Source organism: Nymphalis io, chromosome Z, assembly GCF_905147045.1.
Source record: "Nymphalis io chromosome Z, ilAglIoxx1.1, whole genome shotgun sequence".
Lineage (NCBI taxonomy): Eukaryota > Metazoa > Arthropoda > Insecta > Lepidoptera > Nymphalidae > Nymphalis > Nymphalis io.
In genome coordinates this window covers 12,299,507-12,371,595 of record NC_065918.1, presented here as the reverse complement: position 1 = coordinate 12,371,595, position 72,089 = coordinate 12,299,507, and the positions used below count along the sequence as shown (strand labels likewise).

Sequence of the window (72,089 nt, the reverse complement as noted above, 5' to 3'; positions counted from 1 at the left end):
GTCCCCAACGATAAATACAACAATGCAGTTTTAGGCTCTTACTGTGAATGCTCTGTGTGGTACTGGTTGCATAACTAGGTTGCTTTTATTTATTAAGTAACGTATTTGTTCATAAAACAATCACACCTTTTTATTCCTACTCTGCGTTTATTATGACCTCATTCAAAAATAAAGCTGGTCCTACAAATTCATCATGCCTGGCGACCCTTTTGGACACTTTTGGACATAAAAACGATTTCTGGAATCCAAAAAACCGCTGATTAATAAAAAAAATTAAAGACGACCTGCCATTAGTCTTTATTTGGAAACACGTGTTACCAAGTAAAGGCTAATACGGATTACCAGCGCGAAAAAAGGTTTATTTAATAAAGCATACCTCTGAACGGACTAAGATTTAAACCTTGGAACGGCAGTAACTATTTTTTAGCTCAAAAATACCTATCCAACGAAGTATAACATGTAGTAATGAAGGATGGGACCAAAATTTACAACATTGTTATTGTGCTCCTTTTGTAAAATATCAGTGCTACTTTTCTGTTCCGAGTGTATTTTAAGTAAGTGCTTATTATATTTATAATTATACAGACTCAATGCTTTTTGGAGTAGAAGGAGTATTTTTGAAATCTCACTTCTATTTTTATTTCAATTTTTCTAACCTTGAAAACAAAAGAGCGTTTTGACTTAGGGTTGGAATATCCTTTCTGTGGACATCTGTTCCTTGGACCTTTCGTTTTGAAGTTACGAAAAGTCTAAAAATGATAATAGTTAGAAAAATGCCGCGGTGTGAGCGAATAATTTATATTCAGCCTATTATTTACTTACACATATATATTATGTATATACACTATATTCTATAATAAAATATTATTACATAAATATATATAAAAATTATATATACACTATATTAATAAAAAGTCACAAAACTAGTAAAAAAAAATTACTATTTCACATAACATTGTTACTACATTTGAAAGCAATTCATATAATGAGCGTAATTATTTACATTGTGTGCATACTGCCTACTAAGCAATAACAGTATCGTTTCCAATTCACGTGTTTGTATCACACAAACATAAGTATAAATATAAAAACAATTTTCTTGTTCCAATTAATAATTTCATCGTTAATTAAATACAATTTTAAAATGCGTGACAGATAACTGTACAACGAGTCTGCCAGATATGTATTGCCTTATATAAAATAAAAAACCTGTTGTAGTTTACGTCGAGACCTCGCCGACACATTGACATTGCTCCCAATTGTCAGCCCCATGCCAGGATGTAGGTGATACTGGATCGATTCGAACTGACTTCCTTCACTAAAAATAAACGCTTTGACTAAACTACAACTCATGAACCTGACTATATTATAAAGATGAGACGTTTTTGTTATAGAACTTATGCATTTATAATTGACGAATTAATAATTTATTCAATGCTATGTATTTAAAATAATAATATATAAATAAATATTTTACAATCAGTTTCGAGCCAAGCGTTCTCCCCATATGTATTGTGCTAATCAGCGATTATTATCTGTGGTGCTAAAATGTTCTTATCGCATGTCTAATTTCTTTCGTTTATTTAAATATTTTATATCTAGGTATCTCTAAAGTCATACGAACATTTTTATTTATTCGATATGTAATTTTTTTTAAGTATTTATTTTAGTGTCAATAATAAATTATAATTTAAGATGTTTTTTTTAAATTGTTCATTATTTTAAGGAAAAACTTAATTACTCGGACTTATCCTTTGAAAATAGGTAAACGCTGTGTATTTTTCTGTAGATATTTTAGATATTTACAATTTTCTCATATTTTTGGTTTACCTATTGTACTCTCGGTCGCGTTTGCTTGGTCAATTTTCTCTTTACTAACAGACTACAGTATACAATTTTTAGACTAATAAGATACTAAAAAATATAGAACATATCATATTTGTATACTTGACTTTATATATATACTTAAGTATATATAAAGTCTCGCCACGTTTGTCTTTGAAAACATTCGCTGTAATATCAGAAACTCCTGCGATGACCAATAAACTAATAGACCGATTAACAGAAGATTTAGTTATTAAATTTAACATAATTTCGTGTAAATTAGCTTCCATTAGAGTATTAGGTTTGTAAAACCATAAGAGAAAAATTTATACCATATACATTTTTCTCTAAATATTAGTCAGAAAGTCTTTGTTTTACGAAAGCTTCGTTACATTAACAACAATACGATTTGACGCATTGGTTTTACTCAAATAGAAAAACTAACAGAAAACAACGTTCTAAATGCAATTACATTAAAGTTATCGTGTATAGTAATAATCCATTTAGTGCCAGAAAATTCTAAGTTAACACTACTAATTTAGTCACTAAATATTTAGTCGTCACAAGACAAAATCCGGAAGTCGATTTATTCCATTTAAAAATTAATAAACATAATTATATAAAATAAATTGATTATATCATAGTAAATTGCTTACATTCACAAAAGTGTTTTTTAAATCTTTTTAAACTACACTATTTTATTTATATTATTTTATTTTTATTTATACTATATTGCATATAGGCAGTAACTGCCGGCAATATTTAGTATTGTACATAGTATACACTTAAGTTGTTACTATATATTCAAATATATTATTGATAAATGTTGAAGAGCAAAACTGAGTTATCTACGTTAAAGAGCGTCATAGGATATTATAAATTATGATATATAATAGCCTGTTCAATTAGGCATTACAAAAAAAAAACGACTTATCTTGTACTTATAAATATTCATACAGTTCTTGATATGTGGTACTTATTGACTAACTCAAATGTCTTTACTAATTAGAAATTAGACATACAAATAATTACTTTTAGCCTTGCCAATTAATGAATTTAAATCACATTCTAAGAAAACTTTGATTAATAATCCGTATTACTCGATAAAAGATTACATAGATATTATTACATAGATAGTATGCGTTGATTTTCATGCAGGATAAAAAATAATTCAATTATATTTAATTATCTATGTAACGCGATTATCGAAAAATAATACCTACTAAATTACTTGCTGGTTCTTCTGGGAAGAATCTACATTGCAAAAAGTTGGTAGCTTAAAATTTATTTTTATTTTGTAAAATATTGATTATTTAAATTGCTCGTAAGAGCCGCCTACCTACCTAACTTTTAACTAAACCCAATAACTTTGAATTTTTTAGTTTTGACTTGAGGTTTGAACCCAGGGCCTCGGGGTCGGTGACCTTTCATCCAGTAGATGCAAATATTTCTACTAAATTTGAATAGAATATTCTATCGTTTCAATTGTTATAATTAAAAATGTAAATTTATTTTAAAATCCTCTAAAACTGATTTTTATCAATTACATATAAACTGCGAAGCTTATACAAGGAATATTGTTTAACTTATCACGTGAAGACGTTCATAGCTGATAGTTTAATAAAAAGGACAAGCCTGCCATATTTAAAGTCTTTAAGTCGTACGTGTCCACGGAAATAGTTGGCAAGTTCGGTGCTAGCAACATTTGTGAAGTGCAGAAAATCACTAAGAATTACTCATCAATGTGTCAATTTGTTGACAACTCAATTTAAATATAGAAACCTTTATCACGACCGCTATTACAAAACACAATTTGGTAATTTTCCTTTTTTGGTAAGTGATTTTTCAAACATTAATTTAGTTTTTTGTTGTATAAGGACGTATTCACAACAATCTTAAGTTACTTATTTAAGTGAATTTTTGTGATTACTTCTTGTTGCTAGATATGGCATTCCCATAGCTGCCTTAATCCTTTATATGGTACAAAAGATGATGGAACATTAAAAACTGTTTATTAAAAAAAAATTGAGACTTATTAAATATAAATAAATGACTATCAATGCAGAGCTTAAACCGTTAGACACATGGACTAAGATGTATTTTGCCTCAATTTTCAGACTATTAAATATCAAACTATCGCTCTAAGAACGCACTAATATATTTGTAACAGGTCGCAGTCAAAGCCACGAAGTGTGTGCTATTTAAATATAACGAAATAAAATAGTCAAGGTTCAAATAGTTGTGATAAGCACGGCACGCATCAATATAAATTTATTTATGTACTTATACAGCGCCCGTGTAACGTTGTGCACTATCGACTGTGGTAGTAGCGTTGTTTGTTTAACAAATTTTATTACGTTTTTTTACAAAATCAAATTTTGTTACAAAAAATATGCCGTTTATGTCATATTTTTTATAAAATAAACGTGTTAAATTTCTTCCATGAACAAAAAAGTAACAAAGACTAATAATCTTCGTTAAATAGGCTAAATACTGGCAAACGGGTCACCTAATGGTAATTGCCCACTGCTCATAGACGTGGTCAGTGGGAACTGAAAGAAATGTTAACAATTCCTTACATAAATGCTTCAAGCCATGGGAACGAATTTGTTATGACAATTGTGCCTGTGTTCCGTTGTGCCAAAATTGCTGCTGAATGCTGATGAATAGACGGTAGGTGTTAACTATCCAGGCAAGCTCGCACAAAGCCCTACCAATATTGATTTAATCACAATAAATTTCGTTTTAATTATTTTATAATGTCTTTGAAACGGGTGTTTAAAATTACTTTCAATCTTATCTTATTACTTTGTTTAGTTTTATCGTATCATACAAAGATGCAACCAACGTGAATACACCTTAACTATTTAGTTAAGTAAAGAATCACGATTTCGATACCATTTTTTGGTATTTATTATACTTTTCATTAGCGAATGTTAACATGAAATCACTTCATACGGATCATTTACATAATAAAAATCTAGTTATCAGTTTTCCATATCCTTATCACGTCCTATCGACATCTAAATTTCAGGTACATTGAACGTAGGTACTAATTAGAGACTTCGAGGTGACCGGCTGAAACCGGATGAGCGTGCAAACATTGTTTATCACAAAGCCTGTTAGCCGCCTATTAGCATAGATTACGGAACATCACGTTCAATGCTCGTGCTTTTCGATACCTACATTGTATGGGGAAGATTATTTTGTATTATAATAAAAAATGCAAACATGTCAACAAACAGCGAGCGTGATAGTCATAATCATAGTTTCACCATTCAAATTTATACATACATGCACAAAGAAAGATTCACACAAACAAAGAACATATTTTTATATAAATTGTATTGTACCAGCTGTTAAACAAATTAGCTAAATTAGTATAATATATATATAGTTTGTTTTTTCGTATTGATTTTATTATTTCTGTCATTAGGACCATCCAGATGATATACAATCAACAATTAATGACTAGTGAGCAACTGGTAAAATTGTAAAGTAATAAAAATGTAAGAGACGAGACTCGTTAATGTATCTTTAATTAGCCGCCCTTGCATGTATGTTATAATAATGGAATTAAATTGAAACATTCAATTACTTGAGAATTGTTTGTTGTTGATTGTTAGTCTGATCGCATTAAATGATCTCTATGACAGATTTTATAGAATTACTAGGAAAACATATAGCGGCTCCACGTAGGCATGTTCTCATGCCTGCGTGGTAATAAAATTAATAATTCAACCACAGCGCCGCCTAGCGGGTCAGGAAATCTTGTCCTGATTTTCTTCCATGTCACTATGCTTACATTGTGAACATGAGTCATTAGGTCCATAGATATATAATTTATTATTAAACGCACTATCGTAAAATGTAACAAGTGATATGCGACAATGACTACAATAATAATATATAACATTTTAAGGATACGTTTATCAAAATAGCGTATCAACTGGCTGACCAGTTTAAAAATTTCGCAAGTGAGTTACGAAGTTAGTACATGCGGATTAGCATTGTACATGAAAATGCTTTTAGCCAGAAGCTAACTCGTTTAATCCGATGGGACGACAAATCCGACATGCGTGGAAATAATTTGGGCTGAGGACCAACGACTGTACGTACTTTCTGAGGCACGGGATTATAACACTTAACACTGCCATCTTCGAGATTCTGGAATGCTACTGATAATTGCCTGATACGGGTTTTGAACCAGGACCTCGTGATGGTTGCCTTGTATACTACCCACTACACCAACGAGGCATTCAAGTCGAAGAATATCAATGTTAATTCCAAAATCGGTTATGTCGCATAAAACAAATGTATCATTTATATCATTACATGTCAAACACCGTACTACGACATAGAGTCAACAGCACAAACTATATTGATTTTAATCTTCATTATCTTAATGGATAATCATTGGATTAAGTAATATTTTGTTATTTGAAACGGAACGATCGAGTATCAAAGCGCACGGCTGAGCTAACACCAAGTTGTATGAACTTATCGGAGTCATAAATAAATTTTGGTAATAATAAAACACGATAAGATATTTTAATTATATACATTGATATTAAAAAGCCGAGATGGCCTAGTGGTAAGAACGCGTGAATCTTAACCGATGATCGTGGGTTCAAACCCGGGCAAGCACCACTGAATTTTCATGTGCTTAATTTGTGTTTATAATTCATCTCGTGCTTAACGGTGAAGGAAAACATCGTGAGGAAACCTGCATGTGTCTAATTTCATTGAAATTCTGCCACATGTGTATTCTACCAACCCGCATTGGAGCAGCGTGGTGGAATAAGCTCCAAACCTTCTCCTCAAAAGGGAGAGGAGGCCTTAGCCCAGCAGTGGGACATTAACAGGCTGTTACTGTTACTGTTACTGTTACATTGATATTTCATTTATCTAAAAAAATTGATATAATTATTCAGATACTCATCATATGATGTTTCTTATTCCTTCTTTTATCTGTGAATTTTAAATGACCGTTTATTTTTTTTTATTTTTTTATAGAATAGGAAGGTGGACGAGCATATGGGCCACCTGATGGTAAGTGGTCACCAAACGCCCTTAGACGTTGGCATTCTAAGAAATGTCAACCATCGCTTATAGCCAATGCGCCACCAACCTTGGGAACTAAGATTTTATGTCCCTTGTGCCTGTAATTACACTGGCTCACTCACCCTTCAAACCGGAACACAACAATATCAAGTATTGCTGTTTTGCGGTAGAATATCTATTATGCATGTTATTATGCATGTTCTTTAACAAATATGTAAATATTTTTAAATTAAATTAAATACATCAATCAATATCTTACTAAATAAATATTATGCTTTAGGTGGATATACTAGACAAATATATTAATTTATTCATGGGTTCGTTCTTGGATGCACCTATTCGTCAGACCGGTAATAAATATTGCCTACACGGATTAAATAAACCTTTATTATTACGTTGTGTTGTGTTTATATGTAGTGGGTATATAGTATACCCACTACATTTCACCTCGCTGGCAATGTGAAAAGGCTTGAATGGAAAAAGCAATTCTAATCCAATTGGTTTTTCAATCCTTTCAGAAATCAGTTTTGCATGTATTTATTACCTATAAAATCTATTGCCTTTTTTTAAATATGTTGTAATATAAACAATTATTTAACATATAATGTGAATGCTTTTTGTAATGTGAATTTTAATAATGTTATTGTTGTGAACAATAACCACATTGAAATTCGAATTTATTAATATAAAACAACTAAGACAGTTTCTTACTATTTCTTCGGGCTAGAGGCTGTTTTCGAAAACGGTGGTAGAATTAAAATATTGACAATTCAAAAACGTTTTATTGTTGAATAAAATACATTTGACTTGTTAAAACAACACCTAAATCAAAATTTATGATTGTGCTATGAGTTTTCAGACATATAATTATGTTAGGTCATCATTAAAACATGCCTTGCAACTAATTCCAAATACACTTCAGATGTATGAAATTGTACAATTGTTTATTTAAAATACTTTGAGTTTCATACAACTGTTTTCATCTATTTTGATTGAGATCAGCATTTTTTTTATTCACTTTCGCTAACTCGTCTATTTTATAAAGATGACTGATGTTTCATCATGTACAATATAAATTAGGACGTGAACGGCACTGGGGCTTCGAAGAACACTTCGAGCGCCTAGCCCCCCGGATCGAGAAGGTAGCGGGTGCCATGCATAGACTGCTGCCTAATCTCGGGGGACCGAGAGAAATTTTAGTTTTAATCAACAAATTCATTATGCGGTCACAAACAAAACGTGCAACATCGTGCAAATGAACTATTTAGAGATAATATTAATCAGGAGAGTGCTTCTCGGCTTTCATTAAAAGCGTGCCCGCCAGTAACCGCTCTGACGTCACATCCGCCCATTTCTGTCCGCGTAAAAACTTCTTTCTACCCTTAAACATAATAAACCCATATCAATTGTTACATCTAATAACGTTGAATGAAACTATGTTAAAAAAACATGTAACTGAATTCAATTTGCAGTTAAGATAGGTAAAAAATATCCCAACAAAAGTTATTGAAATAAGTTATGGCCCTTTTTTGATGCAAGAAGCAGGGACAATTATTGTCAACGAAAAGAAGTGAAGACTTTTGTCATTCCAGAAGCAATCTAACTAAGCAAAGAGACAAATACACTGCACCAATTGAAACGTGCCAACGGTCGTCGGTCATATAGATGAGCGAACTAAATTTATTTATTTCAAGTGATCCGCCTGATTAAAAAATGTTTCCAACATTTTACTTTTGTGAAAGTTAAAAAATTCATAGCGTAAAATAAATAGCACGGAAATAAAAAATATTATTAAATTGACATTGCAATTGACAGAGCAACATTACGCAACGAATTGACCTACCACTCAGCATAATTAAGCTTAGTTCCCAAGGTTGGTGGCGCATTGGTGATGTAAGCGATGGTTAACATATCTTACAATGCCAATGTCTATGGGCGTTGGTGAAGGAAGTTCGCCGTCTCTATGCTGGTGTCGTGCGATCGATGGTCCTCTACGGGGCACCCGTTTGGTCTCACAGGCTGGGCGTCCGCCGCTGCAGGACTAAGATCCAAACTCTCCGCTGCGAGAGTGGCCATCCCCATAGTGCGGGGATATCGCATGATATCCTACGAGTTGGCAACCGTTCTAGCGCGCTTTCCGCACTTGGATATTCTGGCGAATATGGATGCGAGAGTCTATCACCAGATCCGCATCCTCCGTCAGAATAGTGGAAACGCGCCCTCTCCGAGTACGCTCGAGGCGTTGAAGCGGCGGGAACACTGGAGGGCTCTTGTGACGTGGCGCGACCGTCTCTGCGAAAAACGGTACGCGCGCAAACGTGTCGTTGGAGCGATCCTGCTAGCCTTCGAAGCCTGGATAAGACGAAAGCGACGAGTTACCTTCTGACTTACGCAGGTAATGACCGGTCACGGTTGTTTTGGAGAATACCTGTGTAAGATCGGACGCGAATCGTCGGCGATCTGCCACCACTGCGGTGCAGACTGGGACACCGCTCAGCATATGCTCGAAGCGTGCCCGCGTGGAATGCGGCCGATCCTGCTCGATGGAGACGACGTCGGCGTCGTCTCGGCCCTATCACAGCCCTGCCACCTGGGATTTAAAAGATAGGGCGTAAACCTGCGGCCGAGGATGCGTGAGGTGGGGGTTTTTTTTTCAGATGGGTATTTCAGACGGGTTGAGGTGGGGTTTTATTTCCGACGGCCCTGAGGAGGACGGCAACCGGAATGGCCTCGCGCTGCCGTAGCTGCAGAATTCCACATAACCCAGTTCCCCCCCCCCCATGGAAGCTTTATGAAGGTTTCCACTGCGTGAAAAAAATACATTTAATCAGGTCATTTCCTGGACACAAAAATGGATATTCGAATATTTCTCAATAAACTAGAATTATTAATATCATTCGTTACTTCAATTTTACCTTTCTTCATCACTCTCATAGACAACCATCTTATCCAATATTTTGGTATATCGGGCAACCGCATGCCTAGCTCTAGCTAGACCATAGGGTCTGGTTAGTTTCTCCGTTAATCTAGTTTCGAACTGCGAATTTGAAATGTCATCAGTAGTACAAGTGATTTTTCACTAATCATTATGAACTACTAGAATACATTATGCCTACAATGGAGTCAGAATGTAAAACGAAATCATTAAAACTTAATGAGTTAATCATTTTTAAGTGTTCATTACTGAGTATACAATGTGACAGATAAAGTCTTTATTTTAACGATAAGTTTTGTTGTACTACATTTCTGAAGCTAAGTAGGTATATTGTAATGTTTATTTATGTCATTATAAATAAAGGAACTGGTAACCTACATAACTAATTTTCGTTTCATTTCAATTTATTGGCTATTTTAAGCTCATTTTTTAAATTGGCGAGGCTTCTAATTAGCTCCTGTGCGTTGATATTAACGAAAAATAATGGAAAAACTTAAAAAATAATAATTTTGGAAGTGTTTTATTACAACAAACACTTAAATGACATTGAAATTTTGAAATTAATTATATATTAGAATTAAGCTTACGTAAAAGACCTTCCATGGTAATCTACTAGGTTTCTAGGTGGTAGGGCTTTGTGCTAGACCGTCTGGTTAGGTACCTCTCCTGATATTCTACTGTAAATAGCAATATTTATATTTGTTGCGATCCCGTTTAAAGGGTGTGTGTCTTAGTTCCTAAGATTGGTGGCGCATTGGCGATGTAAGGAATGGTTAATATCTTACATCGTTTATGTCTATGAGTTGTGATTACCGTCCGCCTACCTATAACATCAGATTAATTGATATTGATCGGATATAAAATTATTTAATTTTTTTTCCGATTTTGTAACATCATTTTATCAATTTCATTAATCTCCAAAGAAACAACGATCTAGCTGTATTACCCTATATGTTTCAGCTGACGGTCAATTGGAGTTAGCTTCATTAGTTTCGGTTTGACATAAATCTAGACTAACCTCGTACGTAAATATTACAGTTAATAATAAACTTAATAATTACAGTTCAGCGTTATTTTCCTATTTTCCGTTTACTAATAAGGTTTATGAACTATAATAATGGCCATGTAAATATATACACACAAGGTAGGTTAATATGAGCTTAATAAATTAATATCATCTGAAGAGGTACTGTGCTGTCGATGGCAGGGATAGCGTAACTGTATTTCCATGAAATTTTTATTAAATGTGAAATAATTTAAAAAGTATTTGTATATAATAAATAAACATATTTAATAAAAAATATTATATTTAAATTTTCTTTAATATGAGCGTGGGGAAAATCCTATTAAAAAATTGTCACTTTATCGCAACCCATTTGCACGTTTTCCTATTCTTTAATTTATTATCTTTCTTTAATTTAGTATTATCGTCATAAGCTGCTTCACAAAAGCAACATGTTGCGTGGAGCCAACGGCTTTACTTGCATTTCCGAGCGTGGGATAATTACACTGGTTAATACCTAATTTATATGCTGCTGTTAGAAAAAAATTCGTAGAAAAGCCTTAAAAAATTACTATTTACTGTTCGTACCCGGGGTTCGGAATTAGCAGCTAAACAAGCTAAAAAATACATCTTCGACGAAAATATTTAAGTTCAACTATAATAAATATAAGTACTTCGAATATAATAACTATTTATGAATTGACCAAATCATTTGAGTCATTACTTTATCTTTCGAAATTGTGGAATCTTAATGTAGACGAAAAGTACGACAGGATACATGTAGAACAAAACTAGAAAACCACTATGAATGGTTATCATAGCTAGGGCCATATTACAAAGAACAAGCTAGCACGATTCACAACATGCTTTTGTTTGCGATAGCACTTCCCCTAATGAATCCACACGCGCGGCTTACACCTCATACTTCAATTTAAAAAATCGCACTTTTCTAAAAAATACACATTTTTATATATATATGTTCAATAAAACCTTTTTCGAAACTAGTTTTTATTTTCATTTTATCAATGTACTTGCACTCTATGTGTGTATAATAATGAAATAATAATAATAAGTGAAAAGCTACTTTTAAGAAAAGCATTTTTGAAAATCCTATGGAATTATTGAGCACGGAGTTCAACAATAACGGAGTCCTCGGCTATTAGTATTCTTTAACTCATAAACACTATATGAATACACATTTTAATATTTTACAGCGATTTAATGCGTCCAAATACAAAAAGAAGGTAAACATTCAAATGCGTTTTAAATACATTTTTTTTTTATTTCTATATTCACAATGATACGCTTGTTCGCGCACACAAGGTGACAGCTCGTTATTGTCCCACGCTGGGCAAAGACATAAAGTTTATTCCTCCTCACTACACCGTGCTTACTGCAGTTTAGTGGAATTACTTGAGCCAGATATTCACCTGACAATGCAAGTATCCTCAAAATGTTTTCCTTCGCCATTAATTACAAAATGAATCATAACATAAATCAACAGAAGACAGTGGTTCTGGCCTGAATTTGAACCCGCGGTCATTTGTTAAGGCGTTCTAGTTAATAGGCTTTTTTCGACTCCTTCAAATCAAACAAACATTCGAAATCTAAAAGTTTTCTTATTTATAATCATGCCGACTATGACTTACATAGTCGGTCTCCTTCTGCGAAAATGTCATGTCGCAGAAGGAGGCAGCGGAGCTGGAGCGTGAAGAGAGGACTCGCTTCGCCGAAGTAGACCGGGGAGAAGGCGTCGGTGCTATGCGCATCTTCTCCTCCCGCCGTAAGTGTTGCCGGGGTTAGGGGGTCTTTGTACCCTGAGAACCCCCTAGGATTTGGAGGCCTGCAGAGGCGGGCCAGACGTCGGGGCGTCACGGTAGTATGCGCAAGCGATCCCGTGACGCCACTCGAAAAGGCGGTGTGGGTACCGCTGGTTTTTTAATGGGTATTCCGGCGCATGCTCGGTGCCGGCGACGGAATTTTGTATGGCAGAATTTCACTCCACTACGGAAAATCTGAACACCGCGATTCAGATATTAACATATTTAGAACACCGCATATATGGGTTCATGGCCGCAATATATAATAATAATATTATAACAATAAAAATACGTACGTTTTATAACTTCTGATAGACTCAACCAATTTTGATGAAATAAAGACCAAACGGAACCTTGAAATACTTCTAATAATAATTCAGTTATTTCAATTTGTAATTTTTAGCCGTCTCAAAGATTAGCCTGGACAAACAGTCAGAAAGTCAAAAATTAAAAAATATATTGTTTTGGTTTTGTTAACTTGCAAATAGGCATATTAACTTTAAAAAAGGCAATTATTTTGAAATCACAGACAGACACTTCAATTTTATTTACTTGTATATATTCTGCAACACAGTATAATCTTGTTGTAGCGCGTTTGCTTTTTTTATGCTTCCTTTATTTTCCAATGCTCTCAATATGCAAACGACCTAAAATAAAACATAACAATTGTTAACACGTGTCTGTTATGTATTTTTGAGACTTATACTAAGAAAATGCATATATGTATATATACATAAACACATAAATATACGTATAAATAGAAAGCATAGACATGAATATCGCCTCCCAAAGTAATTGATAAATAATGTAAATATTTACATATTTAAGGGGCCGCCTAAGGAGTATAGTCTATTCATTAATAAAATCAATTTACAATCGACGACACTTACGAGTAATATACAAAGAACAAGTAATGAGTATAATTAATTACTTAAAAACACTAATTATCTAATTGGGTTCCACTTATTGGAATTTGTCCTTTGAAGTTATATGGCAGCACCCACCGCCCATAGAATTTGGCCTTGTAAAAATTTTATTCATCAATTTTCATTAATGTACATTAATATTTTTTTTTTGTTGCGAAATATATAATATACTTCGATCAATTAAAATCGAATCGTTAGGTCCTCTTGGAAGATAAATATTATGTAGGTACTTGTACTCGTAATTACTGAAGTTAACTTAAATTTATCTATTTGATTGAATTTTATATATTCGTAACGTGTAATTTCTATGTAACGTATATATGTACTTTGTATTATTATAATTGTAGCAAATGGAAAAAAAATATATCAGAAATGACCTTTACTTAAATACAGAACAATCATGTAAGTCATTCATGAATTATAAACGTTTGAATTTCAAGAAAAATATTTAAAACTAAAAAAAATGCATTTTAAAAGAGAGACTTGTAATTTGAGTTATATAAAATGTGTTCATTTTCAGAAATTTCGAGCTGTACAACATACATATATTGCTATATATAACAAAATAAGACTACTTAAATAAAAATATAAACTGTTCATATAATTATATCCTCGCTAGTGCGCAATATTAAAGCAGCATACTCAGGTGAGAAAAATATATTTGTTAATCAATTATATGTAATTCATTAAATACATGATTAATTTTATTTATAAGGGTGCGGACTGGCAAATGAGCCACCTAATGTGAAGTGGTCGCCTTCGTCCATCGGCAATGTTCCACCAACCTTGGGAACTATGAGTTATGTTCTTTGTTCCTTTAACTACACTCGCCCTTCAAACTGGTACACAACATTATTATAACAATATTGCTGTTCACCGCTAGAATAGGTAATCAGTGGGCGGTACCTACCCAGAGCTTGCACAAAACCTCACCAAGTACATTTTAAGTAATATCTACTAAATTCACAAGCAAAAGTAAATTTCAGGTTTTACTTAAAGTAGTAATACCATACAGTATATCTATTCCAACCACGAGAGGAGTAAAGACAAATAAACAACTTTGATTTTGAATTGACGGAAATCATTGATCGAAATCTTGGATAATCTGCGATTTTCATTATGGATTCACAAAAAATGGCGTGAATATTGACGAAATAGTTTTCGAAACTGTCCAATAAAAAATAAGGAGATATATCTAGATAAGATAAATAGAATAGTATTCTATTATATTTATATATAATTGAAGATATATTAATCTAGGACTATTTGTAGTGATGTAACAGATTCCCGGGATGGGGCTGTTGTGCTACGCGGACGACACTCTACTCACGGCGACGGGGCGAAATTTCCAAGAGGCGGCCATCTTGGCCGAAGTTGGAACGTCGCTCACGATGGATCGGATAGAAATGTTGGGCTTGAAGGTCTCCATCTCTAAAACGGAGGCCTTCTTATTCCACGGTCCACGTCGGGGTCCCCCTCGTGGAGCGTGTATCACAGTCCAAGGGACAGTGATAAAGGTGAAGGTCCAGATGAGGTATCTGGGTCTGATTCTGGACGGAAGATGGAGCTTCAGGCAGCACTTTGTCCAACTGAGCCCGAAGCTCATTAATGCCGTCGCCGCCTTAGGCCGCCTCCTACCTAATGTGGGAGGCCGGAATCATCATGCCGGCGATTATACGCCGGTGTACTGCGCTCCATGGCGCTATATGGTGCACCCATATGGGTAGACGCTCGTAATAGAGCTCTTCTAAGGAGACCGCAGAGAGTTATAGCGGTGAGAGCGGTACGAGGTTACCGTACGGTGCCGTGGACGGCAGCGACACTTCTTGCGAGTGAGCCACCCTGGGAACTCCAGGCCGAGGTACTCGCGTAAGTACATCGGTTTCGGGTGGAAGCCAGGGCGAATGGCGACCGTCTAGGATCAGCGGAGGTGGGGCGAATCAGGTCTGTAGCCCAACAAGCTCTCATTCGCAGATGGGAGGAGGATCTGGGATCCCCATCAGCAGGCCTGGCGACAGTGGAGGCGATCCGCCCCCACTTGAATCGCTGGGTAACAAGAAGGAGCGGCACACTTACGTTTAGACTGACGCAGGTGCTTACCGGACACGGCTGTTCCTGCACGGGATAGCGAGGCGGGAGATATCACCCCCCTGCCATGAGTGTGGTGCGCCACTGGACGTGGCACATCACACTTTGACAGAGTGTGCTGCGTGGGGGCTCCAGAGACATACCCTAGCGGTGATAGTTGGCGGAGACATCTCGCTGCCGAGCGTGATTAACGCTATGCTTGGCAGCGAGAGGTGTTGGATGGAGATGGTCTCTTTTTGCGAGAGTGTCATGTTGCAGAAGGAGGTCACGGAGCGAGAGCAAGAGGCGAGGTCAGCAGCCGCTGATTCGCTCCGCCGAAGAAGACCCGGGAGGAGGCAGCGTCACTATGCGCACCTTCTTCCCCCACCGTAAGCGCCGCTGGGGTTAGGAGGGTACTCCGTACCCCGAGAACCCCCTAGGAATGGAGGCCCGCTTGAGCGGGCCAACCGTCGGTGCGTCACGGTAGGATGCGCAAGCGATCCCGTGACGCCCCTTCGACAAGACGGAGTGGGTACCGCTGGTTTTTTAGTGGGTATTCCGGCGCCTTCGGTGCCGGGTAGCCACATACCCCCCCCCCACCTCATGTGGGGGAAACGCGTAAATGCGTGTTTCCAGCGAAAAAAAAAAAGTGTTGTAACAGAGCTATTAAGAAATCGTATGGGATATGTAAATCAAGGGCTTATATATAATATTTTGATACATATCACTTGCTGACATTTCACGATCTTTACCCGCGGCGAATTTTGTTCTTAAAGAATAGGTGACTAAAGTCTTTAAATGCACAGATGCTAAATTATGACAACTGTCAAGATTATCGGTATTATGATCGATTACATTATCTTCTAAAATTGCATTTGGTAAGTGTTAAGCGTTTTTTTATAAATAACAATTACATTTTTTATTTTTATTTTGTACCAGTATACAAAATTATTATATCTCTGTTTGTCATTTTTGAGTGAATGTACTCTGTTCACGTAAAAAATGCAGACTATGTAAACAAACAAATTTTCTTCAACTGTTTTGTGTTTCACTTGTAACGAACATTCCAAAATGGTTTGCGTAACACTACATTCACTTTGATACGACCTTTAATAAAATTCTTGTTTGATTTATTCAACAGTTAAGAAAATTACGGAAGACAAAAAAAACATAGCTTATAACTTAGCTCCGAGATTATTAAATTTGCATCTATATCTGAAAGAATTGAAATTCGTTAAATAATTAGGCATATCTTTAGATTAGTTGTTTTGACTTTAGTATAATATTAATACCAATATGAAACACAATAAAAAGAAATAACAATAAAAATATTAGATTTACATATTAAATTTAAAAAAAAACTAGCGACAGCAAAAGAAGTAGTATTTTTACGTCTTTCATAATTTCAGCGCGAAAATTGACACGCTAGAAAAATAACACAAAATGGCAGAGATTTAAATAGGTTCAAATACAGTCTATGTCAATGTGAAATTATTGTCAAAAACAGCGTACCAAAAGCCTCTAATAAGATAAATAAAAAAACAATTGAAAAATTGCGTAAACTTAGTAACCACAAAATTGTCACCAATAATAACAATAAAATGAGAAATAAACAGCATCACAAAGATTCGAGAATTGATTACGATAAGTCGATTAAAGAAAATCAGACCTAACTAAAATCAGTTGTTAATTTCAGAACCTAGTCCTTATCTTTAGCCATAGACAGTGGGCAATGATGTCAAGCCGCCATATTTGTTTGCATAGTATGCATTTTCTATGTGACTTGGCTGACAAGTTACTGGCAGAGATCGAGCAGCAATGGTATACGTACGACTATATTTTTAAAGTATGAAATCATTTATCCGAATAGATACGCGATTGCTCGTTGAATGTATATTCCAACTCTGAAATTTAAAACAATATATATTTTATACCTTTTTTTTATATTAATTGGAATAGTCGCCAACCATTTCGTTTTCATACAGCGTTTCCAGCGCAACAAACAGCAATCATCTATTTGCTTTTCATTAATATTTATAAAGGTTTTGTGTTGATAAATAATACATATTATTTTGTAAAGTTTTTCGAATACTATTTACCCACTTAATTATATTGACAATATAAATGATGTGTTTGTTCTTATCTAATCATTTTGTTTACGCATGCATGGTTATGATTTTTAAAATAACTCCCATTGAATCATTTTTGATCTGTAGCTTTTTTTTTTTATAGAATAGGAAGGTGGACGAACATATGGGCCACCTGATGGTAAGTGGTCACCAAACGCCCTTAGACATTGGCATTGTAAGAAATGTCAACCATTGCTTATAGCCAATGCGCCACCAACCTTGGGAACTAAGATTTTATGTCCCTTGTGCCTGTAATTACACTGACTCACTCACCCTTCAAACCGGAACACAACAATATCAAGTATTGCTGTTTTGCGGTAGAATATCTGATGAGTGGGTGGTACATACCCAGACGAGCTTGAAATTGAGCTATAAAGTTTACAGTGAATACACTCAAAACGTAAGCGTTAGTAAAATACTTCACTCAAATAAATACCTAAATATAATATTAAAGTTTTATACCCTATTTTAAATCTAAGTAATAAGTAATTAAAAACTTTAAATTATTAATGGCAACCTTCTTTGCTATCTCTCAGTCCCTCACAGTTCTTTAATTATATTAGTTAATAATATTCTCGTATAATAAAATATATAATTTTATTTATTCACTTAAACAAGCACTTTTAAAAAAGTAATAGAACATGCTATATTTTGCCTTCAACGATAAATTACTTGTGTACCGGTGAGGGTGAATAAGTTTTGTTTATTAAAAAAAAATAACGCTTTTAAACTAGTAGTTCGTTATATTTTTGTAGAAGTAGCTTTAAGTAGCATAAAACAAAGTCACTTATTGCATGTGGCTCGCTTACGTCTTATAAGTTGCTCAATAAATTTTGATATCGTTTTCACCATAATGTAAGTGACTTATTCTAGAAGGTTTTAGTGAGTAAAAATGTCCATATTATACTTAATAATAGTTTATATATATCGTTATTTTGTAATAAAGTTGATAAAAGATACTTTTAAGATGCTAACATACATAAATCATAAGATATATATAGATATAACAATCAATATCAAGTAGATTTTCGTAGGGTCTAAAGAAAATAAGAAGAAGTCAAAGATATGAAGTACTTATCAATTTACAGAGAGAGATTTGTAGGCAGAGAAGTCATAGCTGATATATCATCATATTTAGATATATTATTAAAGATACCTATGACGAGCCTATATCGCAAATTTATTAACTGTTTTGAAAAATATTTAACTATTTGTTGGAAGCTATTTTTTTAGCATTCTAGACCAGATATCATAAAAAGCAAGAACATAAGATGATGTTAAAAAAAACAATTGATATATTATAATCAGTTAAGAGCTTTATAAACATGATTCCACTTAGAATAATTATAGGAGTGTGTATTTGAAAAGACAAGTCTATCTAATATAGATATTAAGATAGTTTAAACAAACAAAGTAATTTACAATGTAGTAAGAACTTATATTTTATTTTCGAACGCATTTTATATTAAATAAATAGTAATAAGCCACAGTTAATGTATTTTTGAACGAAAACGCTAAAAAAAAACCAGCTCTCCCAAATAAAGTGTTTTTACAGATGACACTGCGGATGTTGCTTCTAGCAATGCAGATAAATTTGAAATTTCCCACTCAAATTAATTTTACCTCTCCGCGGAAACGCCTTCCTTAAAGTGGCAATATTTGAATTAAACACCTAAAAACAACTGAAGATTCGTATCCGTTAGACTACCAGGTTCACAAACAATAACATTTAATGGCTCTGAAGTGGGTACCGTCAACTATTACCTGTTCCAATTTAGCAGAACAATTTAATGGTATGGGACATCCGATGTCGCCGATGGATATAGGGTAGGTAACAAGGATGTTGCAATACGTAAGTGATTGTCAATGAGTAGTTGACTAGCAATGAGTGGATCACTGTAAACAGTTCTCCCTCCACGCACGCGCAAAGAGATGCGCGCGCATATATACCCCAGCACGCCATTCAAGCACCAGTCAATTTCTGTGCAGCGCCTGTAGCGCACGGTTGTAAATTACTGCAATACGCACCGCACTACATACGCAAGATTCGCGCGCTACTTCGCGGGACTTTATTAAGGTACTGTTAATAAAATATTTACTTTGAAGGTGTATGTGAGAGAAAAGTTCGTGGAATATTATCTGAGCACATGCAGCCGATGCATGGCTAGTACAGTCCGTTGCATTGCGAATTGCATCATGCTCCGCCAAAATACGCGGGGTTACCAACAAAACGCTCGCGATTCTAACAACATTTTATTGCTATGCGAACTTTATTCAAAATCTAAAACATTATTATTAGTGACAAACTATTGTAGAACAACATTCAATTTTTTTAACGAAGTTGCAATACTTATTATTGTAAAACGAAAGTTATTCAAAAAAGTTAGTTTGAAGTTTTAAATATTGTTTTGACATTAAGTTGACAGAGAAATGAGATGCATAGATACGTGTATTTGTGTTAAGTTTGAACATAATTATATCGTTCGATACATATTAATTCGATATTCATTAAAATGAGTCATGGTTGGTATTTTATTAATACTTACGTGAATGCAAATCAAAGTCGTATATACATAGTTTTCATTATATAAACAACCTCGTTTTTCCCTTAAGTATTAGTTAATTACTATTCCGGGTCACTTGAACACGCACTATAAAAGTGGAAATTATCAAAGGAAAATTGTTAAACGCTTCGTAATCACGATTTTTGTTTTCAATCAATGGAAATGGTTATCATGTACCTTTAACCTACTTCGGTTCGTTTGTTAACTCTCGAGATAAGCGACAATTTAATAAGTATTGCTGTAGGTAGGTACATTGTTATAATAATTATTTTTCCTTTTTATTTAAAAGGTCGCCCAGTGATGTAATAAAACAAAACCAAATACAGTATATACCAGTCATACAACTGGCACCGAATTTTGTTGTCATGGAGACAATCGTAAAATAAGTGAAAACATTTTTTTTGTGCGCAGTTGATCTAATCATAATGTTTTTGACATATTCTAATCGTTTGATATATTTTCATGATAGTAGGGTACTTAGATTTATTCAAAATCGAATTTATTGAATAAGTACTCACGAAATTTTTGATTTTACAAACAGTGTAAGTCTAGTAAATTGGTCCATCTAACGTCTTAGGATGGCTAAAAACATTAGCTTTAAATTACTAAATACATTCGTTTCTTTTAAGAAATACATTGTTAGGTATAGTAATATTTAAATCTTCAAGCTTATTCTATAATATTTAACACTATATTTAAATTAACAATATCGATATTATTACATATTAACCACAATGTTCAGTCTAATGAATGCTGTACTGATAAAATTATCTTCTATAAAGGAGGGCAGATACGTTTATTTATTTTTATAACGAGCTGATACTTGTAGCTTTACCCGTGTTGAAGTACATAGCTTTATGTTAATGATAAAATTAAAAAATGTATCCACAATTAATAAGAAATAATAATTATATAAAATCATCAAAATCGTTAAAAGCAGATGAGCAAATTCGCTCATGAAATTATTATTTTTTTCGATACATGCGATAAGATATAAATATTAATATACCACAGATAAAACATTTGATCGTGTTATAAAAAATAAAAGGAAGTCATTTTTATAACACCAATATATCATGTTTAACTTAGTTTTATTATACTAAGCCTTCAGAACAAAATATAACGTTATGTAAATATAACACGTGATTGAATAAAACCTCCTATATACCTAACCTTTGTCTTATCAACAACTAACGCTATTGTTGATCAATTCAATTATGTTTGTGGCAGTAAAATGAATGCCGTTGTATTTGTAAAAATGAAAAAAAAAACAGTTTTTATTAATTTATTACATCTATTCTAATACTATAAATGAGGAAGTAATCTATGTATGTCTATTACGCTTTCACTGCGTGACCACTGGATGATTTCGATGAAATTCGGTATGAAGCAAGATTAAACCCCGAGGATGGATGTAGGATACTTTTTTATTCCTAACACCTGCTTCCCTTCCCTAACACGCGGGCAAGCACTAGTTTCTAGTAATGTATTTAAAAGAAAACTTTTAAATATCTCTGATGTTTTGAATATCTTTGATGATAAATAGTTATTTCATGTTGTATAATTATATAAAGTTATTTCGTTTTTATATATCACTAATCACATTAAAAACAATTTAAACTAAAATTTATTAAGGGTTATCTGAAAAGGGTATTTAAAAAAAGAAATGGTTGAAAATACTTAAATTTCAACGTGTATCGTTCATGCTTAAACTACCAAAGTGCATTAAGATAAAGTTAAAAGGGTCACGCTTTCTCCGACGTCAAACTACATATATATTATTGTGTAACTTTAGTAAAAATCGTCCGACCGGTATTGTGGGTACTGTATATATTTTATGTAAGAACTATTTCAATCTTACTGTAACAAGCTAGCAAATTGGATAAATATATGTCAGATGTGGCTTCGCCTGCATGTTAGGGGGAGGTATTAGGTAAAAAGGTGTCCTTCCTTGAGGTTCAAGCTTGCTTCATATAAAATTTTATCAAAATCGGTTTATATTTATAATATTAGTATAGATTTGCTATAAAAAAACGCAATTTTGTCATAACCAATTTTTAAGTTCATTGGTAATCAAAAAGCGTTATAACTGTTTTTTTAAATACAGACAACAAAATAGTGGTTCCGTAAACGGAATATTTTCATGTAAAAATTTTATCTACGTGTATATATTTAGTTTCTATCGTCACTATCGTCGAAGTTCAGCTGTTGTTATGTAATAATTGTCTGTAATAATCGCTACTTAAGTTATTCTCATGAAACAATGTTGTAATAATGTCTTTCAAAACATCTTGATAAATGCTTTAATATATTCGTGATTTCAAAGTAACGGGTGGTTAATATTTCTTAAAATTCATATTCTTTGGGCGGTGACCACTTACCGTTGGTATTTACTATCTTCACCAACCGTTATCGGACCGGCGTGGTAGAATAAGCATCAAACCCTTTCCTTCCTAGGAGGTCTTAGCCCAGCTTATTATAAAAGCAATACTTTAAAAAATATTTATTACTTAATAACAAATTGCACTTATGTCAATAAAGTTTCTGGTATTTCAAGTACAAAAAACGATATATGTATGAGTAGCACTGGTTTAATTGATTGAACGGTCGACGCATTACTAATTAAACCGTATAAGGTTACGTTGACATTAACGTTGGCTACCATAGAATTGGTAATTCGAACGGGAGAAGGTAAAACTCGGGCCAAACTTTATAAGAAAAATCAATAACACTGCCGATGCTGCGGATAACTGTTACTTGAAATCTCTATACGCTGATCTTAAAGTCGCTTAATGTTTACAGTTATATATGTTGATATATACATATATAATATTAAATGTACTTTTAAATATTTTCTATATTATTTAAGTTACAGGATTAAAGTGTTTAAAATTTACATTGGATACATAGAAAAGTATTGCTTAGCGACCTAAACTTCGCAGGTTCGATACTGCATCTTGATGTTGTTGTGGTCCTCCAAACACAAGATTTAGATAATTTTTTCATATAAAATTGGTTGGCGAATAGGCTATTGGTTACTTGATGGTAAGTGTTTACCAACGCGCCGCCGATAAGCATTGGCGCTAATAGGTATCATCATAGTCAAGTATGGGGAGCTTTGAAAATACTTTTTAAAAAGAATAAAATTTATTTAAAAATATATATCACTAAAATTAAAATGAATATATGTGACAGAATTGGATATCAATCTTGTAACGATCATGAAACATAAAAATTAAACAATATTAATTTTAAGCAAATCAGCAAGTTTCCTGGAAACTCGGAGGGTGTCTGGTTCCCCGAGAATTCTTTGTTGGCAGAAACTGTGTACTGCGCAACATAACTACATACACAACTGTAATTTTAAATATATTTACGTTGTATAATTACATTTGTTGTTATAATATACAAGTGAATAAATGCTGCTAGAATGCTGAAGTTATTATTAAAAATAAATTCAATTTGTGGCAATTTATGACGATTTTGTGTAAAAATTCATCAAACTCATCAGCTGAACGCGCCACGCATCGTTAGCGTGACCACCATACATATAATATCTCTTATACATTAGTGAACACCATCGTATTTAAAGGTCAAACGCAATGTTTATTTTTAAATTCAAGAGACGCGAGGTAAATGAAATAATATAATGTATTTTTTTTTCTTTGTTATTAATATTCCTAAATGGTTATTAATAAAAATATTAACATATAAAAAATTATTTTATTATAATTATAAAAAATTATTGGATATCAAAATAAACAACTATATATATATATATATATATACAATCATCTTGATTGGCATTATAAGTATATGAAAAATTAAAATTTTGGAATAATAAAAATGAATGGGGTGAATGAATGAGACACGATTAAGATTCAATGCACAAAAACATCTGGCCAGAGTTCCTTAATAATTTCAGTAATATTACTGCAGTTATAATATTATAACCTATATATTTCTTAAGGCTATAACGGCTCAATTATTTGCCTCCACGGGTCACAGGAACCCTCCTGAACTCTTCCTCGTTAATTTTTCATCAAAAATCGAAATTGAGATTCAACAGGGAAAAACTGATAGTATTCTTGCCACTATTAGTACAACTGATATTTTAATTTTGATCTTTATAGGTTTAACTTGTCTATGTAAACATTTCCAACTATGTATTTGAATATTAGAGTATTTGTAAAAAATATATCGGAACAACTGAATAATTCACTGAAGATATTTAGGTAACTAATTAAATATATTTAATAATAATTTACAATCACGTTACGGCCGCGTGAATTTGTACGAGTAAACTTCAATTACTCGGGATCGGAAACCGTACAAAAAAAACAGTCGTGAATCATCGGAGCTCGGTCACGCACCTTCACACCCTTGGCTTATATCTGGTTCAAACTTTCCATACGAATTCTATTTATACTTGCAAATATAAAGCTGTCATACCATCGCGTGCATCGCATTTGTGTTAGCTGACAGTTTTACACTGAACATTTCAATAAAATATATATAATTTAATCGCAAATAGTTTTACAATATAATTCTAATACGTATATATTATATATTGTTCGTTTAGTTTATTATTTAAACAACTAAAAGAAAAAAAAAATCGGTTGAAGTAAAAAGCATCACAATGCTGGACAAAATCTTCCTCCTCAAAAGAAGAACGTTTGAAGTTTGCCACTTTCGTATTCCATGATGGGTTGATGAAAATTTCTAATAGAATTTAATCATAAACATGTTTTCTAATAAAGTTTTATCTTAACCGCCGATTTATAAACAAATTCAATCTCAAATTAATTGAAAACTCAGTGTTGCTTATCCGAGTCGGAAATGGAATCGTTTTAAAGACACGTACTCTAACCAATAGACCATTATGGCTCACTTAAGTCTGTAACCTATTTATAAAAATTATAAAACAGTTCCAATTTAATCACAAGCGCGATTATAAACAATTTAAAATTGGAAATACTGCTTTTTCATTCATTTTAATAAGTCGAAGGTCAAAAGTTTTTGTTCCACAAAACCACTCAAAACGTACTACAGTCAGTTACACGTGACCAGTCTATCATCACGTGTCAAAAATTTAGTATGATTTGAAGACTTTATCGGTTATATAACTAACAGCTGACTAGTATGTATTTATATGCGCAATAAAAGCGAGCTATTCATTCTATGCAATAATATTTTAGTTAGTAAGTAAGTATTTACAAATATATTGACAAATTTTATTATAATTTTATAATACATGCTAACAAACTCATGATGTTTTCCTTCACCGCCGAGCACAAGATGAATAATACATACAAATTGCACCCGCACACAAGCACACGCACATGTAAATGGTCAGCGGTGCTTGCCCTGGCTTGAACCCACAATCTTCAGTTTATTTATCTCGGCTCATATTAATTACTAGTTACTCTGGCTTCGATGGGTAGATAATGAAAATTTTATTTTTGACAGGATTTGCTTGAAATCCGTTCTTAGTAAGTGTCAACGTCGAGGAACGATGATAAATTTCAAGGACCTTTAGTTTCATTAGGAGTCAGTTAGCCGATGGTGTTTCGCTTATATGTATAGACTGTAACAAGATATTACAAACATGAAAATATATAATAATGAGATACTGCTATCAAATTCACCGCGAAGCAACAAAATTCACGAATAACTCTAATAGAATAATAAACTTTCAACAATGCATGAATTTAATATATATACTAAAACGAATAAAATTGGATATACCGTATTGTATTAACAGCGGTTTCGGTAGAAAGTATGTACAATTTTTCAGGTCAATCGGTTGCATGAAACTAGTATTAATTTAATTTGCGAGATTTGACCCCACACATACTAACAGGTAAGTTTGTAAGAATGCTTGATCAAAGTAAGATTGTTATAAAACACTCTTTACCTCTTTAGCGTTCGAATTTTTGAAGAAACATCAATGACTTCACATCTATTCCTGTACACTCACGGTGCTTACAACCACTTCCGTAGTTTCGATTGACATTTGTTACAACTACTGGGTAACTACAATAAGAAGAACCTTTCAAAAATGGCAACTCCATATTTGAAATGTGGTGATCCTTATATATATCGAAGTGAACCAAACGTTAGCGTGATTCAGAAACATGTTTTTCATACAAAAATTAGTCTTAAAATTGATATCTTTTTATACGGTTTAATAATTCCTATTTCCAAAATGTTATTTTTATTTTATTTTATTAATCCTTTATTGCAGACACTTTACAAACATTTAGTAACATATAATAGCAAGAAGAATATATGTTTTTATTGATAGCGCTAAAGCTCGTCAATAGCTACCGAACAAAAAATAAAGAAAATCGTTTGATAAACAAAAGAGAAAATGGTCCTGAACTCTGTGGCCTATTTACTTTAAATCGATAAAAGTGTGCTGTTATTAAAATCATTATTGCTATTACTGTCATTAATATCAAAGATAAGTTTCCGAAGGGTTTTGTTAATAATGATAATAATGATGACACCAAACCTTGGCCCCGTATTAGGTCTGTATCATTCTGTTGAAGAAATATTGTTACAATTGACCGTGACTCTTTTATCATCTGTAAACAAAGAAAAATCCTTGTATGGTTAACGCTTTGTAATACAAAAGTAGGTTATCATATGTGTCCTTCGATGTAATGATACATTTTTTTAATAACAATGATAAAATCGATCATTGGCCGGTGTTAGTCGTAAAGAATGACATTTTTTCAACAACATGTTGGTACATTCGCATTGTAATAAAATGCAATTACAACAGAAAGTATAAGAAACTAGATAATTCTGATCCAAGTAATGACGATCACTTAGCTGAAAGACGAAGTCTTACCATTAAGACAGGTATGCCGCCACTTGGATACAATGGCTTGGATCTTAGCTAAATCAATAAATATTAAAAAGAAATACACTCCTAATTACTTTTAATGAAATTAGATTAAAGTAAAATTAAAAAAGAATTATTTACATAATTATAAAAAGTACATGGCGTGGCTTTTCAAAAGATTGTCATTGTATCCAGATGGAACTATTTCCTCTCTTAGCTAGATAGTCTCAGTATTTAAGGTAAGCAAGCGCCAGTTCTCAGGTAATTTTGCTTCAAATTCTAGTCCCGCAAAATATTATACTAGTTAGGAATTAGCATGCTGTTTGCGAAGGACATGAAATAAAAAAGTTTATTTAAAATTTTAAACGCATCTTAATTATATTAAAAAATAAGTTAATAAAAATAACTTAATCGTAATATAGAATGTGACTTTAAATTTCACGAATATTATTTGTTTACAGTAACAGCCTGTTAATGTCCCACTGCTGGGCTAAGGCCTCCTCTCCCTTTTGAGGAGAAGGTTTGGAACTTATTCCACCACGCTACTCCAATGCGGGTTGGTAGAATACACATTTGGCAGGATTTCAATGAAATTAGACACATGCAGGTTTCCTCACGATGTTTTCCTTCACCGTCAAGCACGAGATGTATTATAAACACAAATTAAGTACATGAAAATTCAGTGATGCTTGCCTGGGTTTGAACCCACGATCATCGGTTAAGATTCACGCGTTCGAACCACTGGGCCAGCTCGGCTTTTTAATATTTACAAATAATAACTATAATAAGTAATATATAGTAACAACACGCCTACTTTCATCACTTCGGTGTTTTAAAAACGTAATAATTGTATATAAAATAGTCATTTAACTAACTTACTTATCTGTTAGGTCGTCAAAATGTTCCATGACCCAATAATGCGAGTGACGCAATTTATTCCAATCCGTTAACTCTTAAATTAACATGACTATCTATAATAAACTTTTTTCCACGCTGTTTCTTTTACATTTCGTGTCTAATGATCTCGTATTTCCGCCTACACACAAAAACAAAAACATGTGATTATAAAGTAAGCAGTAAGAAAACAAATGCTATGATTTTTTTCAATTCTTTATATAATTTTTATTTCTACTACTTACTGTATTATTAGAAATATACAGTAAAATCATTTTATAGATAAGATATAAATAATTTTGTATAGTGTTATCAATTATCTGCTCGACATAATTTTTTGCTTCTGATTACTCTTTAACATGTGTAAGTAAATTAATTTATTTTACAAACTAAGTGCAGTGAACGTACTGTTGCTTCTCATTAGGTCAAGACCGACTCGTCTCGGATCGCATCGTGCGACGCAAGTATTACATGAGCATTACTGTATTTTTGCTTGAATATCACTTTAACGTAATATATATAATTGTATACAATATATTCGATTATTACATATCAGCTATATTGTTAGATTTGTCCAATGTTTGTAAATTACTTCAATGTTTATAATATTTTATCATAATTTATTGAGTGATGTAAATTGGAAACATTTATAAAACTGTTCGACTGAGTTCACAATGCATGGTCAATATATATTTGTTGGCATGCGTCAGAGTTCCATGCATCTTTCACGTCACTGCTTACCGTGTTCTCTCCACACGGTTCGTTTCGTATGTTTTATCGTATCACGCCGTCTTAGTAACGTATACGCGTGATATTTATGCTTCATACCACTGATTTTACTTGCCGTGTTCCGGCAGCATAGTATACATCTAATATGAGATGAATAAAGGAATTATAGTTAGCACATCTATCATTCGCATAATTAAAGCGCCGTAACAACCCGTTTCGTGGTATGAGCAAGCAAGAGCATTTTCAAGAAATAGAATGATGAATTTACGGTACGAACGATAATTTAAAGTATTTTCTATTATTTATATAATTTTCTTTAATGGCCTTCGTAAATGATTCATCTATAAGTTTCTTTACGGCAGTGCTATTCACTACATTGTCTAAATGTTAAAAATATTATAGTCAAAGTAGCATATCACTTTCTGACCTTTCACGATCATGTTCTGCGGTGAGTTTCGCGTTTGTTCTAACAGAAAAGTTCTACAGATGCGTATTCTGAATATATTACACTATTTAATAAATAAACAATAACGTCAATTAAATATGAAGACAATATATGATGCTTTGAAGTGATATTTGCGCTTGACTGGTTGTGCATAAAATATGAATACACAAATTACATAATTGTATAAATTATCGTATAGGTGAGTGATTTTTCTTTTTACGGAATTGTATTTATGAATATAATTGAAAAGATTTCTTGATTTACGAATGATTAAAATAACGTCGGAATAATCTTGTAGTATATATATATATATATATATATATATATATATATATATATATATATATATATATATATATATATATATGATTTTATCAAATGAACAAGATGAGTTTGAAAATTTCCTTTAAGTAACAGTAACAGTAACAGCCTGTTAATGTCCCACTGCTGGGCTAAGGCCTCCTCTCCCTTTTGAGGAGAAGGTATTCCTTTAAGTACGAATTGAATATTTTGATGTATTTTTTTTTAATAACTTAAATGTCAAATTTGACCTGTGTTTCATATTCATGTAACTATAATCTGTAAAAAAAAAAAATAATAATAAAATATAATCTGTATAAAAAACTATAACATGTAAGTCTTGCGGACAATTATTTTATTTCGACGTACATCTGCATCTTACAAAACGTTTAGGTATTTATTTTGTTTTATCATTTTGAATAACGCGTTCTTACATTAGTCTATTAATTATTAGGAGAGATAAGGCAAGTGAATATAAGTATTGTAATAAGACAACTAACAGCGTGTTAAAGGATGCATTCACCCCGAGGTCTAGATTAATTAGACTTATATATACAGTTATGCTTCATACATTATTTTCAATAACATCTTCTCCTGTTATATAAATTTATACATATATTATATTATAATGATAATATATAACATGTATTTATATCATACTGCACACATTTCTTCAAAACATAGATTGGATATAGTGCTAAATAATTTAAGAATATGTATGAATTATGACTCTCGCCGAACTATTATTTTTCCCTTGCAAAATTCATATAATTAATCATTATACATTTTATTAGGTATGATTCTTTCTTGTGGGAAGGTAAGTCATGTAAAAAATGTTTAATGTCGACTGAAAGACCTCTTTGTTATGACCATATAACATTTAAAAAAAAACTATAAAATGTCGCTATGTAACAATAATTTGATGCAAATTTTGAAAATAATTTAATCATTCAATATTAATGTAAATGCAAACATTTTAGAAAAAATTGTAATTATAAAAAAATAACACTGTCAGATTTGTTGTTATGTAAAAATAATAGCGAGAACATTTTTTTCGTTTACTCTTCATTATTTTATTATAATACCTGTTTATAAATTATGTTATTGCTCTTTTAGTGCGAATCGTTTCTCTAGTTCCAAAAACGTATTTATTTGTGTTGGTGCACTAAAAAGAATGACCTGGTGAACGGGAAGATAGGATGAGGTCAAACAATGTGTGCGTTAATAAAGGCCGACAGGACTTCGTATTTTTATATAATAATATAGTTAAGACTATTTATCTAATAAAAAATTATAATAGTAACAAGTTTTATTACATGTTTGCTTGAAAACCAAACTAGTGAAATCATGTAGATATTAGAATTTACACGAACTTTTTGATAAATATATTTAAACCGATGTATATTAAATATATATAGTATATTCATATTTAAAACACAATATGTGTCTTGCTATAATGAATTGTTCTTTTTATAAATAAAATATATATATTTAGAACGCTTTATTTAAAATTGTTATTAGACTACATCTATTGATAGATTTTTTTAGTCGGTCTTAACATTAATTTTATCAAACTCATCAAGTATCAAATAATTCTCATTATCTGGCGTCTTTACTAGGTCAAGTCATTCACATTCCCTTCGTATATTTCGTACAATTGAAAACGGTGAAACAAAGATTGTATTTAAAAATAAATAAATTTTAATAAAGGTACCTAATGCATAACAATTTATTACTGCAAGTAATTACGAGATACATAATGTATAAGGCGATGCACGAAGATCCTTTAAAGTGGTTGTTCTATACGAATGGATGAATGGTTTAAAGCCGGTCACGCTGAACACCTACATAATGTTAATCAATCAGCTGTCACGCATACTGATTCGTCGTTCGTTCGTTCGTCGTCGTTCGAATCGTTGTTTTTGTAGTAAGTGCGTTCCACAAACATTTTTATGTAAATCTAATTTTAGTTGAACGAAGGCTACCTACATTTTTGTTTAATTTAGTTCCGATTTTATGACCTGTCTAGGACTGTGGACGATGAAGGCCGTTCGCTTTAAGAATACAAATGTTAAATAAGTATTTTACGTTTTTACTTTCGGCGTTGTTACGTTTTGTTTTATAACAAAATGTAGTGCCATCAAAAATATAAGATATTCCTTATATTTGCTACAATTCTTAGGTGAGAAAATATTTTTCCTAGTCAGTTCAGAAAGACCGACATGGTAATGTCTTCCTGACAGTAGGTGATCGCCGTCGAACATATACTTTGGTACTATAAGAATCGTAAACCGCATAGATTTTATGACTCTTCACACTATAATTACAAAATAGCATACTCAACTTTATAAACCGAACACAACTATAATGTGTATTGCTGTTTGTCATTGGTACTGACTGACTGATTAGTGGGTGGTACCAATCAAGACCGGTAAGGAAATAATTGTAAATTTTGCAAATTCCGTAATTATAGTGTGACAGGAAAGACTATTTACAGTTTAGTTCTTATAAAATTAACATGTATGTTTTAATATTACGCATTTCAATTTTCCCATGTCACATTATGCCTGTGATCATTTCCTTACTATGTTTAAACATTAATAAGTACAGCTCAGTGATTGAAAGTCATACCTAATCATAATTAAAAATTTGAAGAACATGTTTAAACACGAACATCTTTCATATTCTCATTTTCTATTTTTTTTTATTAATTACACTAAACAATTTAAAAAAAAAGAAAATAGGCCGTCAACAGGAGAAGAAAAAAGTGACGAACTGTTATCTCATTCTTTATTTTTATATTGATTCCTAGTATTTAATACATACAAAGTTTTAAATATCAATAATATTTACGCAATCACTGATCATCGAACAGCAAGAAATTAACAACAAATTATTTTATTAGTAAATACAACAATGTAGATTATTATTTATATCTACATATATCCCCACAGTAACGACGTTATCTCATATAGATATATATCATAAAATTTAAAACTTCAAAACGATAAAAACTAATGTTCAGATTAATAAAGGATGACAATAGTAAACGCGGTCTCTTTATGTATTGATTACAATTACGATATATTATAGCATTTCTTAATCCCCGCATTAATTTGGTAGAAATTCAGTATTTGGTTTATTAATATTTTGTCACCACCAGTATTATAGATTTCGTTTAAATTGATATTAAAACATTTTTATTGCAATTAATAAAACTGTTTTTAAACCCAGACTTGTCATAATAATATCGTTTTCCTTACAAGTACATCTTTGCATTATTTAATTCATTTTTTTATTCAAATTAGAAGCTTTCGCTTATTAAATAGTATAACCAGTTCGGAAAAAGGAGTACTCAGACTTGTACAGAAACTTATCGGATTGTTGTATATCGATAGCACACAAACGTGCCTTCGCTTTTTTTATGTTGTAATTTTAGTTAGCAACAGATAATACAAAATAAATGATGTTAATTGAATTAAAAAAAAATTAGTTTGAAATAATTGGAACATAAAAGTTGTAGAGTAGCATTATAAAAATTTATAAAGACCAAGTAAGAAGATTTTAAAAGTTAGGAAGTAGGTACTTATTTTTTATTTGGTAAGTGATAAGCGGATTTTTACCGATTTTTTGACGTTAAGCAAAAGGTTTTTGTAAATATATTCTTTCTTATTTCGGTTACTGCTCCCTCTATTAGTACTTTAATGGCGTTTAGTTACCCTGTTGGTTTTTAATACAAAATCCGCACTGTTATTAAAACGTAATTATTAACTTATACGTAATTTGAGCATATTTTCGACAAAATAATTTTACTTCTCATTGTACTTTATTTACTAAGTATTTTTATATTATATTATATAGCTTTTTATACATAAAACGGAAGAAATGAAAACGAAGAGAATCGTATAATTTTAAATTCGTGATCTCATTAGATATGGACAGACACGCAATAGCACATGATTGCTGTTATCAATCGGCATGCCGCGCTTAGTAATTGTGTGTTGTGCTTGTCAGTATATTTAAGGTACGGTCACCAAAAAACTATTGAAATATTTGTACTTTTTTAGACTACTTACATTTTGGTTTTTGGATTACTTTTTGTGCAGAGCTATTTTTTTTTTTTTAGGAAAACAACAGCATTGTACAAAATATGTTAACATTAAAAATATAATGTACAGAGAATAGAACCCATTACTGTTTTCCATTGAAATAAGCAAACATAAAAATAGTTAACAGAAGTAGCAATACACAGTTAGTTAGTAGAAAATTAAATGTAACAAAACAATAATGAGTTAAAAAAAACAGTACAATTCGATTAGGCGACTATGGAGATATTATGTTATGGGTGAGTGTGGCAATGCAGTTACGCTGTTATTTGTGTGTGTATAAGTGATTGTATGCGTGTAAGTATTTGAGTGTACGTGTATTTGTTAAATTTAATTTTGACCCCTAAGAATATCTTTTTTAAATGATTTAATCGACCGATTAAATATAGCAATGGTTGAGTTTTATTATATAGTGAGAAAACGCGTGATAGTGTAGAGTTTGCAGCGTAACGCAGTAATAGACGTTAGTAATGGACCGTCTTTTACTCAAATTTTTTTTCTTACTTTTTTGTAATAATATTGCATTGTATTCGTTCGGCATTGCTAATAGATTTGTGTAATATAAGTGATATTATTACCTCTGATGATGGGCTATTAAACTGCAATGGCGTTGCCGTTGTGTAGTGTACATAATGGACCATCGTGTAATGGAGCAATAACTAAGTAAACGAGATCCATGCCCAGTCGCTGTGATGGAATCGCTTTGAATATTTAATGACCGCTCGGCTTAAACAGAATATTCATAAGCAAACCTTATTTATTTCGAGCTGTACATGCATACATATACCTACTTCTTATAAATATACAACTTTAAATATATGCGAATCTGTTATTTAGATGTTATCAAAATAACACCTTACATATTCATCGATTGTTTCATTTCAAAATTCATTCATGAAAATATATTTATATTTTAAATATTTGATATTTAATTATGATATCGCTCCATTTATGTTTGTATCAAAATTATAAATAAACTACAATAAAAATAATCAGTTATCAATATTCATGTTCATTGTACTAAATACGGCTCAGTCAGATGATATCGAAGGAACGTGGGTTTCTCATTTACTGCAATGACTGTAATCTGAACAATCTGCGGTCATAAAGCTATACCAATTAAAACCATAGTATCTAGTTGAAAACCACATGCTAGGCGAGTGTTTATAACACATTCAACACGATACAGATGAATTCGTTTATAACTTTTGTAAAATTTACAATTTATACTAAAGATTTAAAATGTTGAAGATAATATTTATAATTTAATAGAAATATTATGTCTCGTTCAGTAAATTATAATGTTATTCGATCGTTAACATCAACACAAGAATAGAATTTCCGAACTAAATCCAAGCGAAATCAGTTATAGACATTTCTGGAAAACCATTATCGTAAATAACTGAATTGATGATAAAATGCATATGGCATAGATTATATCTTAAGCAACCTGACCTTGTGTCGTAGTTCTCAAGACAGTTTAGTTCGAAACTAATGTAGCATAATATAAGCTAAGTGTTATGATGCTAGCCCTTTCGTACATGAAAATTGTATCTATCTAATAACTTCTTAGGTTTAAGTAACGAATTTTCCAACTACAGTAACATTAAAGACGAATTAACCACTCGGTATAATATCTTGAATAAACTATGATATACTTTATGAATTGGTAATAAAATAGGTTTTCAATTTCGGCGAATTTTTTATCGGGATTTTTTAAGTAAATTTTAAATTAGATATAACTGGTTAAGTAGTAGGTAGTGGAATAATGCTGATTGTATATATTGCATAATATAGCAGAGCTATTAGCAAATCGCATGGAATATGTAAATTTAAGGTTTGTTTATAATTTTATACCTACTCTTTACATTGGAATAGGAATGACATGTTCAGTTAAACACTGATATTTTTTTCTGTCATTCATGGTTTGGCATTCAAAAGAAGAAGACAACTGTCGTTCTTAAGTTTGATTAAATTGCTGGATCTAATAATATATCGAACGCATATTATTATTAGATTCACCAATTGATTGTTTACGAAATGTAGACACAAATTTAAATTAAAAAATCTCGTTCAGATGCATTATATAATATTTTTAAAACTCCTGACGGCCAGACAACAACAATATTGTTAGATTAGAAGTTGCATTTATTCATTACCGGCAGGTGATAAGTACTCTTTGTCATTTCTACGACAAGACAACGTGAGTGTAAAATTTCATGATGTTTGGTTGAGAAGATAAGACGTGAAAGCGTAACAAACAAACAAACTGACTTTCGCATCTATAATATTAGTTACGATGTTAACAACTGAAATGGCCTTGTGGATGGAATACGCGAATCTTAATCGAAAAATGCATCTCAAACCCAAGCAGTGACGCTGAGCTTTCATGTGTTTCAATTCTTGAAACAGAATACGTAAATTTTGGAATTGTGGCCACCTGCTCCTTAAGAGGAGAAAGGTCTTTACCGTCCAATGAGGCATTTACAGGCTGTTAATTTATATTAATTTGGGAATAATATAACGAAATAAACTACATACATGTACACTTATATGCGATTCCTTTTTCTGTCGCTTAATCCAGAGACGTTACTTAATTAATAAAGGCTTATCACGATAGTGCCGTTACTTAGATTCTCATGTCGTTTGATAATATTTTACGTGTTAAACACTTATAGCCAGTTTTTAATGTTATAGATGCGCTTGGCAATTGTACAAAAGATTATATAATTGCTAATGTCATAATATATTTAGTACGTGTCGTTGGCAAATGTTTATATACATATTAGCGTGTAGTTAATTGATTTTAAATATATAATTTCAATTCTTATTTCAAATATTTACAAAATAAAAGGAAAATGTTAAAATATCGATAAACAGAATATTTAAAGTGGAATTTCGCTTTAGTCATCATCTTCCTTTCCTTTGTTTAAAAAATGGTAAGTTTTAACACTCTGTGACGTCACTACAACGTTGGGCACGATGCCAATCCATCACATTCAGTGTCTCGTGTCAGGGTCCAGTTTATTTACAAACGTCTAAAGTGCTATATCACAATACTAACTTTCAGCCAAAAACCTTTGGAAACGCGTGACTAAGCGGAAAATTTACAAAGAATTTTACTTTACAAAATAAATTAGTATTTTAAAATATTTTTTTACTCGAACACTTTGTATTGAGTGTTACGAAGTGTGACGAGAAGCTTAATAATTTAGTTTTTTTTATTATCTGCGAAGTAAATTGCACATTTCTTTGTATAATATTTTTGAGATTCACACGTTACGTCGCATAAACAATCTGTAGCATATAATATATTTATTATATTGTGAATAACATAAACATAAAATTGATGTTATATTTAAAAAAAATAGAAAAACTAATTAATAAGATTAATATTTTAAAGAAATCGATTAAAATATAACTAGAATATGAAAAGTTCTAATTTTACGTTGGAAAATATTTCATTTTATTGTTATCAATGTGTTCGGTTGGTTAACTAGCTTGCTAGAACCGTTCATAATTGTATCATTAATGACAGTTGGATAGTGTATTTATTTGAATATTAAAGTAGTGTCAGATAGTGTTAGAGGCGCTCTATGCAGTGTATTATTCACGCAAGATCAAAACATTGGCGAGTGAACAAAATGATTGCGTGTTTGTTTACATTTTTTGCCACACATCTTTGTCTATGAGATGTCTAGACATCGTTCATTTACCTGGTTACTACAAAATAGTTTTTTTTTTTTACGTATATGACTATGTAAATGAGTTTCAGACTTTAGTGATGTGATGATACATTGAATTTATTAATTTTAAGTTAAGCTTATGACGTATTGGGTTATTCCAAACATTTATTTGATATTATCGTATGTAATTCATGAGGGCTTCAAAAAGTTATTCAAAATATCGATTTTTTTACACAATTTAAATTATAACAGAATATATATTTAATAATATATTTGTTTGCTTTTAAAACTTCTTAAACGAAATAAAGATACAATGCAATTTCATTTTTATATATACATGTACATAAGGTAATTACAAAACATTTTTCATAATTACAGCCTTTTAATTGTCAAACGCAATACTAAATTAATTTATTTTTACATTCACTTTACAAATATTTTGTTTCAATCGCAACTCGTATATATTTAATGGACTTGATAAGAAATTAATTGCAAATTGCAATTTTGTGTTTGGTCGACATTGCTAGTAATTATATAGTTACAAAATTTATATATTTTCTTAACTAAACAACTTGATATTGATACTGGTAAATGACCTTTGTACAAATATTTTATTAGTTTGTCAATATTTATTAAATTGATATTTATATAATTTATTTGTAGTTATTGTGTTTTTAAGTAAAATATACAATTGATTAAACTATATACGTTAAAACGCCCGGCCGGCGTAGCAATGCCTTTTTTAGAAAACTATCCTATACGAGTTTCGTGCTGCCGGTAGTAGATTTTTTCAAACCTAAGCATTTTCTGTATTATATGTATGTGTTGTACAATAAAGAATATTAATATAGGCTACACCATGTCAAAGTTGTTTATTTGCGACTGGAATGGGCTATAGTTAGTATCTACCTTGAAACCTTGACGTTGTTAACTGTATAAAATTTCAACTCAATTGGATGAACGATATTTGGACGTATAGAGTACGAACGAAAACAAACATATTTTTTATGTTAAAGATTCGCAATTTCATAGTTTTACTTGTAGCTTATACATGGCTAGTCTTGTCTGCTCGCATCGTTCACCGTAGAGGTATGACATCTTGTAAAATGTCTTTATTCTACGTACATATTCCATTTATGTACAAAAAGTGATATTTATCTATATATTCGAATAACGTCAAATAGAATTATTATAAGTTTTTCAATGTTTTCTTTCACTGCCCAGCACGAGATAAATTATAAACACAAATGAGCCTCTTTAAAAGCCGTACTTGCCTGGACTAGAAATCGCAATCTGTGGTTAAGTGTAGTCACTGGGCCATCTCAACATAAACACATTAATTTATCTTATAAACTAAACTCGTACTATATAATACTCGTAATATTTAAATTTTAGTTATTAAAAAGACGCAATAGCAGGCCGTTCCTATGTCGCGTTGATGAGTATTCGTGCTTTGAGATATGCTATTACATAATATTACCCTGACACATATGCTGACACTTATAAAATATGTTTTTTTTACCAAAGGAAACAATTTTTACCTCTAATATGTATAGGCATAATAATTTTCGTCTTTGTAAAACATAAATAATCTGTTATGGATATCTTCTTCATTATATTATGTATTGGTTTGTCTTTAACCTTGTATATATATATTTCAAATTAATGAAATTATTCATACAAAACTTTAACATTGAAACAAACATTCCATTTTATTGATCGTAAATTATTATCCATTTAAAGTATTACTTTTGTGTGCGTATTAAATTATATAATGTGTGTAATATGTTTAATTAAATAAATAAAAATAAAAGTTACATGTCTAGATGATTAATTAACATACTAATACATTACTGGGTCATATTAGATTTTTAAAAATGTATTCTATATTAATATCAAATACACAATTTTAATTAAAATATAAATCATATAAATATGAGGGATACTCAACAAGTACAAAAATTTTAAATATATAATACAAACGAACAGACCATAGTTTTATGTATATTATTGTTCGCTTTATATCCGTATTGTTAAGGCGTCCGACTGTTTTAGGTATTTTATAATTCACCCGTAAATGTCAAGGAAAATATTTATAATGCGTATTTAAATAAATTGATATTACAATAAGAATTAAGCCGATTTAAAATTATTATTTTTTTATTAATTTTTTTTAAACTACATTATGAATATATACCTAAATAATAAAAAACATGTGCAAAACAAGAGTTTGGATACAATTGCACCTTACATACATTTAAAAAATAACATATTTTCCTTTGTTTCAGGTTAATTAAAAAAACACAAGATGGCTGATTCAGGCCACGCCAAAATAGAAGGTGAGTCGAAGATATAAAAATACAAACGTTAAGTGTAGTTATAAACGTCAAATCCAAAAGTCATAATACATTGATATTGTATTTAAAATAAAATCCTTTGTTACACCCATATCAACAATAAAATGAATCATACCATTGTGTAAAAATAACATATATTATACACAGATAAGTTTTTAATAATCAGTTTTATAATTTCTTAAACGCGCTGTAATTACTTTTGTAATTTTATTTAAACGAAAAGTTGTTTCTCAAAATGATAGATTTTATTGACGACCACGAAAAAGGTTAGTTGTTATTGAATGAAAAATTCTCAAAAAATAATTATTATTATACATTTTGAAAAAGCATGAAGATGTTATATAATTAAATTATTTACACCCTGAGAATTAATAATACTTGTATTGTTATACAGCTTCGATCGTTAATTTAGAAATTAGTGCACAGACTATTAATTTAATTTAATCCACAGATAATCCAAAAATTCTGTCGGGTCCAGTCCTGACCAACTCCCCGAACGCAGTATTATCCAAGACACTTCTAGGTCGCTACAATGACCTTTCAATCCCAGCTGATAGAATCCTAGCTACATACGTGTGGATTGATGGTACAGGGGAGCACATGAGATGCAAAGACCGGACTTTGAACTTTATTCCCAAAGTACCAAAGGGTGAGTATTGCCTATTTATTTTAATTGAATGACTCATTTACGTTCAGCCTATTACCATGAAAGAAGGTGTGAAGATCAATAAACCTTAGATTCATATTTTTCATGCAATCTAACAATAACTCTGCTATATTATGTACTAAAATATTTCTTGATTAATATAGAATGTATTCTATATTAATCAAGAAATATATAAATAGTGGATTAGTGTTGTAACACTAATCCACTTAATTACTTATATCTGAACTTTGCCGTAAATCAAAATGCTATTTTTTCCAATTCATAATGAATTCCATAAATAATTTTATATCTCGATCAATACTGTCATGTCAATTCAAGGTCTTAGATGTTTATTTATGTTTACTCCTCTTGTCATTGCAATATTCTATAAAATAGGTACGTAACTTTTTCTAATTCGTAAGCAACGATTTGAATGATTGATCGTTCAAATAACTTATCATTATTACTCACAAAAATGTTTCCATTCATATAAATTACGACGTGTTAAATAATTATATATTAATATGTAACAGCGTAGAACAGGTATTTGCAAAATATAGATAAGCTTAACTGTTTCACGACATTAATGGCTCTGGAATGGAGCAATAATATGCTCGGTTACATCTTATTAACTATGAATAAACTAGATTTACATAGTAACTATTTGTTCTTAAATATGATATACTTAAAAAATCAGCTTTTTCTTAAAAATATATTAATTATTTAAATGGTTTAATTGAGACCACAGACTACAAAAAGACTATATTTATAAGCATTTTATATTTATCTCTTTGAAAATTAGGTAGTAGGTATGTGTCTCTTTATTTGTATCATGTATTCCAATTTTATCCATCAATATCAACTCATTTAATTACAAAATAATTCTTCAAAATCAAACGCGATAAAAATCCTTTATCTGCTGTTTTATGCTGTTTCCTACCTTTTAATAAATCCTTATACAACATGTCTAAATTTAAATACTATTTACTACCAAAGGTTACTACTACCTAGGTACTACTACCAAGATAAACGTTCATAGATAGTTAACGTAGATACGAATGAGCCTTCAACGACTCATACATTTTTTAAAAATAACTAATAATATTCCTTATTTTCTATACATTATTTGCAAGAAGTACACATGTCGTAAAAATAGACAGTATTTAATAACGCTGCCAATAAATACGCGTATAGCTATAGTAAAGCATGCCTTGTATCAGTCAACTACATGAAATATACACTTCTATTAAACAAGCGAGTTTTTAATACGTCCGTATTAACTATTGTAATTAGCACAGTTCCCGTAATTTCGCGGCCTTCAACACTTATATAGTAACATTTGTAAACAACTTTTAATAAATAAAACAGTTTCGTAGGAACGAGCCGTTATTATCTATTATTCTATTATTTATCTAGAACTGGCTGGTCGGGAAGCGTAGGTATAAATTTAGATTAAAACTATTTTATGTGTGCAATATTACATGTAGTTTTGATATTATAGTTATTGAATGATATTAGAATATTTCGAATAAAATCGTAAAAAACGATATAAGAGCCTTATTAAATACCTTGTATAGCATTGAATATGAATAACTTTGTTTATTGTACACCTATCTTGACAAATGGAAAATAACGCATAGTGTAAGTGTGCTACCGTTTTCAATTTTTTTAGTACGGGGTTAAGTTTATGCCCTTACACGTGACATAAATGATTTTAGCTAAGCTCACACGAATAGCTGAAGATATAAATAAAAAGTACGAATATAACCTACGGAAAACTTTTGAAAACACATACGAAAAATTCTATTTGCCGCCATATTTTTTCCCGAAGGATCTAGAACACTTGTTCGATGTTCAATGCAAGCGGAGAGAGCACTCAAATCGGGATAGCTTTGATGAGAATTTAAAAGGTTTCATACTAATATAGACTTCAGCAGACGTAGAAATGTTGTTTTACAGACGATTCATTCACCTTTTGTAGTTAGTTTCGTTTCAGTTAATTGTATAATCATTGAAAAGTAGTTTACGTAAGTAGATTTAATAAATCTCGTGTAGAATCGTGATTTTGCTTTCTGGCTGTTTTTCCTCGGATTTATTTAAAATGATTAAAAATACTATTGTATGCTATTTTAAGAAACAGAACACTACTCTCGCGAATCAACCTATAGAAAAGCAAAACTGTATAAGCATAACATTTCTGGTAATTAGTTTAATGACACACAATCCTTTAGGGCTTATGAGTTCTAAATAGTTAATATATATAGTTGTTTATAGAAAAATGTTTAGTGACGATATACTAAATAAACATGAAAACCGATGTACAAAGATTTATGTAGTTATTCACTTTGGCAACTGTAACGAATCAAATCTATATAGGTTTACGCTAGAATTAGAATTCCGTAAATAATTTGTATGTTAATCATGTTTTAGCTTGTTAAGTGTTTCTAAAATGTTTTAATTTATATTACAAATGAAATAATTAGCGTCTGAACTAAAATGTTGAGGTATGTTTGTAGTTAATTTAAGCACTGAACTATATTTTGGAGCTCTTTATCAATTGCACATATTTTATATTTTGTAACTATGAAAAATAAAGTTTGGTGTATATAATATGATTATAAGCAATATAGTGTATATTTAATATGTTCTTAATAATTTACTTCTTATACTAATTATTGATAAATAATATAATCAATTTATAAAATAGATTTGCCGGTATGGAACTTCGATGGCAGTTCAACAGGTCAGGCTGATGGCCACAACTCCGACACCTTCCTGGTTCCGCGCGCCATTTACAAGGATCCTTTCCGTCGTGGAAACCACGTCCTCGTTATGTGTGATACTTTCAAGCATAACATGGAACCTACAGGTTATATAACACTTCATCAACAATATAATATGAATTTGCCTTCAATTTACAATTATTTTAAAATTAACACTTTAAAGACTCAAAATATATTATTTCAAATTTGGTCACATTTACTATAATTTGCTGCTCGATACCATGTAATTATATCGTTTGTTATCATGGTTTAGTCTCACATACAATGTTATATGATTACAGAAAGCAATCACCGCGTGAAATGTCAAGAAGCATATGACACATGTAAAGATGATGAGCCATGGTTCGGTATAGAACAAGAGTACATTCTCTTGGATTCGGATCTAAGGCCCTTCGGATGGCCCCCAGGTGGCTTCCCCCCACCACAGGGCCCTTACTACTGCGGAGTGGGTGCGAACAAAGTCTTCGCTAGGGATCTCGTCGAAGCACACTACAGGTACCACACATATAGTTTAAAATTTTGCAAAATGAGTACAAACGCATACGATCGTTTAAATACGAAATATTGTAAGTTGTATGTTTATTTTTATGTTTAATAAAATTAATCACATATCGTGAATCATTCGGTTATAAGAATCGTGTGGCTTTTTTAAGTAAATGCTGAACTTTGTTCGTCGAATGATACAATGTACACAAAATAAAACATCTGTCTTACCAGGTGCTGCTTATACGCTGGTGTACCAATTTCTGGTACGAATGCGGAGGTGATGCCATCTCAATGGGAGTTCCAAGTCGGACCCTCTGTGGGAGTATCAGCTGGCGATGACCTCTGGGTCGCTCGCTATATCTTGCACAGACTCGCTGAAGAGTACGGTGTCATCGTATCCTTTGACCCCAAGCCAGTACAAGAATGGAACGGCTCGGGCGCACACACCAACTTCTCGACAAAAAAGATGCGTGAAGAGAACGGTATCATGTAAGTAAATTTATGACGTCATAAATTCTTTTATTCCGATTAGAACTATATTAACTTTAAATAAGCTTATCAACATCGACCTCATTTTACAAAGTTGTGGGCATGTTTCACAGTGAGATCGAGAAGGCTATTGACAAGTTGTCGAAGGTGCACATGAAGCATATCAAGGTTTACGACCCACGCGGCGGTAAGGACAACGAGCGGCGACTCACCGGCCTGCACGAGACCGCCAGTATTAACGACTTTAGCGCAGGTTGGTGCAACATTTACGAGCTGAATATTTTTTACTATTAGAAAACCTTACCAATAAGCTTCTGATCCAATTTCAAAATAATCAGTGATTATTTTATTTCAATTGGCCACCGTGTGTGTGATCATAAAAACAAATTCACAAATATTACAAACTACTGGAGAACTAATAAGAGACATCTTTATTTAATTGTGTAAGAGTATTTTAAGATATAATTATTTTAATTGTAGGAGTCGCAAGCCGCGCGAGCAGCATCAGAATACCGCGTGCGGTAGCTGAGGAGAAGAAAGGATACTTGGAAGACCGCCGGCCGGCTTCAAACTGCGACCCTTACGCTGTCATTAACGCTCTCATGCGCACTTGCATATTGAATGAATAACATCGGAGCCGAAGGAATCACGCCGCTTCCACACGTGTCAGCTAGCACCGACTAAATGCAGCACGACTATAAATAAAAAAATAATATATATGAATTGTCGATAGCACATTTTACATTTTTATACACAAGGCCTTATATGAAATGTTGATCAAATTTTGTAATCTATAAAATAGTTTTTTTAAATGTTTTTACGGTTTAAATAATGCGCAAAGATTGGTGCAAGAATACATTTTATTTCTCGTGGTACGTGTTTGTGTGAGGGCTTGAATAATTGAAATAACGTGTAGGTAGTGGAATAGGAGTAGGGATATCGCTTGTAAATTTTTCTAATAGCAGATTAGAGATAAATTTTAACGAAATTAATGTTCGATTTTCATTTGCCTTAGCTATAAGCTACGATTAATGAACAATTATTGGCAGAACCATTATTTATCTGTAACAAGGACAAAGGCTGGTTTTGTACAAAATTCACTAAGATAAATGAATTATTCACAATTTAAACTTAAGTGACTGGTTGAATCTTTCTATGCGACTGTACCTCCATTCGAACAGTATATTGTTCTGTCAGTTTATACCTACGCGTGTCTTGAATTGAATATAGGAATTGATTTTTAACCATTACCGCAATACCAATTAGTAGTTAGTGATCGCTAATTCGCTAGCACTCCTGCTTTAGGTCGACACGTGAAAGAAGTAGTGCGTTACGATGGACCACAAGATATTATAAAATATTTAGAGAATATTTTTACGACTATTATGTGATATTTAAACATTATTGTTACTTTCATGTTTAATAGTTTATTATATACAAAATAACCACATATCATTATTTCTAACAAGTTCATTTATTGCATAGCTAGATAGGCGAATCAATAATATATTATTAAAAAAGTAAATCTGTCATTTTGACATTTGTTACTAACATTATTAAATTTTTAATTCTAAAATACATAGATAACTTATTGTTTAATCCAATTATATAAAAATAAATATATTGTAGCTAAGAATATAGGGTATAATTATGTCATGCCTAAACAATATATAAATGTATTAGAGATAATAATGATGCCTTTTAATAACACTTATGAAAAAACCTAAACACCAGAGTACATATAAGCACAAATAGAATCGTATGTAATGAATTTTAGGTAATATTTTTAATTGCATGCATCCGATGTCTGGATTTGACAAATTTTATTTGTATATGAATATGTTATTACAAAACGTTATCAAAATAAACGATACTTTGTTGTTATATTATTATTTTTTAACACCCAACGTATGAAAATAAATATGAAACACTTTTATGTTGATATATTATATTTTTAATTGTTGATATTAATGATAATTAAATTACATTTTTATATAGTAAATAATTACCTGATTAAATATTATCAAAGTATAACAAATTAATAATAGGCATGCGTGTTATATAAAGAACATTTTCATCTTTATAATTTTTTTAATGCTCTTGATGTAGCATAAAATGAACGAATGATTTATTTTTCATTTATCTCAATTAATTTGTTTTGTTTTGTGTATACTATATAAGTAAAAAAGGTATTAGTGTAGGCAAACCAAATAACAATTACACTTTTTTTATGTAAAAAATCCATTATTTTTGCTACAAGTATATATATTATATAGAGCGTAAATATTGCACCCTTTGAGAACACTTTTTTTTTTATTGTCATTACATTATATTCATAAATAACTCTTCCAAATAACATATGTAAATAAATTTTAATACAATATATTAACAATATCTCTATTGTACAAGATGCGGCCTTATTGCTAAGACAGCGATCTTCTCGGCAACCAAGGCAACAACAATGTAGAGAAACATATTATATAATATATACATCATAATTAAATTCCAATAAATTTAAATAACAACATTATATTTATGACGTCCTCTTCCAGACCGATTCCACCAACTGCCACGGCTTCTCAAGGGTAGATAAGACGGCTAGTCTGGTTTGTGTAGGAGCGGGATACAATATTATAGTGCATAAGTATGTGCGCAAACAGAAGCGCAATCTCTATTCCCACACTCTCATATACCAATAGGACAATAATTCTAACACGACTCGAAAGAGTTCAGACGCAGGACCAATGGCGCAGGACAAATATATCGCAAATCATGTTGTTCATCAGTGGAAAGGTGTGGAAGGTCTTTTCATTAATAACAATAACATTTTAAACAGTTACCGCTTTACGCTTTTAGTGAGTTACCGCTTTTAACGTTGTAAAAAATAAAATAACATCGCACCAAAAAAACAATTAGTGTGTTACCTTAATTCTACAAATTAAACAAATTTGGTTAACGCCAGAAATAGTTTATAAATAAAGAAATAGAGTAAAGTAAATACGATACAAATTAACGTACATAAAATTGTTTTTAAAAAATATTTTGAAAAACAAAGAAATATTTAAATATTTGGCAAGAAAATTGCAAAATATTTTGTGCTGCCAAATACCAAAAATATCCAAAATCTTTCTACCGTACTTTTCATTTCAGAAAATACAAAAAGTATGCAAATTTTAGTATTGAATTATGCAATAACAATAAGGTTTTGGTGAATTGAGACATAGTAAGATAGCAGAATCTTGCTTCTTGTATGGAGAGAAGATAGCTAATAAAGCCAATGTTATAAATTATATACCTAAAACACGTCCATCGGGTTTGACGCTAGTTGTACTGATAATTTTGATTTTATTATAAAAAATATGAAATTTCTCAGAAAATCATTTTATTAAATAATTAATAAAACATAAATAAAAATGATTAATATAACATAATACAGACCGACAAGGAACTTTTGGCGCGAGGCCAAAATCGGAATTAATCATCATGACATCTTGTCAAATATCATATTTTGATAGTCGCCGAAACAGATAAGTGATACCACATTTATTGAAAATCCTAAATACCCATTCATAATAACTGATGCACTTTATGCTTTATATTTCCCTTACATAATAAGTTTTGATATATTAAAAGTAAAAATATTTTATTAACTGGTAACCCTAAATCTACACCTATAACATACAAAAACGATTCTTTTTCTTTGCCTTATCGATGGTTCTGTCAGGTTCAACTGACAGTTCAACGGTCAGCTTAACCTGACAGGATTCCCGTCTGACACTCAAAAAATAAATTCCTTCGTTAGATTAGATTATTGATGCAAGCTGAAGATCGAGCTCAGTGGCGTGCCATTGGAGAGGCCTATGTCCAACAGCTAACGACAAAGGGTTGATGTCTATGAAGACATTTATCATTTATATTTTCGAAGAGAATTGAATTATTAGGTTTAACATTCTCTCCCTCAGAATTATTTGTTATTTGAATCAAAATCAAATGTTTTAAACATAACGAAAAGATTAAAATTAGCCTAGATTAAATAAAACAATTTCAAGGATAAGTATAATTTATTCAAATAACGCTAATCTAAAACATTTCTTTAAAAGAGGTAAATTCACTAAAATTAAATATTAACATACTTTGTAAATAAAAAAATATATATATAACAAAAACACCTACTAGTTAAAACTATGTATAACACTTCAAATTATATTTACTGTACTCAGGTAATAAAATATATATAAAAAGACAAATAGAGAGCTGTAACTGTAAATTAAGACAATTAGGATATGGATTAGGAGTTGTGGCTAGAGTACTTGTACAGTAACCAGTTGCCTTAAACCGTCAATCAAATTTCAGATGTAGAAAGATTCAAAGTTGTTTAGTTTAGTGCAAGCCTATCTGATAGAAATCAATATAATCTTACCCATTACACTAAATACCGGGAATGTTTGTATTGTTGTATCGGATGAAAAATAATTAAAACATAAAACTAAGATCCCATGATTGATAGTGCATCAGTAGCATATGGAATGATTAACCCGTTACAAAGCATATATCTACAGACATATATATCTATTATTAGGTGTGTTGTTAATATAAAAAAAAATACTTAAAAAAAAGGTATCCAGAACTATATGCTTTTTAAGAAAATCACTTAGCTTGTCTGTAGGTGGATAATATTTGAATAAAAACATTGTTATAAAAAGATTGATGTAACTAAAGCATTAAAAACTTGTTGGTGTTTGAGTTACAGTTACAGCTCAATTATTAGGACCGAGTCATATAGAGGTCTAATAATTATCACTACAATATTTATCAACCGAGGTAAAGTTCAGTGAAGTGTTTGATCAATTGAACTGATTACATGTCATAAATTGTAATAGTTATAGTATAGCCACTATACCATACTATGGCTGTAGCCTATAGACAATTGTTATGTACCAATTTAATAAGCAATTATAATGAATTAATGACAAGTATCTACTATTTTTCCACTACACTAATACACATATATATTACAGACATTTATTAATACTATAATTATGTAATAATCAAATTCAAATAACTTGTTACAACTAGAGATACTTGCAAAATAGTTTAAAATTTTGTGCAGAACTAAATGAAGCATGAAATGTATTGTTCATATATGAACACAATTCATCTAATTGATATATAATAAATAGTATAATTTATTCTTAATTACACACATAGAGAATATTTAAATAACATAGATTCTAATGCACAGATTAAATACAACATTCAGCCACAGAAAAGGTGATTAAATATTTGGCCAAGTTATAATTTTAGTTTTTATGTAAACATGTAATGGATATATTTACTATATTTTAAATATTCTTATATTTGATAGTATTTGTCTACGAAATATTTTATTTGTAATTAGAAACACTTATCGAAATTTGTTTTTAATGATGAACCATAAAAGTTTTAATTTACTTACATATTAATAATCTTTAAACAATTAATAGTGATCTTAATAATATAGTTTTTGTAAGAGATCCTACATATCTCAATTGTATAAAGAGATCTTGAATGAAAACATATTTATAAATTAGAACTACTAGAATGTGTCATTATAGTTTTATACATAATATTCAGTTTGTTGAATCTCTTCACAAAAGGCTAATGGCCTGAAACAGTGCAATGATGGATTAAAATTGCATTATAAAGGAACTCTATCTGAAGATATTTAGAGAAAGGCATTAAGAGAAACTATGTGTCTATCATATTAATATGAGTTTATCATATTTATATATTTTTACTTAACTATCATAGAACTTGTATAGCTATCGATTCGTTATTAATTTACATTCGAAGTATTGCATACCTCATTTAAATCTAGAAGTCATATTCTATTTAATTAACTTTATTATAAATGTATTAAATCAAACATAATTATCATAGTCATATATCTTAAATCAAACACATATTCTTTAATAATTTCATATTAGAAAGAGATAGATTTCTGTAGGAAGAGGTATATGAAACGTTTTTTTTAAAGTTATTTAATACTACACTATTTTTTTGTAATCCTATACCATTTATAATAACATTTAGAAGTAAGTAATGTAAGAATACGCATAGAATCTTAAATATAAATTATGAAACATTTCTTTAAATATGCATTTAATTACTAGTTTTTTAAAAGTTTGAAACTGATTTATGGATTACATATTATATAGAAATATCTATAAACAAACCTCTACATAATGTATTGACATAGGCCGGATAAAGTAGAAAAATTGAATACTTATAAAAAAAAAAACAAATCTATACAAAATATTACACTAGATTTTCAGAAGTCAGATTTATCTGAACATTAATTTTTTTAAGAGAGCGTTATGTCGTATTTTTTAAAAATCACATCGTGTTATTATGGACCAAATATGTTGTATATTAGTAATAAATTACTTTGTAGATAAAGTAAATTTATATGAGACATAAAAATATATTAACTCTTTGTTAGAACTATAAATACAATATAAGATGCTACACTAGTCCACACATAGGAAAATATTAATTCAACTAGTATATGTGAAGTAGTAACATTACATTTATATGGTAAAACATATCTTAACATTATTATTTTTTTGTATTTTTCGTTTAATTTCCACAAAAACACTGATTAATCATACCATTAGGCTTTACGACACCAATTGTTCCTGACACTTGTAATCGACCGACAATCTTAACACTACGCCCGAGTGGGTAAAAAGCTGTCCTTAGCAGTCTGTTTACGAGTACATTATTAGCAGCACTACACCAAATATGAAGCTTAACATAATCGATATCCAGAATACGAAAAGCTTGAATATTATTATCTGCTAGTCTCGTATGTGAGGGTCGATTTCCTCAAAATACTCCGTTAGTTAATTGTCCGGAGAGCCCGGCGGCGGAGTGCTCAGGTCGCGGGAAGCGTATTTGGCGCAGTTGTTGATAACAACCCAAGCCAGGTCCTTGATCATCGCGTAGGGTCCGGGGTGACGAAGCAGGCAACGGAGCAGTCTTAGACCACCCTCAGATTCCACCAAGGTACAGTATTTGTCAGCTGAAATATAAGTGGATACATTTTAGATTAGTTATGCATTTTATATAATCTTCTTTGCCACCCGCGGCTTCGCCCACGGAGGTAGGGTGGTGTCAGGTGCCTAAACATGCATGCATGCAAAATTTTATGCTGATTGAGTAGTTAAGATCTGAAAGCTTAATAAACAAATAAACAAAAAAGTTTATTTGTAATATTTGTAAGAATTTCACTGATTTAATAGCCAACGATGATCGACGGTAAAAAAATAATGCCATTTAATACACGAAGCAATTAAAATATAGAGACAATAATGTGGAATAATAATAATTATTAAAATATTTTTTTATTTTCACATTTAACTAAGCAAAAGAGTAGAATATGATCAACCCATCTCAATCTAAGCCTGCTTTTTGTAAGAGCCGATTTAGGAAATTGTTACGAATCCTATCGCCCGAACCCACCGTAGTGACGAGACGCAATTCGTCAGAATAAGCATTGTCATGCAGAGTTGGTGATAGGCTATCGTCGTTAAATGTTTTCAGCTTTTGATTAAATTTATGTATGTATATTTGCTTTTTATATTATTTTGTCGTATAGTTAAGTATTTTGTGTGTCTAATAAATAAACTCTTTATGCCTATCACATGCTGTTCACACCCCGCTAACCCCAAATTAATTGATCTTATGACCAGCGAGTGACGTGGATGCGTAGGTGTCGTGTGGTTGAGGTAAGTACTCACGGTATACCGTGGTAAGATTGGCCAGAGCCCATACGGCCCAGTGCTGGCACTGCGGTGTGTGGTGAGCATGCAGCAAGCTCAAAATCGGCTCGAATGATCGATAGTTTATATTCCTCTCAGCACGTCGGTCCCATCTATCGACTGCGGAGGCGATGCGCTCGAGTACAGCATCTCGAGCTGGTTCATCTACAGTCCAGGCATCTGGACCATCAGACGCCATGTGAGCAAGGACGCCTGCTGCATTGTAGCTCACCTATAAGAACAAATATAACATATTAAAAGGAGAATAAGTAAGGCAAAAAAGCGGAGAATGAAAGGAAATTTTAAATATGTTGCCATTAAAGTTCAATGTAATATATGATTTTCTTTTCAAGTACTCCAGCACACTTAGTTTTCAGTCTAATTTTATTTTTTTAAGAATAAATTAACAATATAATTAATTGTCATTTTTATCGACTTTTACCTCAATCCCATCACTCGAGGAATCAAGTAGATCATAGAATACTGATAGGAACAGCTTGTCCATAAGTTTTGGACGCAGCTCTGCCACTTCGGCTACATTTCCCAGCAAGCCCATCATGTTTCGAAGAAGCTCTTCTTTGTCGGGAAAACTCTGTAAAAAGTATTGATTGATTATATAAATTTATTTGCTTAAAATTTTGTAATGATTCGGAAATGGCGGAAATTCAATTATTCAATGTTCAAAAATCGTATAGTAAAAGCCTGTAAATCTCCCACAGCTGGGCTAAGGCCTCGTTTCCCTTTGAAAAGATGTTTTGCAGTTTAATTCACCATGCTACTCTGAGGCGGGTTGTAGTGTTGAATGCACATCGGATGAACAATGCTACACGATTCTCGATGTTTTCGTTCACAGTCGAGAACAAGTAAACATAAATTAAGCACCTGTACATGCATTGTTGCTTGCTTGGATTTGATCTCGCGATCTTTCGTTTTTGATCAACGTATTGCTAGGCTAAGCCATATCAACTCAATCTCATTCTTTTATCCAAAAATGGTTTACTTGATCATAATACAATTTTTTTGGGTCTTAACCTTACTTTTGAAAACTCAAATGGATAATCGATAAGTTAATTTTCAAAGGTATAAAATCAGTGGCAAAATCAGAAGCAATAAATTGAAGTGTGAAAACTATTTTCAGCGCTATAACGCCAACTGAAATGCCACGACCTAACCACGACGCCTATTTGTAGAAATGGTAGGTTACTACTAAAATCTGCCGATTACGTCTAGGCTTTTTATCTTAACATCTCAGTTGCCTTGATGAAGGTTCCGCATTCTCCACCATATCGTCGGCGTTGTCCCGCCTATATTACCTTGCCTTACAAATGTTACACGTTTGTTGACGGCATTGTTTAATCTAGTAGTTCAGTTAATTTTTTGTGCAATTTGGACTGTACGATCAATCAACGGAATTTTATTGAACATACCTTAAGACAAGCGAGGAAGAACTCCATGCCTCGATTTTCAAGGAAGCGTTGGCAGTTCTGAGGAGTTTCGTCAGTCACGTTCCACATAGTGGACCAAGCTACCTCAAGGACGTCGTCGCAGACGTGTCTCTCCAGACGATCCGCGATCAGGTTTAGCATTTTCTGTAACAACAATGATAGGTAATGATTGTAGACACTAAAACTAGTACTGGAAAACTAAATAATACGTAATAATAAATATCAGCGTAATCTAATTATAAGCACAATTAAAAACACTGGTTCAAATAACGTTAACACAGCTTTTATTATGTAAAGCAATTGTTTATTTTATTTAACATAAATAATTATAAAGTGGTAACCTATATTGTTCAGTTGTTTAATTAGATGAGACCATTTCATAATAAAACAATGAACATCGATCTGCTATTTTTTGACGAAAATAGTGTAAAATCCTAATCTGTTGCGCAGTTATTTTAACAATCCGTCAATCAGGTTATCCGCATTTTGATGGATAAATTAGTCATTGCAAAAACGCATATCGATTTGATATTGACGGCAATCTATACTGGGGTAGATCAAATAGCGTAAAAATAGTGTATCTAATATATGTCTTAGATAATTATGATAAAAGATAATATTTGAGTAGTATTATTTATACTGTAGTGTATAATTTCGATAAATGGGTTCAAACACCATTTTTTATGCATGGCATTATAGCATGATAAAAATTTCGAAAGAAATCTTGTTTATTATTAGATTGTAACACTGTGGACATAAAAAGAATGAATACTTATAAGGTATAGAAGAACGCTGGAACCAAATTATGCCGTCACATTTGTATGACCTTTCAAAAAGCGAATAATCATAGTATATTGAAAAAAAAACTACAGTAATTTCTATCGAAATAATTCATCTTTTTATATTTGGTTGGTTGTATTTTTTTTTTTATATTCGCCGGGAGGGCAAATGACTCTACTCCACCAGATGGTAAGTGGTAGTAGAGTCCAAACGCGACGACGGCCAGTACAGACGGGAAAAACGTTCTGCACTAGCCGCCTTCGCCTTTGCCGGCCCGCAAGATGCCTCTTCACGCCTCGTTTGAAGGAACCCGGGTTGTTCACTGCACCGAAAAGTTGTGCTGCGCTGTGTGCACAGATGCCGGTAGGCCTTTCGGGCACGTAATGGGGTCAGGAGAGTGTAACCCACCGATCACAAAAGGAAAAATGGTCTTAGGCACCCAGACCACTGATAACGTCGGACGGCGCCAAGCTGAGGAGGAAGCTGCCATGTCATCATGAAAGACAAGCTAAGCTTCCTCCAGACGAATGTCAACCACTGCGCCGGGGCTCAGGACCTGCTACTGCAGTCCATGGCGGAGTGGCTAATTGACCTGGCTGTGGCCTGAGAGCCCTATTTCATCCCTTCCCTACCTCATTGGGTAGGGGATTTGGATGGCACCGTGGCGATCCTCACTCGGAGCGGAACGGGTCCCCCCCTCTCACTCATTGAGAGGGGCTCGGGCTACGTTGTGGCGGGGTGGGGAGAGTACACAGTTGTGGGAATGTACTTCTCCCCTAACCGGGGCCTGGCAGAGTTCGAAATCTTTCTTGGCTCTGTCAGAGCTGCAGTGTTCAGGCAGTCGCCGAAACCGACAATGGTTCTCGGCGACTTTAACGCAAAATCACGTGCCTGGAGAAACCCTGCCACGAATCCGCGAGGGAGGGCCGTCCAGGTGTGGGCCCTACTCTCCAGCCTGTCTCTACTTAACAGGGGGCAGGTGCACACCTGCGTGCGGCAGCAGGGGGGGTCTGTGGTGGACCTATCGTTCGCCACTCCTATCGCAGCACGCAGAGTAAGGAACTGGAGGGTAGAGGAGGAGGTGGATATTCTGTCGGACCATAGATACATCCGATTTGAGATCTCCAACTCCTGCAGGCCAGCGGGACCACTGAGGGTGCCAACCACCCTTAGGAGGTGGTCTCTTGGCCAGCTAAATCGTGAGCTGGTCAAGGAGGCTGCCATCGTGCAGCGGTGGGTTTCCGTGGGATGGAGGGAGGGCGCTAGCGTCGAAGAGATGGCGGGCAGCATGCGCAGTGCTCTAAAGGAGGTGTGCGATGCGGCCATGCCGAGGACCCGGCAGAGGGTACCGCGCCGTCAGGTGTACTGGTGGTCGCTCGAAATAGTAGAGCTGCGGGCGACATGTAACCGGGCGCGGAGGGCATACGTGTCCGTTGTCGCAGGCGCAACGGCCTCAAAACGGACTTGGAGGGACGGCTGTGGGCCGCTTATCGCCAGTTGAAAAAGGAGCTGCAGCAGGTGATAAGTTGTGCCAAGCAGAGAGCGAGGGAGGAGCTTCTGGTGGGCCTGAACAGGGACCCGTGGGGGCGGCCGTATCGTGGTGTGCGAGGGAAGTTCCGTACACACGGCGCTCCTGTCATGGAAACGCTACCGCCGGATCTCCTCCTGCGCCTGGTTGGTGAATTATTTCCTAACCCAGGCGAGCACGTCCCACCAAGTATGGCCCCTCCATGACAGATGACAATATGGCTCCACCAAATATCATGGAGCGAGAGATGGAGATGGCCTTTGATCGACTGAGGGCCAGAACAGCGCCGGGTCCGGACGGGGTTCTAGGGCGTGTTCTGCGTGACGCCCTGGAACATCTAGGAGGGAGGCTTCGGGAACTGTTCGACGAGTGTCTTTCTAGTGGGCAGTTTTCGAAGCTGTGGAAGGAAGGAAAGTTGGTCCTGTTGCCGAAGGAGGGGCGCCCACTAAGCTCTTCCTCGGCATACAGGCCAATTGTGCTGCTGAATGAGACGGGCAAACTCTTCGAGAAGATTATCGCTGCCCGTCTTGTTCAGCACCTCGAGGAGGTAGGACCGGGTCTTTCAGAGGCTCAGTTCGGGTTCAGGGCGGGTCGATCAACTATCGACGCCCTGAACACCCTGAAGACCCGGACCATGGAGGCGGTGGCCCGAGGGGACGTGGTCCTGGCGGTATCGCTTTCAATAGTCTTCCTTTCGGGACAATAAGGGAGGCGCTTAGATATCACGGGGTGCCTTCCTATCTCAGAAGGCTGTTGGGGGCACACCCTGATTGAGTGTGCTGCATGGGGGCCCTAGCGCCAGTACCTGGCGGCCATTGTAGGCGGAGAACTCTCGCTGCTGAGCGTGATAAACGCCATGATCGGTAGCGAGAGGGGCTGGAAGGAGATGGTCTCTTTCTGCGAAAACGTCATGTCCAGAAGGAGGCCGCGGAGCGGGAGCGTGAGAACAGTGCTTCCGCTGACCCGCTTCGCCGAAGAAGACCGGGGAGAAGACGTCGGCGCTATGCAAACCTTCTCCTCCCGCCGTAAATGTCGCCGGGGCTAGCGGGTGTCTGTAACCCGAGAACCCCTTAGAATCTGGAGGCCTGCAGAGGCAGGCCTACCGTCGGGACGTCAGGGTAGTATGCGCAAGCGATCCCGTGGCGTCCCCCGAAAAGACGGTGTGGATATCGCTGGTTTTTGGTGGGTATTCCGGCGCCTTCAGCGGCGGCGAGCCCCACATACCCCCCCACTTCAAATGGGGGAAACGCGTAAATGCGTTTTTCCAGCGGAAAAAAAAGTACACATCTTTCGCGTAGAGGTTGAGTGATGGTACTAGCGCCCCAAATATTCTAACCCAACAGGAACAAAAACAGCCGGACACTACCCACCCTTCAACGCAACAAGATCGAATGAGCACAAATCATATCGAATGATCTACGAGAACTGAAATTCTGAAAAAAAAAACTCTACACGAGGCACAGAGTCTATATTGCAGTATAGTACAGAGCTGTTTATTGTTAATAATGTGAATCGTCCTCGTATGCTTCTAATCAAGGTAGTATACAATAGCTTTTAGTATTTATTTATTGATTTCCCATTTCTAAATATGAAGCCAAGCATTTGCGTGCAGATTTACAGATGTTTTTTTTTATGAAGATTAAACCAGTGTATCTATCAACTGTAATTCCTAAAGCATGGACAGATTCTGTTTTCTGAAGTAAGCTACTGTTGCTCATGAATTTTGCTTTAATTAAAGAGCCTTTAACAGTAAAACTTTTAATATTTACACCAATCAACAACCCTATCAGTATCTTCTTGTAGTAATAAATTAATAAGTTCTTGTATTATCTTTTAGTAATAATATTTTTGTAATTTTAAATTAATTTAGCAAGTTTAAGGTCGCCGGCAAAAATGGGACATTTTGAATTTTGATTGCAGTTACCGATATCATTTATAAAAATATAAAATAATAGTGATCTTAAGATGGAACCTTGGGGAACTCCCGACTTCTATATATCTGGGATTAATGAACAATAACAACGAACGTCAACAGTATCAATTATATTACATAAGCATTCTGTGCGTGTACAAGTTGCATAAACTTGTATGCAGTTTTCTTGAATTTGTGACTTCTGTATACGCTTGCCAAAAATCTTGTACACGCAACTTTTCTTACATTAATGTATAACAATATTATATAAACTTCGCCATGATAATATGACTATTATAGACAACATATATTTTTAAACAATTTATTTTTCTGTTTTTGGCACGTCAAGTAACATTAGCGTTGCTCCTAGTTATTACATGGCAATGCTATAAAACTTGTCAGAACCAAAAATATTGTCATATATCTATTTATATAGTAATATATGTCATTATGTGATGAGGCTTTCGTTAGTTGTTTTGCTACGCTCATGAAAACTTTTAGACAAAAAATAAATTGTATGTTTGTCTTTCAACATAAAACCCGTCTCGGCTAGCTAGTTACTACAAATGATCAATTCATTATATTTGCAAAATTACACAAGCGATATCACTGGCTAATGAAAACTGTTATTTTTATAATATAGTTGTACCAAAATATCATAAAATAAGGAATAATATTACTTATTAATTAATAGAAAAGAGATATATCAAAATTGCCGCGCAAGCGTAACATATTAAGAGCAGAGCAGAGATTATAAAGCATCATTGCTGAGCTTTTGCCTGACTTTGCAGAGGTTAATCATAAATTATTATATATTTTTTATCATACTCGTAATTTACAAATAATTAAGGGCTGACATTAGGTGTTTACTCCAAATCCAGTTATTTTTATAAGGACAAAAAGCTTTTTGCACTTATTACCTTAATTTCCTTTTCACGGAAAACCTCCTGTCCTATGTCACCCATGCTTACACGTTACTATATTTGTTTCTAATCAATAGCTGTGGCGCTTTTATCAGAATACATTTTTGTTTTTTGAACACCGATTTAAAACAAGTCAAGAGTTTCATTTTTTATTTTTTCATATTTAATTTAATTTTGAATAAATTACAGGTTACACATTAAAATACCATCATGTTTTTTTTTTTTTTATAATGAACAGATAATCGATAAGTTATAATGCCGCAAATAATTCCGACATTCCAATATTGTTTTGAATTACTTCTATACAAACATATAATTGGATAAGTAGCCGCTATAGACGTTGATATTTTAGAGATAATAAGACACATAGATTTTTATAAACAGAATAATAATGAAGCATACTTGCAATCACCAAGTATTACAATTTAAAAAATGTATTTTGAGAGCATCATTGAAATAAAATATAGTTGGTACAGCTTAAAAGAAAAAAACATGTCGTATCGTGCAACCGATACAATTGGCAATAATACTTATACTACTATATTAAGTTTAAATTACTGATAAACGTAAAGGTCGCTTATAACATTCTGCGTTGCATCACTCGCAGCCAATAGATGAACGCTGAGCAAAGCACCACGCGATAATAAAATATGAAAAATTGGATAGTGATAAAATAAGTTCTTGTTTTTCCAAAGAAAATCAAACTTTGAAAACCATAAAAATTGAGATGGGACCACCTTGGACCTTTACTAGAATATAGTGTGTTGTTGTGTGAAGTCTCAACAATTTCAAATTCCCGAGATATGACACACTAGGTTATCAGTCCACGGATTTCAAAACTTTTCAAAATGAAAACAATGAAGTGTTTTTTGGTTAGATCTATCGACAAATTATAACAATTTAGTAATAATTTAACATTTATTCAATTCGCAGTCAGAGCAATTCGCAAAATTAATAGAATTTTTAATTCCCAATTTATTTTTAATAATAGCCTTAATAAAATAATTAGTATTTCCAAATATAGAGTATGTAAGAGTATGAAGAATATTTTCTAAGAGTCCGCAAAAACCATCCGCATAGTTTTAGTAAAAAGCCCGTTTTTTCATCTTTTTTTCAGTAAAACGCTAGTTTTCGCTAAGAAAGCGAGCGAATAAAACTTAAGACTTTTTATAAATAATATCATTATAATACGATTTTGACAAAACTAGAACTTCGAGTTACAAGTCATGAGACTGTTAAATCTGGATTAATACTCTTTTATTCAATCTGAATACTAAATATATTTTTTTATTATTATTGTATGAGTTTCGAAAAAAACATTAGTGTTTTTCTATACCAAATAAGAATTTTCCCGATATGCAAACAAGATCAAGTCTATGGTAATTAAAAGGCCACCCACGTGAAATCAATATATCGTACGCATATTATTAAAAGAACAGTTTTGTTTATTTTTTTCAGTTTCACGCATAAACTACTAATCCGATTGTTATGGAACTTTAAAATAATATAATAGTTTATAGTTTCAGATCGGACATGGCTATATTTGTTAATACGTTGCATATTTTTTTCGAAGCGAACGCTGTAATAGATACCCCCAAAACTATATATGAGCTATTTGTAGATCGTCAAAATGTCTAAAAATTTTAAAAACTCACAGTAATATTAACTATGATTGTAAACTTTTTTAATTCAACTTCAAACTCGGAACTTTATATACATATATATTTTATTCCAGTAGTTTTATTTAAATTCGCGACCTCAGCAATCAAATTGTGAAGGCTTCATATTATTTTTATAACTCATCTTCAGACTGTCAGTTTAAGTAATGATAATATTGTGATGGCGATTATACTATTAAAATTGTTAATATTAGTAGAAAAAGTAATTTTATTCTGGTAATAAAGTTGAACATAGGTAATATTTCTAAAAGCGCCAATGTCTATAGGCGGGGGTGACAACCTACCATCAGGTGGCCCGTTTACTAGTCAGGCTAAGTGTTTATATGAACGAAGGTAATTGACCAAAAATCGATTTAAATCGTATCCAATGACATCAAGCATTATCGTATTTGGATTGCTATTATTCCTAAACGATTATGATGTGATGTGTTTAACAAATAACTAGTGACGGGATAAAGTATTTTATTTTCATGTTTTTCTTGTTTAAATAACAACCGATTATGTAAAATAATACAGATAATAAATGTGCGAAAAGATAATAAATTAAAGGAGGTCGCAACATAAATATTCATGACATTTCCATAATCACGTATGTACAGATTTACACTAACGATTTTTCCGACGGTCCGTAGAATATTTTTCGGGATAAACGTATTAAATATATAACAAGATCAATAAAATATATTCGATGCTATAAACATGATCGCATGATAACGTAGTTAACAGCCATTCATTATTTATTCTACCACTACACATTAGGAGTCGGTGCATTCACATTAACAACTTAGTTCCCATGGTTTGTGGCGCATTGAGGAATGGTTAATGTTCCCTACAGTGCCATTGTCTATGGACTTGTGTAACCACTTACCAACGGGAGGCTCATTGTTAAGCCCGCTTACATAAAATAATAGTGCAAAAATATACCATTGAAGTTCGACTTCCATTGCGAGTTGGTGGATATAAATATCGCTTACCTGAGGACATTTCCTTACATACCGAGTACGGGTTAAATTATTATAGTTTTCATCGCAGTTTTTGTCACAGCATCAATATCAAATGCATATCACAATACTACATACTATTAAACAAAGTACTGCCCCCGCGTCTGTCTGAACGCGATAAACTCAAAACCTAACAAACGGATTGTCATACGGTTTTCACCAATGAACGGAACCATTCATGAGGAATATTTAGGTGAATAATTCCTTTAGATTTTGTGATAAATTGGCTGAAATATAATGATTGCACCAAAACTTATATGTATTACGATATAAACATTTTATGTAAATCCTTACTCTATACGTGCGAAGCCGGGACAGAAAGTTAGTAGAATATAAATTCGCTTTGCTTTTCAATTTGTCGCTTAATATTTTATTATAATTATTTAGTTCGCTAGTAAAGTAGCTCAGCTGAAAGTTTTATTTGAAATTCAATTACAAATACGATATTATTATTATTAATAATATTGTCAGGTAGTTTTTTGAATTTTGCTTTTACAAATAGAATACAAATTTAAATATAGGATAAAACAGTATCTTATAGACTATGTTCATAATAAATTAACAATAATTATGATTAGGGCAGAGCAGTGCTATATACAATAATAAATAATTGACGCTAAAAGAAGGTTTAGCTCAATTGTATAAAAGTTTTTTTTTAAATGTTACCATTATTAATGTCACTAAAGATACATGATTAGATGAACACTAACATTTTTTACTTATCCACTAATGCGAATGAACTAGTGTCATCGCGATGTTATTACATAACAAAAGAAAATAATGAGAAGAACGAAAGAACAAAACTTGTGTGTATAATATTCTCAAACGGCTTTGCTAGAATTAGAAATATATATATTCCTGCGTCATTTTAAATATTTATAAATTTAAAGTTGTTTGAAATTTCATCATTACAATTTGATGAAAAAAATCCTTCGCATTCAAAGGCAAAATTAAATGGAACGCAATCCGTCGCAAGCATATTATATTTAAATTAATAAGTTATCCAGAATCGCAAAGCATTGTGTACTTATGTAAGATTTCCGTCGGGGTGTTATACGACTTTGTTTTACCGCCATTTTGGTAATTTGTTTTGACATTTGACAGTCGTGAAGTAAAGACGTGGAAAATTTATCATGGAAGAATATTCGATAAACCAAGGTTTTATTTTTTTTCTATGAAAAAGTTAGGTAAAATTATTAAAACAACGTTCACACGACACAATAAATAGTGCGCTTTTACTATTTATTGTGTCGTGCATGAATTCGAAGATCTATAGTTCGATATCTACTAAATACTAGATAGTTTGATAGGCTTTAGCGTGGACCACAACGTACTGCAAGATCTGCTGAGACCATTCGTTCTGGTTGGTTGATGTTCAAAACAATTTATCGAACACAATTCGACACAGTGTTCAGATACTTGTGGTCAACGTGTTGTTTAACGTAAACAACTTTAGTCACAATTCTGCACAAGGATCTGATTTGTTTCTATTTAAGATTTAATCAGCAAATGATCTTTCATTTAAGCCGTTGTACATATGCCATATAAATTACACCTTGGCCACAACGCTGATGTTCAGAACTGCATACTTGGACATTTAACAAGGTAGTATAACTTTCAGGCGGACACCCGTCATACCACATAAAACACTACCTGAAAAACAGGCGCTTATTTTTAAATAAAGTTTAATGAAACACAAAATTACGATTACTTACACCTATGGCGCCATGATTCCCGAGGAATCGTTTCTGCTTGCCGTCCACCTGGCAAGCGAGAGAGTTCAGAAGATATATAGCGATGCGCTGCACGAAGCCTTCCTGGTTGACATCGGCTACGCCGGTCAGTAGAATCTGCACGACCCTTTCGTATTCAAACAACTGCAACAAATTAAATCAATTTGAGTAACCGTTAAAAAAACTGGTGGGCCAGTGTTTTCAGAACCTTTTTTTTCTTTTCTGGCTTCCTAAAATATTTAGGAGAATCTACATTTACGCGTCAGAACCCAGCGCAGTAATGATTCAAATAATTATTTACCGTTCGTGATCACGTATCTCTTTTTCGATAATATTTTATATTACACAAATATTTTAAATTATCATTTATAATTTACAACACGGTCCCGTTATAAAACGTCGTTTTTATGGACAAATAGTTTTACAAATCAGCTATTAACAGAAATTTGAAACTAAGTTCATAGCATTCTTCAATTCAGCTTGTTTAACATTTTTTAATTACTCTGTAGAAAATAAAACAATTGTCCTATTTAAATATATTATATTTAGTAAAATTAAAACATGGGCATTTTACATAAAATCTAATGCAAAATAACTCTCAAAGTACCTGTATAAAAAAAACCGTAAAGTCAAAAAGTAAACATTTTTTTAGTTTTTAAACATTCCGTGAAAAAAAAATGTCAATTTTACTTACTACGTCAGTAGGAATCTTAAACTGGCAGAGTGCGAGGCAGCCATTGCGCATCATAGTGTCATCACCAAGATGAGCATCCATACCGTCCAGCAGCGCGGTGATAATACGACGTTTAAGCCTTATACCGATGCGAGGTTTCTCCTTTCCCTTGACAATGTAGAACAAGGTGGCGCTATAAAATAATATAACATATTAACTATAACAATCCCATAACATTAATTCGTTATGATCATACCGAGCACTGCGTTCCTACCTGCCAGAAATCTGGATGTGTTTTTCTGAGACATGTTGTTCCATAGCATCAAGCACAACGCATAGTGCTCGTCCGACATACGCATTATATCTCTCAGTACTACGGAACATATAGTACAAATCATTCAAAACACGAGTCAGCATAGCTGGACGCTCCATATAAACAACACCTGCTGTGAGAATTTGTTCTTCGTTTGCATCGCCTGTAATCTAAGTAAGTTTTTATTTATAAGTAAGTTATTATTTGTAAATTCAGTTTCAGTAGGAGTAAAAGCTTCAAATCCAATAAGAATATAATAGTGTTAAAGTTATAGATGTAGAAGAAGAAATATCAACATATAACAAACAAAAAGATACAAAAATTTAAAAATAAAGTTAAATTGTTAATGTTTTATTTTTATTCTTATTTAATGAACGTAAAGTGTTTGATAGCTATTTATTGAAACTAATATGTTATAAATTATCACAAATTGCTATGAAATAGTTGACAAATAGAATGGCTACCATAAAACCTATCCTTAACAAACACTTGTTTTAGTGACTAGAAACAGAAAAAACGTCATCAAGCATTTGTGGGTCTATATAATCTCAAATGGCATAAAATCTTTGTTTGATGCATCAAAACAATGAAACTTTTCAAGTAATCCCTGAAATAATATATTAGTAAAATCTGGGATATAAACTAATGCCTGTGTTGTTAAAAAGCGATTCCTAAAAAAATCTCGATCGAAAAAATACCAAACACCTACAGCCATGTGTATGGCTGTGCCAACATACTCTATAACTATATATTATTAAGTTGTACATATTTTGAGATTTGAGACTGAGAGCCCAAATTGCTGACGGAGTCGAAGATAAAATTGTCGGTGCAGTTGTTATCGAAGCGTACACTGCTAAAACTATAACAGATACGCAAACACTTTATATGAAAGATTTGTAGATCTCCAAAATGGCTACATTATGTCATTGTAGTCAAAGAGAAAATATTATATATATGCGAGAGTGAGTTTGTTACGCTTTCACATTTTAACTACTTAACCAATCATCATAAAAAAAAATTGCATACACGTTATCAGTACAAAAGGGTCATAAACCAACACGCCCCCCTCCCCTCACACAAGTGAAGCCGCAGGCGGAAACTAGTAATTTATGAATAGCATGACTACAATGAAATCTAGATTGCATGTTTGATAACCAACCTTTTCATTATTTACCAAATATTTTTTCAAATCTAACTATCCTTTCTATCTTATAACATTAAATAAGTAATTCTTGTACATATATCTGAAATCTGAATATATAGTCTGAATTCTGAAAATCTGAAAATGAAAGAGCAATTTGGCTCCAACTTTGTATTCAGATAAGGTAGCTTTTGAAGTTTATCTATATACTTGTTTTCTCTAACAAAAAAACACAATATATCTCAATAAAAAAGTATTAATGACTAATAAGTACATCTGTTAAAACAAAATCCGTAAAATTAAAAAAAACAGTAAGATATATTTTATAATTCTTGAAATGTGTTAATTTTGCTCTATAATATGCTCAATAATTTTTTCTATAATTTCCCTATATCCCATTCTTTATATTTACTTTTTAATTGCAATTATACTCTATTTTAAAATAATAATAATGATAAAGTAACAAATATTACAATTTTAATAATAATATGATTATTTCTATACATTTTCGTTTTTTGTTAACTTAATCTTACAGTCATCTAAAGCCGAGTCAGGTCAGATGTAACCATTGAAACATCAGATAAATAAAATGAATAATATGAAGACTGAATGTTTAAAGTGTACATTTTTCATTTTTATATAGTTACTTCCAGCCTTGTGCTGATATTATTGCCACAGAAGCCATCAAAGTTGTTACATGTATTTATGTAGTAGTATGTAATGAAATAATTGATTAAATAAAAATATTAGATTCAATAAGTTCTTTTTTTTTGTATAATTTTTTATTTCCCAGCATAGTATGTACAATGGTTTTTTTTTTGTCAATATTCAATAAACTAAGTTAAATTTATTGTAAATGTTCATAAACAGAGGACTAGTAGCTCTGCACCACTTTATTGCATTAAACTTTTATTTTGATACTGTAGTGTGCATCATATTGTGTGAACTGTGTTATCTTTTTAACATTTCTTAATAAATGACCACCTAAGGGATGTTTTTTTTAAATCCAACTGTTGCAGACTGATTATATATTAAAAAATCACAAATATAAAAAAATAGAATAAAAAATAAGTAACTATAAAAATATATAATTAGCATTTTAAGTGTCTTACCACTTTCGCTGGTATGTCGTGCCGCTTGCAGGCCCCATGATGAGTCGCATACAAGCCTAAAAACTCTAAAGGCCGGTTAACTCGACTCACAAGCCCAGGGATATCACAACGGACATGATTCTCAGATCCCGCTGAAGTACCTCCTGCTGCTGGGACTGCACCTCCGTTACCAGCCAGATTAGTACCAGATATATCCAGTGATTCCAAATTTGGCAAACTTGTTACCAGCTTTGACAAAACATCATTCGGACTAAAATATTTGCCGTGTCTCTCATTAGACTGAGAAATATCCAAGTGCCGTAGAGTGCGCATACTAGCAATCCACTCTATTATTTCTTTTGACCATAAAACACTGTGAAGCACAAGTGACCTCAAATTCTTTAGCTCGTGTAGAGCCCAGGTAGAACCCGCAGATGTATATTCAGAGAGATCTAAATGTGTAAGATAGTGCAATGGTTTCAGGAGTAGTAAAGGGAATATAGACATTCCTCTGCATTGAATAGTTAGCCGCCGTAATTTCGGCGCATCAATGATATAACGTCGTTGGCGAATCATAGCCTCATCTTGAGAAACCACATAAGTAAGTGGTCCAAATTTAAGACAGACTAGATTATCACTGTTGCTGTTAATCAGGTCTAGCGAGGCTTGAGAGAGATACTCACATTGAATGAGTTCCACCTGATATGGCTTGTGTTCCACAAAGCAACGAAGACCTTCGTCAGTAATCCGTGCGTTGCGTAGTTTTACGCGATCCAGTCGAGTACGAGAGCGATCGCGAAACAAGTTGGCGATGTTATCATTGACACGATTCTTCTTTTGGTAGGTTTGAAGGAATTTCTCACACAGTTCAGCTGGTAATATGATATCATCTTTAAGCTTGCGCCAGCGGCTTGTAGGATCCAACTTCGTGATAATATTCAAATTGGCCACGATGTAGTCCATGCAAATGTTTAAAAGAGAATCCGGGGTACTGTCGTACAACGTAAATACTTCCGACGACATTCTGAACACAGCACTGATTTTATTTTTTAAGACATAATATTCAAAAGTAACATTCACTATGACACAATTATTTGTTATTGAATACAATTATCTTAAGTTGTTATCACTGATGTAGACTCCATTGCAAACTGTTTATTATGATGTCCTTCCGCTACCAGGACCGATATTAAAATGATAAATTCTGCTCCAGACAGGGGAGAAATAATATTTCGCACAACGCAACGACAATGGCAGACATTTTTCTTTTAAATGTCAAACTGGATTCTTGCATTTTAGCCAAAAATAAAATATTTTTTATTAATATTTTATTGTTATAATAATTAGCTCGTTTTTGTAAATTGAATGTTCACAAATAAGATTTTGTTTTTATATTTATAAACATACATACTATTATGTATTGTCGGCCATATCAATAGCTAGTTTTTTTTCTTAAGATATTTTATTAATAACAGAGCCCTGTATGTGCTTAAAAAATCATTATAATTACTAAATACATGCCAAATCAAATATAGGATTAAGTACCCATGCTACGTTATTACTATTTTAATACAAACTTATCTTAACATAAATCTCATCGCGCTTAGAGAAGATGTTCGAATACGTCTATTATTAATCAAAATCCTTAAAATTTAGCATTATTACATTTTATGATATATATAAATATATATAAATAAATATTCAATATAAATTAATTATTTCTTATAGAATTTAAAAGTTGATTATATTCAAAGTAAAAAATGCGTAATTACAACCCAGTAAGGGTTTTTACTTAATAACTTTTAAAAAAATGATTTTTTTATTGAAACAGACTCTTACCATAAACAATATACATATATATTTTAATACCAAAACCCTTCCTTCCAGTGCTTTGTAAGTGCAACATCATCCCCTTCCCCCTTTTCTCCCTTTGCCACCCCTTGATGCTTTTGATTTCAGAATAATTTTCCACCAACATACCACGCCTTCTAGTGCTTTAACGCCCTTTTATATCGTGTGGTCTCGCTCGAACGCACATAGTTGTAATATATAACGATAAAGATATCAACATAGTCGTAAATTCTCTTTTGAAAAAGTTCCTGTAAATTCATAGGATAATGGTGCACTGTAGTGTGTATATTGATTTAATAACATTTATATTTGTGTTCATATAGATTTTCATCTACCTATACACAAAACTTATGTAACTACTACCTATACATAAAATGTAATTGAAACAGTATACGTACGTCTGTACTGTATTTCTGTATATTTTAGTAACATTTTTATTAAAATTACCCGGCAATCATCAGAAAATAATGCTTAAGAAAACATAAAGAATACTTTTCGTCCAACCAATTTAGAAGTAGGTTAATAAGTTGTTTCTACTCCTTTATTAACAATACTATAATTATTTTGTATAATAATATTTATGTCTTTAAATAAAAACAGTTGTGTGCGTAAAAACATAGAAAAGGTTTTTACTAGGTCTTGTGTTCTGCATGCATAAGCGTAACAAACATAAACTTGTTGGTCTTGTTATCCGACCACACGTTTCTTTTGTAGGACAATGTCTACGCTTTTACAACCGGAACCCAAGAATTTACAAAAAACTGCCGAAAATGTTTATGTGCTAACTGTTATTACAAAACTAACAACTTTATAGATATAAACAAAACAAGAACCTGCAACTTTACTCTCGTGACATTAAATTTTGGACGATAATCCTTCAAAATCAATCAATTAATAAGCAGCTATTATCTAGTATGGAGACCGATATCGGATGGAGATTTAGACTGCAATGCCCAAGTTCAATCCCACTGCACACACTTCTAACTTTTCGTAGTTATGAACTTATTAATAGGTGTGTGAATCAACATCGTGAGAAAACCTGCAAGTCTGAGAGTTTCTCAATAGACAGAGTCAGCTTGATTGACAATTATAGCCTAACTCGTCTCATACTGAGGAGAGATCTGTATCCAGCACTACTGATAAAATATAAAGAATGAATAAGTTTAATTTTATTATAATTATTTACAAAATTTAGCTATCGTGCGAATCTTAAGAAATGAAGATGACTACATACTCTACCTTACATCCTATGCTATTTTTGTGAAGTCCGCAAAATCCTCAAAATTGCATTTCATGTTACTTAGGTATCGAAATAAATTATTAATGCTTAATTAAATAATTACTTTGCATTCATAACCGACCGCATAACGTGCGATCGAGCGACACAGATATAATGAAAATGAAACAGATATAATCTTTAATATGTGTATTAAAGATTTTTTTTTTTGCTATCTCCTTAACTATAAGTAAATTGATTGTCGTATAGAAAATATGTATATAATTACCAATCGTATTTTAATTTTTAAAGTATATTAGGCATAAATTGCTGGCTTATTTATAATATGTATATGCAGCGTAGGTTTGAGCTGTGGATTTTTTTTGAATCTCCTAAAGAACAATACGCATTGTATTAATGTATAGCATTTATGCAAAACGAAAAACAAGAGCAGTTTGAGCTTTTTCTTCTGGCTTGTTTTACAAATACAATTATTTAAGGTTGAAGTATTATTATAACTAAAATAAAATGTCTTATTTTCCAAATACAACTTTCTAATGTTGAAATAATTATAAAATCGGTCCAATAGTTTCAAATTTTTCAATTTTATATAACATTACAAAAAGACAAGTCTTACTTCTTTATAATATTTATGTTGTAGGTATATGTAGATTTTGAATAAATTGAATTTTTGAATTTTTGATTATTTTAGGGATAAATAACTTTATTAATTGCCATTAAAATAATGCCTGTTCGTAAATAATCATATCATTAATATTTAATTTAATCTTTTTTTTTTTTATAGAATAGGAAGGTGGACGAGCATATGGGCCACCTGATGGTAAGTGGTCACCAAACGCCCTTAGACATTGGCATTGTAAGAAATGTCAACCATCGCTTATAGCCAATGCGCCACCAACCTTGGGAACTAAGATTTTATGTCCCTTGTGCCTGTAATTACACTGGCTCACTCACCCTTCAAACCGGAACACAAAAATATCAAGTATTGCTGTTTTGCGGTAGAATATCTGATGAGTGGGTGGTACCTACCCAGACGAGCTTGCACAAAGCCCTACCACCAGTAATTTTATTTTATTATTAATATTCTATGTTACTGCCTAGTTCAGTTATTATATTGAAACTATTAAATAAAGATTTTTAGCAAAACTAATGCCATAAAAATATTACCAAAGACGCAGTTGACGAGAGCAGACAAATTGCTGTTGCGCTACAACCAAACTAAAAAAACATTTTTCGGTGTTTTCTATACGTAACCATGTTTAACTTAAATCATTAAAATAAACCCTATTGTTGATTGATGTTTGATAAAATACTTCTTGCATACTTATATTGTAATACATTTTTTTATATCATATACGATTAAGCATTATAATAAGTAGCGTTACGATTCTCGAATAACATAGAGATATATGTACTTATCAATATTTTTTGACAGATATTGTTATGACATGAAAAGATATATAATAATTATATAAAATAATTAAAACCAATGTTTATTGTAATGTTCACACTTAAACTTAGGACGTAAGGTCGGTATTACAAACTAAATAAGATTTATTATATTTTATATATCTGCTCGCTATGCACACACACCGTCTTCACTTTGCGCCAATAATTCCAATCCCCATTTTATTTTCCCAAGAGATGACAGATAATATATATTTATATTATAAAATACTAATTAATATATTATTGTAGATGGGTGTACTCTACAATTATAATTATGCCACATATAAAGATAGGTAAATTGACCATAAAAAACGCCATAGGCACATGGGGCCTAACTTCTTAGTTCTCAAACTTGGCGTCGCATTAGCGATGTAAGGGATCAGTAGGTATTTCTTGTGTTGGTAACCACTTACCATCATAAAACATATATTTTTCTCATTAAAATAAAACCAAGAAGGGACAAATAAAAAAACAAAAATTTAATAGAATGTCCCTTTTTCAGAACAATCCACATATTTATTTCATAGTTGAAGGCCTTACGAGTTGCGTGCGTGTCAATCATTGGAATAATCAATTGCATAGCATAATTATTATTAAACAGTTTCGTAAATTGATTTCTGTACAGACAACCGTACTGCTACAGTACTATTTGAGCTGAGATGATTAGTATGTGGAGTATATTTTAGAGCAAGCAGGTCTTAATCGCCGCTGGTTTGACTCCAAGCCAGCACCGATGATTTTTTAATATTTTTGTATTATTTTCATCGTTAAAGGAACATCGTAGAAAATCTTAAGAAAAAAATTACTTGCATACCATTTACACACACTCCCACATACAAGACGCTATAGTGGCGTGCTGATAAAAATACGAACTAAAGTTCATGTGTAGCTTTTATTTTAATTTTTGGCGGACTGGTTGGCGTGGTTGGTAGATACTTGCCTTTCACGCCGACGGTTGTGAGCACGATTCCCACCCAGGACAGACAAAAAAAAATATTGATTTATAATTGTTAGGAATCAAATATTATATTTCGAGTGAAGAAAGTAATAAATGTTCTATGTTTATATATATAAACTCTAACTACAAACAATAATAACTACAATTCTCGTTCGTACATTCAAAATTACAGAAGATGAAAAAATTATATTGAATAGGTTTGGCGAAGGATTTGTTGAAGACGTTTCTTTGGTAAATTTCAGTACAATAGCACCTGTAGTTTCGGAGATCTCATGATGAGTCAGTCAGTGGTATTTCGATTATACTTTATATGTAAAGAAGAATGGTTAAGTCTTAATTTAAATAGGAATATCAAAATGACATGTTGAAATTGCGTGATTTAAGTTAATCCTGAAATATATTTATAAAAAGTTACATTTATGTAACTTTTAAAAAAAGGCTTTTATATGGTGACCATTTCAAATTCA

General features: G+C 32.4%; 2 protein-coding genes across 3 annotated transcripts; one reads left to right on the top strand and one right to left on the bottom strand.

Annotated features, from left to right (window-relative positions):
• Nucleotides 1-19,708: 19,708 nt before the first annotated feature.
• LOC126780243 (glutamine synthetase 2 cytoplasmic) lies at nucleotides 19,709-45,990 on the top strand. The gene is made up of 8 exons (XM_050504543.1): nucleotides 19,709-19,845; nucleotides 39,634-39,684; nucleotides 40,154-40,351; nucleotides 43,056-43,217; nucleotides 43,413-43,626; nucleotides 43,849-44,106; nucleotides 44,220-44,359; nucleotides 44,587-45,990. Exons 2-8 carry the CDS (start codon nucleotides 39,654-39,656, stop codon nucleotides 44,733-44,735), a joined length of 1,152 nt encoding a protein of 383 aa, XP_050360500.1. The 5' UTR covers nucleotides 19,709-19,845; nucleotides 39,634-39,653; the 3' UTR covers nucleotides 44,736-45,990.
• A 4,452-nt stretch (nucleotides 45,991-50,442) lies between these two features.
• On the bottom strand, nucleotides 50,443-67,366 carry LOC126780228 (protein zer-1 homolog). 2 transcript variants are annotated; one of them, XM_050504516.1, is made up of 8 exons: nucleotides 66,149-67,366; nucleotides 63,857-64,065; nucleotides 63,604-63,775; nucleotides 62,892-63,053; nucleotides 53,336-53,497; nucleotides 52,351-52,500; nucleotides 51,888-52,140; nucleotides 50,443-51,169 (listed from the first exon to the last, which is right to left on the bottom strand). In XM_050504516.1, the coding sequence occupies exons 1-8, from the start codon at nucleotides 67,148-67,150 to the stop codon at nucleotides 50,991-50,993; spliced, it is 2,289 nt and encodes a 762-aa protein (XP_050360473.1). In that variant the 5' UTR covers nucleotides 67,151-67,366; the 3' UTR covers nucleotides 50,443-50,990. The 2 variants fall into 2 exon arrangements, with proteins under 2 accessions (XP_050360473.1, XP_050360474.1); XM_050504517.1 differs by having other exon boundaries at nucleotides 50,982-51,169; nucleotides 51,895-52,140.
• Nucleotides 67,367-72,089: the final 4,723 nt, after the last annotated feature.

Coding starts and splice junctions, on each gene's coding strand:
- LOC126780243 (XM_050504543.1), top strand. CDS start 39,654: ATGGCTGATTCAGGCCACGCCAAAATAGAAG. Junction 39,685..40,153: donor AGGCCACGCCAAAATAGAAG/GTGAGTCGAAGA, acceptor TTTAATCCACAG/ATAATCCAAAAATTCTGTCG. Junction 43,627..43,848: donor CTCGTCGAAGCACACTACAG/GTACCACACATA, acceptor CTGTCTTACCAG/GTGCTGCTTATACGCTGGTG.
- LOC126780228 (XM_050504516.1), bottom strand. CDS start 67,150: ATGTCGTCGGAAGTATTTACGTTGTACGACAGTACCCCGGATTCTCTT. Junction 63,776..63,856: donor CACATCCAGATTTCTGGCAG/GTAGGAACGCAG, acceptor ATTATTTTATAG/CGCCACCTTGTTCTACATTG. Junction 63,054..63,603: donor TTAAGATTCCTACTGACGTA/GTAAGTAAAATT, acceptor AATTTGTTGCAG/TTGTTTGAATACGAAAGGGT.